The 72,089-nt window shown below is 32.5% G+C and overlaps 1 protein-coding gene across 1 annotated transcript; it reads left to right on the forward strand.

Moving 5' to 3' along the window:
• The first annotated feature begins 4,636 nt into the window (after window positions 1-4,636).
• Window positions 4,637-24,309, forward strand: LOC129224395 (ankyrin repeat and SOCS box protein 13-like). The gene is made up of 6 exons (XM_054858879.1): window positions 4,637-4,737; window positions 11,284-11,474; window positions 13,295-13,445; window positions 15,112-15,246; window positions 16,871-17,065; window positions 24,164-24,309. The coding sequence occupies exons 1-6, from the start codon at window positions 4,707-4,709 to the stop codon at window positions 24,307-24,309; spliced, it is 849 nt and encodes a 282-aa protein (XP_054714854.1). The 5' UTR covers window positions 4,637-4,706.
• The last annotated feature ends 47,780 nt before the right edge of the window (window positions 24,310-72,089 follow it).

Genomic DNA, 72,089 nt, shown 5'->3' on the forward strand with positions numbered 1-72,089 from the left:
CCTGCGTTAAAATTGCTTTGAATGTAATACCAATAGCTGTACTACCCAGGTAGCACAAACCATCGGATTTACGTTGGAGAAAGGTTGAAAATGCATCGTAATGGTTGGAAATATGTTTTGGTTAGATATTGGTTTTTTCATACGCTCATCCGATCATTTGAAGCATCGGAGGATGGTTTAAAACCAACCTATATCCGACTAAACGTATTCCCAACTTATTTCTAACCTTCAAACCTGTTTCACATTTACGCCCATTTATTGTAAGCTGGTTGCTGATTTGCGCGTTCTGCGAAGCGTGCGTAATGCGTCCCATAAGCCCCCCCCCCCCCCCGCCTCTGCAGTCTTGTTGAGACCCATGACTTGAAAAAGGGGTGAGGGAGGAGTGAGTGCGCCAGGGGCATAGCCATTTTCTTTTTCATTCCAGGGTCACACACATTCACACGTGTCGTACTTGCTCACGGCGAGTGTCGTTCAATCTCACAAGTACTAAAGTCTTCCAAAGTAATTCAATTCATTTTTCCAACTATTTTTCTTTCTTTCAATAAATTTAAAACTAAGATAAAACATTGTTTTTTTTTTTTTTTTTGGTATGTGTGTGTTTGATTATTAAATGCATTCTACTTTTATTTGTTTTCCAAGCACGACAAATGATTGTGGCTGTGCAGGCCTAGATTTTTCTTGTTTCAAACTGCTAGAATTTTTCCTACAAATTCATTTTGGCAGGAGGTTTTAGGAAGAGGTTGTTTCTAGGGGAATTTTATCTTTTTTTTTTGGGGGGGGGGGAGGGAGGGGTCTCCGATGAATCGAAATTCTTGAAATTTTTGCTCATTCGAACTGATTTTCTTTTTTTGATAGATGCTTTAACTAGTTTTTTTAGAGAATTTTGTGAATGCTTTGAATTCGTTTTAGAATTTCATGTTGTTCCTTTGTTTAGCTTTGGTAATTTTAAACGCACAATACATGTGCAATTTACCATAGAAATAAAATTGTGTCTTTGCACGAACTTTTCTCGTTGATGGATAAAATACATTAAAATTCCTTCCCTAATACTAAAATGAAAAAAAAAAGTCAATGAACATGAATTTTTTAATGAAATAGGAGAGTATAATAGTTCGACAAAACAATAAAATAAGTAGTTTTCATGATATTCAAGTTTAACCCACGTCATTTTAATTGTTATGAAGATTCTAACTGAATGTGTATGCGTATGTTTTTTTTATTTTTTATTTTTATTTATTTATTTTTTTTAATTCTTATTTCAGGTCAAAGCAAAATTGAACCTTCAAACAAGCTAGGTTATTTTTCATGGCAGAATTTTAAAGTCAAAGATTTTATTTTGTCTTAAGAATAACCTTGCTGGTAATTAATATTTCCTGAAAAAGAAAAAAGAAACTAATGTATGTTTATGAAGATAATTTTCGAGTAATTATTCAGAAAAATAAAAGGTAAGAATTATAAATATCTTAATTTTTGTTCATATTTTATTGAAACGTTTGTAAATGATAGGGAAATGATAAATTGCATTTTTTTTTTTTTTTTTTTTTTTAGCATTTTTACTCTTTGAAACAATATATTGATGTAATGAGTGAAAATAGTAAAAACTTTAAATGAAACAGGTTTGAGAGCAATCAGAGGTAGCAATAAAGGTTATGATGTCACAAAGGGCAAAAAGTCACATAAATTATAGATACTATACATGATGCAACTATTTCTCTACTATATTTTAATTTATTTTAGCATATAAGAATTTCCATGCTTCAGCATATTTTTTTAATTTTTAGTATTTCTATTTCTACGCTTGTAAAGTAATAATGATTTGATATATATTTGGTAAAGTATATTGATTTGATGAGGGAAAATAATAAAAAATTCAAATGAAATAGGCTGGAAAGCAATCTGAGGTAGCACACTATTAAGGTTGCGTATATTAAATTTCAATAACATTGGGAAATAGTTACTTAAATGTTGATTTTTCATCAGAATAGCGTCGGAAAATAATCAGTCTACCGTTGCAGCTAACGTTGGAAAATTGTTGGATAAGCGTCGAAATTTATATTGGGATAATGTTAAGAAGTGTTGTTTAACTGTTGTAATTTACATTGGAATAACGTTTGGAATTGGTTGGTTCACCGTTGCATTTTACGTAGGAACAGCGCTGGAAAAATGTTGAGATAACGTTGGAAACCAATCGTTGGATAACCGTTTTCCGACGGTGCACTTTAACGTATGTTCTAACGTAAGAGGCCGACATAAGTCTAACGTAATAAGCTAACGTTGGCCGAATGTTCGTGTGCTAGCTGGGTATGATACTATAACTTTAATTAATGTGTTTGTTTACCGATTGTCGAATATCTAAATTTGTTTACAATTAGAGAGCCTTATTAAAGTACCGTCAATAACTCGAAGTCCCAAGAGACGGGCTAAATGGTTCGAGTTATTGATAGTTCGAGCTATGGGAAGTTTTTTTCTCATGAGGTAATGAATAGTGGTTCTTTATTTTAATCACACAAATCAAACTGTTTGAAACCCGTCAAAACACTGGAAACTTTCAGCTTTGCAGGAAGCAAATAAAAAATTGTTCAGGTTGAGTTTTTCTAATAATCAATTTAATATAGATCAATATAGATCTTCACACATTACAGTAAAAATACAAAGCTGATGAAATTAAGGTGAATGTTTCCAGCTCGTAAATACCTCGCACAGAGTGTGTTTACTATATAATATTCATTAAGATTCAATCCTTTCGCTTTAAAGCATTGGCTTTGATTCGACGATCAGGACCTTTAGAAATTTGAACATCTTTATTTTTGACATCTTATTTGCTCCTGTCCTCATGCTGTACCCGAAAGCAGAACAACATCCGCTCTTTTTACGAAAATTTTGCGCCTTTGAAATTCATGATTAATTTAAAAAATTCAATCAAATTACAGATACGTAAACAGAGCAATTCGTCGTAAGAAGCAATTCGCAACTCCAACGAACTATAGGGGGCACTGAAGTCACTGTCTAATGGCGGAATTGAAAACTAAAACAAACGCACATGGTAACGAAGAAAATGCTAAAAGTGTTGTGATTTTTGTTCGTACGTATGATTGTTTCGCTTTATTCTTTTTAAATTAATTTTCAAAGTCTTGTGGATATTCTGGCCCACGTAGAAAGAAATGAGAATTCAAGACGCATTACTAAACGTCACACATTAATGCAAAGTACGTAGTTCGTAGTTCTAAGCAGCCACTTTCACGATGTTGAATTCGATATTTATCAATTCTTGATAAAACTAAATAATAATTGTGGCCTGACAAGAATAACAATTAATGCTAGAAAATTTAATATGACATTACAAATTATTACCAAAAGAAGATGATACTTCTTTGCTTTGCTTTGGCTAGCGCTTGTTTTCCATTTGTAGCTGAGTTATTTCTCTTGAATTCCCGAATCGGTTAATTTAAAAATTTTCTGTTTCGATTTTTCTAATTTCTGAGTTACGATTTAATTGTGTCATGTTATGCAAATCATCAACAAAATTCTCACGGATATATGGTGGTAGTTTTCTTTTCAGTTGATTGACAATTATTTCTTTTTACTTATCGAATTCTGTAATCTTACTACCATTTTATTCCACTCATGATAAAAATTAAAAATGGTTTAACTAAAAACGCGAAATCTCGCCAAGGCTACTTTGCTCGCACAATGCCAAAATTATAACCCTAAACAAATTTGGCGATACCTTTCAGCTGAGAATAAAAGGAATAAAGTAAATTTTTTCTCAGTTATTCATTTTGTTCTACGATAATATATTCAAGAAAATATTTTGCATACTGTCCATTCCAACTAAATTCTGCTGTAAAATATGGTAAGTTTAATTAATTTAAGATTAAAAAAACTCCCATATTCTTACAAATTCATACAAAACAATAAAATTTTTTACCTTGTATAACGTTATCCAAGATTGTTAATCCAGAATTTTCGCTTTCACCTATTATTAAGGAAATAATGAAAACTAACATTATTTTGAGGAGCTCGAGAATACTACTAAGGGACGAATTAATTTCTGTAGCTGAAAGCAAACTAAGACACATCGATTGCGTTAATAAATACTCAGAACAAACTGCCTGTGTTTACGTCAACAGACACACATGGAACGCAACGTGGCAAAGTTTTAGTTGCATTCGCAGTTTTATAAATCACTGCAAGGTAGCGTATTCGAGCGCTGGAGCTCCGAATACAAATAAGACTTCCGCCGGAAGTTTTGAGTGACCCCGTGCAGCCCTGCCACCTAGTGTTCAAAAGAGTAAGCGTGGCTTGGAATTTGGTGAATTCAGCTGAAACATTCAACTTCATTAGCAATGCTTCATCAAACGTTTTCGGTTGATCACCGGTTATTTGCGCAGACATGACGCAGCTAGAGTTACGGTCGACCGGTGATTTTCTTAAACCGACATCGGAAGCAACAAACTACGTTTTCATAAAGGGACTCTAATAGGGACTAAATAAGCAACCAGTGAACCAGTAGCTTTCAGGAACGCTGCCGTTAGCACCGGTTACTCGACGGTCGATCGGTAGGTTCGTCGACTCGAAATCAAATCAAATACTTTTTGGCAACACAGGTATGCTGTGTTTGTTTATTTCCGTTTTCCGAAATGTGCTGCGTTCTCCTTCATCACAAGTGCGATTCAAATTTGTAGGTTTAAATAGAAATTTTGATCATGGCAAGTACCCCACAAAATGTGAATGCAAGTAAGGTGTCTGTTTTGATCGATAAATAAGTTCTCATATGAATGTTGCTATGTAAATGTACCCAGTATTTGTAGTTGTCCTGATATTCCAGTTAAAAAATAATACTTTGACCTGATTTGTTCTGATGTTAAGCTTTTTTCCTGGTACTTTTTTTTTTATAATCAATTTTTGAGCTTCCAACTGGATTTCAGTTCGACCCTAGAGAAAAAGGGCTCTAAATTCTGTAAAAAAAGAACTTTAATCTTAATTTTTAAAAAATAAAATACTGATGCACTGATTAATAAGCAATTATCGGTATTCGGCCAATTTTAGCCGATTAATCAGCTAAAAAATTATTTTTGCATTAAAATCAATGTTGCTTACGAATAACAATGCTGGAATGAATTTTAGCTGATTAGTGAAGTGATTATTTTAAAATTGAAATTACTTTTGCTATACTATACCTAACCAACATTTTAGTACTCTAGCTTTTGTGTCCTGATTTGATGATTAAAAATTTTCAAATTGTCATGGTAGGGATGCGAGCTACGTGTTCAAAATGTTTTAAATATGGAGTTGAAAAGGATAAGGGGGCATTCCAAGGTAGCTATTTTTGACATTTATGTAGAGTCCGTAACATGATAATTTTTGCCATAACTTTTTAGTTTACTGTTAGATTTGTAAATTACTTTAATTTAAGCTGGTGTGTTGGTAGGAAAAGATCAAAATAAAATAATATGCTAATCAAACAGTAAATTAAAAAGTTATGGCAAAAAAGGTCACGTTACGGACTTTACATAAATGTCAAAAATACCGTGGAATGCCCCATAAGCGGAAGGGGGGGGGGGTTTGCTATGGATGGATTTAAAACGGAATTTACATTTTTAAGGAAAAAGGGACCAGATTTTGAAAAAATTGACTTTATGGAGTTGAAACTAAACAAGCTGATGTGTGCATCACATGACTTCCTTTTACACCAATTTAAGGATAATAGTAGTGCCCTGGAATAAGCAAAGAAACACTTTAATATTTTTGCCCAAAGTTAGTTGCAAACTGAAGCAAAAAAATGTTTTATACAGGTTAATTTTCCTAATATTGGACATTTTAATGTTATTCAATGGTTAACTCTCTAAACATTGCCAATAGTTGCCCAAATAAAACCAAATTGAAAAAAAAAAATCAAATTTTTTGTTGCCAAGTTGGCAAAAAAAACTTGGCAATCAAAAGCTTGTCGCCGAGTGTTTGTCAAATTATAATATCACTTGAGTTTGCATTGATATTAACAATGATTTAGCCCAAAAAAGGTGTAAAAGACTCCCTTAGGAACATCTGAATGCAACAAAAAGAGAGGAGCACAACTAGACCCCACTCAGAGTCTACATACCAAATTTCAACTTTATTGTCCCTCCCCCCGCCCTGTCCGAAACATTGCAAGAGCAGTATTATGATTATACGCTTACAGCTTGAAAACTAATGATGATACCGGTGTATTCCTTTTTTTGTTTCATTTCTTACAATATTATAAACCAGTTGTGCCCAACCCACGGGTCACATCGGACCCATGAAACTGATCAGTGTGAACCGTTGTTTTGCGAAATGTTACAACTCGAAGACTATGTATGTTGCAACTGGTTTCTAAAAACAGGTTGCATTCAAAAAAAAAAAAAAAAAAATGGTATCAAGTTATTATAACTACAATTTTTCTTTTATAAGGGGTCATCTAACTGTTTGCTTGGTCTGAAATATTGTTACAATGCTTTCCACTACAGTGTCCACACGTAGACGTACAATCGAACCCAGCTTTACGACAGCTACAGTTTCTAACACAATGTTTTACAGTTACAAGATATTAGTAGGAGAATTTCACTTGGAGCAGAGGTAATTGTCATGCTCTTAGGTATCAGTCTGTTGCTTGAAATATATTTCCCAAACCCATTCTTCTGCTGGAAGTTTAAAACCTAACCAAGTTTGCATAAATGTTTGTGAAAGCAAGTAATCGCAAAAATGTCCCGGTACAGATGTGATATACCCTCCATTTGGCGACATCCGATTTTTTGCACAAAATTGAAATATTTTTCTCGCCAATGAGGTGATAAATTTTTAAGCATGGCATCCCTGGTGAAACTAACCTGTGGTTGGCAACGCGAAGGCAAACTTGTTTGAACTTGTTTACTTGGGTTCTTTACTTGGTTTTACGTAGGAGAGATACGTGTTGTTTTGTGCAATATACCTTGCAGAAATGCTTATTTTGTGTTAGTTTAGATTCAGTAGTTGTGTTTTGAAGTAAAAACATTAGAAAATGCCAGTTTCTTCAAACTTGAAGGTTAATTAAAAGTTAACTCCAACGTGGTGTGTATCTGTAACGTGCTATTGTCATATGATGTATTGTTTTAGACTGAGTGTGAATATTTATACCATATAAAAAGGTAAGTTCTTTATTTTAGAATTAAAAAAAAAACCTCTCACTTCCAAAATTCTTTGTTTTTACAAATCCTTGAGGGGTTCTTGTAGTTTTTAACTTTATTTTTACTGTATGTAAATTAATTTTACAGAAATAGTACGGTTATTTTGTTCTAAAAGTTAATTCGGCTCTCCTCTGATATGCCCCCCTCTTGGCGAGATTTTAATTTTTCGCTCGATACGAAAATTGCCAATAAGGCGATAACTTGGCAACCCTGGTTTTGCAACTTGAACGCTGGAAAGTAGTTTCTCTAAGTCTGTTTTTGCACGTGTATGTGTTTTAGGAGGTAGGTGCTCATATGTTTCGCTCTTAGGGAGATTTTAAGTTGAATACTCTAAAATCAAGTTTCAATTCAAACTTTATTTTAGAGTATTCTTTTTCTTGTTGTTTTTTAATGTTAATTTAGTTGAATTTTCTATTTTAATTATGAGTTCGGTTTGTGATGTTGTCCAAATGTATCAATTGAAATTTTTGAATGAATCTTCTTTTTCTTTTTCGTCAGGTCGTCCAACGTTTGGACGTACCGGAGTCCTAAATAGATTTTTTATATTTAAACTAATTGAAAATAAAGAGGTTAGGTAAGTGAACATATTTTGAATTATTGTGTTTTTAGTGTGTTTCTGGTAGTTTGTATTTTGGTCTGGTTGGCATTTTTGTAGCACAAAAATGGTGTTAATTTCACATAAAATCTGTGACTTTATTGTATATTGAACGGAGGAGATCTGTGACTTATATCCGACTGTGATGTATATTAAAAGTCGGAGGGATAACGGACCGAGCGGCAGCGAGGTCCTGGCGAGCCCGAGGTGTCATAGTACTTTCGTAATGAGACCGAGGCAGGGCCGGCGAGCCGAGGTCTCATTACGAAAGTACTATGAGACCGAGGGCTCGTATCCCGGAGAAACAACGGAAAAAAATTAATGCATTAATTTCATTAAATAATTAATGACATACTTTGAATTTTTCCTGTTGGCGCTAAAAAAGCATCGCTAAGAACGATGTATGACATATGACGTCATACATAGTTTTCTTGGCGACGCTTTTTTGGCGCCAACAGGAAAAAGTCGCCAAGAGGGGGGTATATCAGATTTGTTCCGTTAATTCTTATCGATGCCACAAATTATTTAGACATTCTATTAACGTGCCTCCTTTAGGTACTGAATTTTATGTTAACAATTGAAAGTTCTTTCGGTTGTACTCTTAAAAATGCTGAATTTTATTAATAAATCTGCACAATAATGGTGCATATTTCACACTTAAAACTGTGTCATTATTGTACACTGAACGGAAGGAGCCACCCTTGGGTGTCTCCATGAAAATATACATAACTGTGACCATACTCCGACTGTAATGTATATTAACAGTCGGAGAGATAACGGACCGAGCGGAGCGAGGTCCTGGCGAGCCAGAGGTCTCATAGTACTTTCGTAATGAGACCGAGGCAGGGCCGGCGAGCCGAGGTCTCATTACGAAAGTACTATGAGACCGAGGGCTCGTATCCCGGAGAAATGATGAAAAAAAAATTAATGCATTAATTTCGACTTGTAATTAATACAATAATTTATTTCATTGTATTTTAATATGTTTACAAAAACCCCCGGCCCTGTACATTTCTGAAGCATATATTCGTGATGTTTTTTGTTGTGCTTTTATGTTGTTTCTATATATATTGTGTTCTGAAGTGCTTTGATCATGTTTTTTTATCTCATTTTTTCCTGTTGGCGCTAAAAAAGCATCGCTAAGAACGATGTATGACATATGTCGTCATACATCGTTTTCTTGGCGACGCTTTCTTGACGCCAACAGGAAAAAGTCGCCAAGGGTGGGTTATATCACATCAGCTCCAATGTCCCTAAAGTCCACTTTTGATTTATCAAAACTTCCACCAACTTCAGACGTTACTCGTCAACATCTTTTTAAGGTTTTCACCAGTTTTTAGGGCCAACACCAGATTTAAACTTGGTTAGGTTTTAAACTTCCCCCAGAAGAGTGGGGTTGGCATTATACTTCATGCAACAGACTGATTCCTAAGTTCATGAAGATTACCTCTGCTTCAAGTGAACTTCTCCAATAAATATCTTGCAATTAAAAACATTGTGTTTCAAACTGTATCTGTCATAAAGCTAGGTTCCATTGCACGTCTATGTGTGGACACTGTAGTCGAATGCACTGTGTAACAATATTTCGTACCAAACCAACAAAATAATTACAAGATGACCCCTTATATAAGACTTAAAAAAATAATAACCAAAAGTAATAATAAATGTTAATAATATCCGCTGCAAGAAAACAGTCAGTTCAAATATACTATTCCTGATTTATTTAAAGTTTAAATAGTTAGCCAAGCATTAACATTATTTTGTAGACTATCACCGACCCAAACGAATTATAAAATTTTGTAACAAATAGTTTCATTATGATAGTAAAAACTTTAAGTGAACGTCATTACATTGTTGATCCATTTCAAGAAAATGACTATTATCATATTATTTATCTATAAACTTTGTTCAAACATTTCTTTCTAAGACATAATGATAAAAAGCTATTACTTTTTTGAAGTTACTTTTTGGTTTTTGTTGTGAGTTTTCTGCATATGATTAAGTTGGTAAAATGGTGAAACTGAGCTATCTACACAAAAAGTGTATGTTTCATAATTTGTGTATAACAGTGATCCCCAACAATGTTTTCAGAAACCAACTTCTAAATATTTGGCTAACAATTTGTAACATTGTCATTAATCGTGCTTTTTGAGTTGTAACATTTCACAAAATAATGGGCAGCACAGATCAGCTTTGCAGGCCGGATACAGCACCTACCTGGACCTTAGGTTGGGCACCACTGGTTTATAATATTGTTAGGAGTGAAATAAAAAGAGGAACACCCTGGTATCATCACAAATTTTCAAGATAAATGCGTATAATCATAATGCTGAACTGATCAGTGTGCAATGTTTGGGAAGGGAGGGGGGGGGGGAGCAGAAAGAGGAGTTGGGGTCGGGACTGTCTAGGTTTTAGTGTACACTTTATGTACTAACATTGTGCAAAAATTCAGCTTTCTCTTAATTAGTTGCGAAAAGAAAAGCGTATAATCGTACTGCGCTTGGTTGTCTTAGCATTTACGAGAGGGTGGGGAAAGCAAGAGGTGTAGGAGTCAGTACTTTGTATTTTTAAGTGTTTTCTTTATTTGCTAACGTCTTGCCAAAATTCAGCTTTCTCTTAATTAGTTGCGACACGAAAAGTTTATAATCATAGTACTGCTCTTGCAGTGTTTAGGAGCAGGTGTGGGGGAGGGGGGGGGGGCAAGAGGGGGGGGGGAATTCGGGACTTCGTGGTTTTTTAGTGTATACTTTGTGTACAGATGTCCTACCAAAATTCCGCTTTCCCCTAATTAGTTGCCACAGAAGCGTATAATCATAGTACAGTAAAACCTGTCTACAACAATGCTGTTGGGACCAAAAAAAAAAAAAAAAATCGTAATAGAGAGGTTATCGTTATAGACAGTTTGATTATTCATGCTGACATTTTGCTGGGGGCCAAAAAAAATAGATTGTTATAGACAGGTTATCGTTATAGACCGTATTGTTATACGCAGGTTGACTGTACTACTATTGTAATGTTTTGGAGGAGGTGGGAGGAAAGCAAGAGGGGTGGGGGTTGGGATTTTGTATTTTTTTAGTGTATACTTTATTTGCTAACAGCCTGCAAAAATTCAGCTTTCTCTAAATTAGTTGCAACAAAGCCTATTTTTTAACCTTTATTCACTGGGCTACTGGTGTTTATTCCAAGTGTTATATCCCGAAAACTAATACTACATTTTGGATTACACTAAGGAATAAGTAAACCCATGGGGAAACAGGTTTTCAACAATTCAATTTTGACTTCAACTGCTCCAAGGGGGCTGATTTTTGCTGTCATTTGCTCGAATTAAAACAGCTGTGAAAAATAAATCACATAAATATGTCTGGTTGAGAGAGCCTTTCACGCAATTTGATTGTTACTAAATAATTGGAAAAATCTCAATGATTTAAAATTTTTATTTGTTGCTATCTTTTATTTATTAACAAATGAAATGTTTGTATTTTTTGCATGTTTTTTTTTTTTTTTAAGTTTTAGATGCTTATGGGGTGTATCCTTTGCACAAAGCTGCTGCTTTGGGCCATAAAGAAAATTTAATTACTCTTTTGGAAAGTGGATTATCACCCAATGCACCAAATTATGACTGCTTGACGCCATTGCATGAAGCTTGTATCCAGAATCAACCAGAATGTGCTGAGATTTTAATTAACTATGGATCTAAGGTAAGATTATAGTTTCATTACATTTCATTTTCTTTCATTTTTAGACTTTTTTTTCCACCAAAAGTAAAACCTTTCTGATGTATTATTTTCTTAATCTTTTCTCACTTTTTATATTTATTTCAAACTTTATATTTTTCAGTTTCTTAAGTAATATTGATATTCTGTATATTTAAGTTTTATTTATTAGCTTTTTTCTGATTAACATAACACTATGAACTGTTAACTGTGAAGAAAAAAAGAAGTTCAGTCTTATTGTTATTTCTGTACCTCAGAGCCGGACTAATGTAAGTCACATAATAGCTACTCCACAGGAGAGAGAAAATATGTTTGCCTAAGACTGGGACTTGCGCTCTTTTAACACTGGTATATAATTGAAGGATTTTTTTCTTTAGATTTGCATTCATAGGGCTCAGTACGGAAGAGGATTCTACATACAATGCACTAATAAGCAGAAAATCACTATCATCGGACTTAAGCTAATCTAGCAAATTTAAGAGTGGCATCTGTATAGATAAGTAAAAATATTTATAAAAGTAGGAGAATGTTATGCAATAAATTACTTTTATTCCCCTAGAAGAATGTTTGATATGTTGAGGACCTTATGAGAAAAAACCTCGATGATATTTTGCCTTTCTAATTTTAATGTTAGCACAAATTTAACTAAATTTTTGGCCTCCAATTTAGATGCCATAAGTACAGAAAACTCCAGATTATCTGCTGAATAAGGTGGCATGGTAACCACGAGTAATTATGCTCTCGGATAATCTGCAAAATTAGAAAAAAAAATAATACCAGTGCAATAGCTTAAAAAAAATCAACACCCTTCCTTACATTTAAACTATAGCTGAAAGAATAATATATAACATTGTGTATACAAATATTCGTTGAAGAAAAAGAGGATCTCTCATTATTGCAAACAGGTTGCACACATCTGTAAGCAAATCCTGAAAATAGCTTTACTTGAAACTGATTAAGTTAGATCACACCAAAAACACATAGGGGGAAGGAGTTTTTTCCAATTGTTCACTTGCTTATGTGTAGATTCAAAAATTAGTATGTATTGTAGATCTGTGGTATCTGTAGTAAATGATGTAGATCCAAAATATTAGTAAAGTAGATGAAGATGTAAAGTTGTATGTAGTGTAGATTTAAAAATCTGGTTTCGGTTAGTCAGGTTTTGCTGACCTTGGAAGCAAAATTTGAACCAAAATACTGCCATTGGAAGGGAGGGGGGAAAAAAGAAATGGGAATGTCTAAAATTATATTTTGGACTTTTCAAAGTAAAATGTAATGCATTTATCTACATGGATTTATTTATCTAGCATTTATCTATTATTGTCATCATTGTCCCTAGCTGGGCCAAGAGCCTGTTGCTGGTTGTCACATTTATATTTGTATTTGTATCAAAAAATGATAGTGTGACTAGCCGGGGATAAGCTGCTTGCAAATATTTGTAGTTCAAAACTCCAAACATCATCATTCCTCAACATCAGAAAACTAATTTTAAATTCAAAATATCTTGAAACATAAAAAAAACTCAACTATCATAAAACTTAGTTAAAAATTCATTTTAAATTATTAAAAAATAGCAAAGCAGGTTTTCCTTGATTGGGAACGGTTTATTGTGTTAAAAGTAGATGAAAAACTTTCTGCTTTTTTTAAATTCTTAAATCAAAATATTCTATTAGTGCGAAAAATGTTATTTAAGGACTGAATTCTTCAACTTTGGTACACAATATTTTATTATGATATCATTACATATTTTTCATTTGTTTTCTTTAGTTTCATTTAGAAGGTTGAAGATTAATTTTTTCTTAAAGGTAAATGCAACAAGTTTGGATGGTGGCACTCCTCTGTGTGATGCTTGCGCAGGAGGAAGTTTACTTTGTGCTCAACTGCTTGTGAAAATGGGAGCGGAAATCAACCCTCCTTTTGCTCTAAGTACTCCTTTACACGAAGCTTGCCTTAAAGGTTATACTTTAAAAATGTAAAAATCAGCTTATAAAGAAAAAAAAAAGAAAGGAAAAAAAATCATCTTTAAAAGAATTGTACCTTTCACAAAATTCCAATTTTAAATTGAAAAGTTATTTTCCTGTTCAAAACAACATTTACTCATAAAATAAAATGTTAAATTGATCAATACAAACGTCATATAAATATGTCTTTTTGGTTTTATTTTTGCTCATTTTGATCAATTTTTCCATTGCACACAACTATAAGCTTACATACTTTTAGTGCATTGCTTGTAATAGTGCAATCTTTTTGCATCTGTTTCTGATTTTTTGCATTTTTTTCTGATCATTTTTTGAGTTCTACTCAGTATGAAGCTTGTTGATCAAAATAATAAGGGTATCTTTTTACTCCTTGTTTTTTAGTGTCTTTCATAAAATGTTTTTAAAAATAGCACTTTACAATTAACAATTCTATGGCTTAAAACTGCTATTGGATTTCATAAACAGTATTATTTTATTTTTCCCTGTATACTACATTTATTGTACAGGGAACAGTAATGTGTTACAATATTGTCTGATCACAAAATGGTTAAACTTCAGTTTGACCATTTGCTTTAAATATTTGTAGACAGTATAGCATCACCATTTAGTAGCCTATATGTGAAGGTAAAGAAAGTTCCTTATATTGTGCATTGCAGCTTGTGAATTATATTTAAACTTGCTAATTTCGCCCTAAGTTTTTTAATGTAAAATCACAAAATGAAAGTGTAAGCAAAAAAGGTTGAATTTTCATAGTTGTAACATAAGCTGCACTTTAAAGTAGATAAATATTTATAACTAGCTGCATTGCCTGCCGTTGCATGGTCTACCTCAAAAATATGTGTATATTTGGCGTTCCAAGCATTTTATTTAATGATAAAATTTCTCCTTTTTATTATATTTCTTATTGTTGCTCCACTTTTATTAGTCAAATCGTGATGTTATATAGCCTATAGCCTTCTTCAATAAGTGGACTATTCAACACAAAAATAATTTTTCTATTGGAACCAGTAATCCCTGAGATTAGCACGTTCAAACAAACAAACTCTTCAGCTTTGTATTAATAGTTAATTAATATGAAAATAAAAACTGATGCATATTTATTTTACAAATCATTTTCAGCATTTTAGGATTTCTCTGGAAATCAGATAAGGTTTAGCTCAATTTTAAGCAACCTCAAGATTTGCCTCATGGCTGACTCATGCCTACACCCACTGGATGGCGAAGCCTGCTCTTTTAGGTCGAGCCACCGTGAATATGTCGTCTATTGGGTGTTCCAAGCATTTTAAATTATGATATAAGTTTTCCCATTTTCAAACCATTTTTTATTGCTGCTGCACTCCTATTAGTCATAGCGTGATGTTATGTAGCCTGTAACCTTCCTCAATAAATGGACTATTCAATACAAAAAGACTTTTTCAATTCGAACCAGCAGTTCCTGAGATTAGCGCTTTCAAACAAAAACTCTTCAGCTTTATATTATTAGTATAGGTGTGTAAAATAGCCTTTTATTAACAAAGAAGAGGATAATCTTTCAAATTCAAATGACCATTATTATGTTTTTATGTTACAAATGCATTACTGCACATTGTTTATTGTGCACGGATTTTCACAGTTTGTGCTTAATATTTTTATTTCTTGTGCAGGAAGTGTAGAATGTGTTGAATTTTTAATAAATGCTGGAGCCCGATTAAATGTAAATGATTGCAACTTTGGCACTCCCCTTCATGCTGCAACTTTGAGGCACCGCACTGATTGTGTAAGAAAGCTATTACAATCAGGTATACTGAAAATATTGTGTTCATGTATTTTTATGTATATGACTTTTATTTTCTTTAAAATCATTTACTCTACATAATTATGTTTATGTATTTCATTACCTAAATAAAGTAAAAATGGTCAAGAAAATACTGCTGGTAACTTTTTCAAGGCTCACTGGAGCTTCTCCATTGGTTCAAAAAATACTCATCACATGACTAGGAAGTTGAGATCAAACACACCTTAGTCAAAAGACACCAATATTTACACTAGGGGATTGAATTAGAATCTATTCCATGCATAGGTCGGCTGGTGCTGGGAAAAAAAGGTGGTCAAAAGGGTGACGAGGGGCAGGTTAGGTAGGTGATGACCATAAAGTTGACTTTTTTTTTGCATTTAATTTCAAAGTCATTATTAATTAAATGACCTCGGCTAAAAATTCAGTCTCAAAAATCGGGACATGTGGTTACATGATAGGCGCCTTTCTTCCAATTCAAAGCAACGTTTTAGTTTCTATGAAATAATAACATGAAAAAAATATAAACAAAAAAATAATAACATGAAACATACTTTTATTAAGTAAATTCTTCTTTCTTTTAACTCGTGAATCAATCAATTTTATAATTTTTTGATCCATCATTATTTTTTAACTCAAAAAAGTGGAGGGACAATGCCCTTGTACTCTTGAAAGTGAGGGGCAGTTGCCTCCCTTTACCGTCCCCTTCCCATATGAGCTGTATATGAACCTATAGGAATACAAGACAAAGAACGAAAGCAACGATCCACCCAACCAAGGCCATCATTTAGACTAGAGGGATCAGAGAAATTTATTGCTTTTCTGGCTTAGAGAAAACAATATACAGTCGACTCGCGCTACGACGCGATTCGAGTTACGCAAAATGGCTATAACGCGAGTTTATCCAAAAAATAAAATGTCAGGTGCAAGATGTGACTTTAAAATATCATCACTCTATTAAAAGAATATATTTTTTTTCTTTGAGATACTTCCAAAAAGTAATAAATACTGTGTAATAGACCATCATGTGCCATTATTTATGTAAAAGTGCTTATAGTCTGTTACAAGTAATTTTGGTTGAATGCTTATATGTATTTCTAATTTCACTTCTTCATTTTAATATTTTTAAAACTTGAATGTTTTGATTTTTTGTTATTTTACTAATCTTTGAACTAATATTTCAAATTTTGATTGTGCATCTCTCTTCTGTATTTAGATTATTTATTCTTTTTCTGTACAAATGTAAATACATTAAATTTCAAAGATATCAATTATAACTCTGCACAAAGGCATCAATTATAACTCTCGGTAGCAGAAGGTATGCACATTAGAAATGTAAATACATTAAATTGCAAAGATATCAATTATAACTCTGCACAAAGGCATCAATTATGGGTGATAAATTAGACACATCCAACATAGAAATTTTTTACTTATGCTTTGAGCCTTTCTATAACATGTTAAAAAATAAAACTGTTTCACTTTCATGCAGATTTTTATTCTTTGTTTTATATTTAAGTTATTGTTCTCTCATACACTATCTGTGGGAATTGTTCTTGGGTATGTATTGCATGCAATTTACTAGCTTCTTTTAGATTGATAAAACATGTTTTTCAATAATTGAATTACAGGGGCTTCAGTAAATGCAACTAAAATACATGAAACTGCTCTCCATGTTGCTGTTAGAGAACAGTTCCCAGAAATCGTTGAAATCCTAATTGAATATGGTGCAAATATCTTCGCAAGTAATAATCAAAACAAGTTGCCCATAGATTTGCTGGCAGAAGCGGAAGGCCATATCTATAATTTGCTAACTCACCATTCAGGTATTAAAAAAATGTTTTTAAACAGCATGAAACAATGAAAAATAATGTGTAGTGAGCTATTTTTTCGCCAGAGTAAGAGCAGCAGTTATATCATTGAATTTACAGGTTTCTAAAGAGTCAGGAAATCATATTCAATTAAGATAAATACAATTCTTTATTTGCAATTTTCTTTGTTTTCCATGTTTTCCCATACTACTGTGAAAATTTTTAAGTATTTTGAAACTTTGCATGCATTCTGGCCTATGAGAATATTTTAATACTGAGTCATTCCATGTCAACTGACCTAATTTTTCAAATCAACCCCACTCGACCATCTCTGATTTGGATAAAATTTTATAGAGTAGAGATGCCTTTGAAACTAATCTATGCATATTTTCAGCTTCCTAGATCCAAATCCTGAGGATCTAAAATCTCCGAAAAATGTGATCCATAAGGATGGATCAGCTTTTTGTGCCGAATTGCCAAGTTTATACCAATTTTACAGGAAATTTTATTACACTGGAAGTCTGAAATTTTAGGCGCTTAAAATATGGTTGACCGTTAGTATATTCAAGTATTTTTGTGAATTTGAGCTCTTTAGATTTTGTGTAGCATGCGCGTGAACTTGTGAAAAAGCGCAATGAGAAATTTTTTTCCCTAGATTTTACATTGTCATAAAATCTAAACAAAAATAATTCAAAAGCTCGTACTGCCTGATTCCATTGTAAAAATGCTTGTATTTAATAGGTTACAGTTACAGGGCTTAAATATTTATTTTCTGGAAGATATTGTGATTCAAAGTGGCTATCAAAATCACTCAAGTGAAAAATAGCCTATTTTCAAAGCGCTATATCTCAAGTTTGTCACCTCGCATCTTCTTTTCGTTTATACCATTAGAAAAAACACTCTTTTTCCTTTCAAAATAAGTTTTTTCTTCGATGGTGTTCTTTTGAATAAGGATAAAAAAATGAGCTTGAAATTATATCAGTCGTAAAGAATTGCCATGTTCAATCTCATATTACGGGACATTTTATAACACTGGAAGCATGAAATTTTAGGAGCTTAAAGTACTTTTGGTTGTCAACACGTTCTAGTATTTTTGTGAGTTTGAGTTCATTAACTTTTGTGTAGCACGTATGAGTCTTGACAAAACACAGCAGAGAAACTTTTTCCTGGATTTTAGAATGTCATGAATTCTGAACAAAAATGATTCAAATGCTCGAACTTTGTAATTCTATTGTCAATATGCATGTTTTTAATGGTTTATAGTTGCAGAGCATAAATATTGATTTTCTAAGAGATATTGGCATCCAAAGTGGCTATCAAAATAGTTCACATGAAGAATAGCCTGTTTTTAATGCCTTGTAGCTCAAGTTTCTCACCTTGCATCTTCCTTTCGTTGGTATCATGAGAAAGAGCTTATTTTTTCTTTCTTTTGATAATGTTCTTTCAGATAAGTGGGAAAAAATGAGCCTAATATACTATTTGTCGTTAGCGAGAAAATCTCGTTCTTAAATAAATATAGAATGGTGAATGCCATGACAACCGACTTATAAGGATTTTGCAACCGTTATAAGTCAGAAATATTTTTTTATTAATCATTTTAAAAGTTCTTTTGTAAATGAAATATGTTAGTATCAGAAAAGTATTTTGTTCAGGAAGCGGACTGATACACTAGAAATAATAAGATAATTTTCTTTTTTTATCATATTTCATTTGCAAAGTATCTTTTTAAATAATTAATAAAAAACTTTTTCTGACTTATAACAGTTGCAAAATCCCTATAAGTCGGCTGTCACGGCATTCACCATTCTTTATTTATTTAAGAACGAGATTTCCTCGTTAATGACAAATAGTATATCAGGCTCATTTTTTCCCGCTTATCTGAAAGAACACCATCTAAAAGAAAACCTATTTTTGTAGGAAAAAATATGTTCTTTCTCATGGTAACAATGAAAGGAAGATGCAAAGTGACAAACTTGAGCTACAGGGCATTAAAAACAGGCTATTCTTCTTGTGAACTATTTTGATAGCCACTTGGGATGCCAATATCTCTTAGAAAATCAATATTTACACTCTACAACTATAACCAATTAAAAACATGCATATCGACAATAGAATTGCAAAGTTCGAGCATTTGAATCATTTTTAGCCTACTTTCCCAGTAAAAGTCGGAGAAAGAAGAAAAAAGTATGAAAGAAGGCTTAATGCATCTTAAAAATATCCCGAAAAAAAAAAAAAAACTCAAAAATAAATAAAATAGTTAGATAAATAATGAAAAATTAAATATTGGAAAGTAGGGTATTGAGATAAGGAAAAATGTCTGTCAGTCTGTCCCCCCTAATAACTTTTGAATGAATAGTCCGATTCGAACAATTTTTTTTTGTTAGAAAGATCATCTCATTCCCATCTTTCATTTTTTGATTTAAACAATTTTTTGTTCAATTTTGAACAGTTCAAAAAAACTTAAAATTAGTGCCTACGGGGAAATTCAAATAAAAAAAAATCTTGAACTTAGAGGCGAAGTGGCTCTAAGCTAACTTTGTAGGGAAAAGCTTTTGATGAAAAACATGTATCAAAAATATCTTTTTGATTTGAACAAGTTTTTGTTCAATTTTGAACAGTTCAAATCTCTTAACATTAGCGCCTAAGGGGAAACTGAAAGTCAATATAGATTCCGAACTTAAAGGCGGATTTACATCAAACAAACTTTGTTGGAAATAGCTCTTGATGACCTGCTCCCGACTCCGATAATTTTGGCGCTCCTGACTCCGACTCCTGTGCCCGAAAATTACTCGGACTCCGTCTTCCCGACTTTGAATCTGACTTCGTAGCTTTGGCAAAAATATATGCACGGAAGAAAAATGGCCGACTCCAACTCTTGGATATTCAACAATGACTCCGACTCCTGTATCAATTAATAAGTCCTACTCCGTCTCTGCAAATATTGGCAGACTTGCGGACTTTTTGGGGAAATGACCGATTTCAACTCCAAGTCTTTGAATTTAAAACTTTCGGCTCTCGAATCTAACTCTTTTGTCCCAAAACCAGATGGACTCCGACTCTGACTCCACAACCATGGCTTTTACTGTGAAATAATTGTTTTGAGTATGTTTTGATTTTATTTTCCAGCTAAAGTTTTAATTTATGTATTCAGTTTTTGGCGGAGAAATTCGGAGTGCTTTATGTTTCTACATAAATATATGCGCAGACGATTTTTTTTTTGACAATGAAAATTATTTCTTTAAGTTGACATTTAAATTGTTTTTATTTATTTTTGAAAGTACATTAATTAATTCTTAAAAATTTTTTTGGCATAAAGGGAAAAACAAGCGATTTTTTTTTGATATGATTACTTTAATGAGCTTTTAATTTGAATTCTTTTTTTTTTCCTTTTTAAATGTAGTTGAAGATTTTTTTTTTGATGGAAAAATTTATTTAGCTGCTTTGTTTAAAAGGTGCTGCTATTTTATTTGTTCTTTTATTTATTTTTTACGTATCTACTTCTTTAGATGAGCAAGGCATACTTTATTTTTCGAAATCAAATTAAAATATTAAAAAAAATATGTTTGAAATAATTTACGATTTTAGCTAATTTTGAGAATATTGATCATATACTAGAAAGTCGATATTGGTATACAGGAAAGTAGGCTCGTTTAGTTCTAGACAGAACTTCTTGTTTGTTCAGAATTTATGATATTCTAAAATCCAGGAAAAAGTTTCTCTGCTGCATTTTGTCAAGACTTTGCATATGTGCTACACAAAAGTTAATGAACTCAAACTCACAAAAATACTAGAACGTGTTGACAACCAAAAGTATTTTAAGCTCCTAAAATTTCATGCTTCCAGTGTTATAAAATGTCCCGTAATCTGAGATTGAACTTGGCAATTCGTTACGACTGACATAATTTCAAGCTCGTTTTTTTAATCCTTTTTAGAAAGAACACTATCGAAGAAAAAACTTATTTTGAAAGGAAAAAGTGTGTTCTTTCTAATGGTATAAACGAAAAGAAGATGCGAGGTGACAAACTTGAGTTATAGCGCTTTGAAAATAGGCTATTTTTCACTTGAGTGGTTTTGATAGCCACTTTGAATCACAATATCTTCCAGAAAATACAGATTTAAGCTCTGTAACTGTAACCCATTAAAAACAAGCATTTTTACAATCTAGTCACACAGTACGAGCTTTTGAATTATTTTTGTTCAGATTTTATGACAACCTAAAATCCTGGAAAAAAATTTCCCATCCCGCTTTTTCACAAGTTCACGCGCATGCTACACAAAATCTAACGAGCTCAAATTCACAAAAATACTTGAATATACTAACGGTCAACCATATTTTAAGCGCCTAAAATTTCAGGCTTCCAGTGTAATAAAATTTCCTGTAAAATTGGTATAAACTCGGCAATTCGGCACAAAAAGCTGATCCACCATCATGGATCACATTTTTCGGAGATTCTAGATCCTCAGGATTTGGATCTAGGAAGCTGAAAATTTGCATAGATTAGTTTTAAAGGCATCTCTACTCCTCTATAAAATTTCATCCAAATCAGAGATGGTTGAGTGACGACCCCTAGGTCACTTGACATGGAATGACTCTACTAGATGTGGACCTTGGGTAAAAAGAGGTCTTGCACTACTGCATTAAAATGACAGAAATGCTGTTTTTTAAAAGAGACTATTTTATAAACTATTTTTTGCATCTGGCTACTATTTCGAAGACTTTTTTTCAGATTTCAGTCTACTAAAGCTATCATTTTTAGTAGTAAAATAGAGCGGCAGACCTGTATTAAAAGCAGCATCATTATAAATGTTTTTTTTGTACGAATTGGAAATCACTAGTGGAAAATCTAAGTAGCTGATCACTGCAGGCGTCACTAAAGGAGCTGATTACATGTCAGGCCTTCAAGCTCAGCTTGGTTCTGCCATTCATATATTTTCAGTGCATTTTTATTTTTGCATTTAGTAAATTTCTCACGGCTGCAAAATGAGTTTAATATTTTAAATATTAATGTTCATTATTTGTCCAGGCTAGAAGGCCATATGTTTATATGTTCGATGTGATCTCTGGAACCCTTGCAGCTATTTGAAAATTTTTTTCACTATATGAAAAGTGCATTCTTACTGAGTGACATAGGCTAAAAAGTTATGCATTATATGTACTTTTACTATTTTTTAAAACAAATAGCTTGTCTTCACTACCAGTTTGTGTTTCGTACCGTTTTATTGTTATAAGCGTAAAAACTAATACTGATTGTTTCGCACGACGCAAACAAATTATAACTGAGACTTGGCTCGAGTAAGTTAATAGTTGAATTCAAGTAGTGCAGGTAGATGAGATTAATCCGTGTTTCTAAAAGTTGTAGTTTTGCATGCATTTCGGGCTATCCTTTGTGGTTAATTCACTTATACTGATATTACAAAGAGAGAGGGTTTATCTTGAATGTTTAAATGTTCCGGGTAATCTCCGGAACCACTGCGCCTATTCAAAAAACTACTTCTTTGTATGAAAGGCACATTCTTGCAGAGTGACATCTATACTAATACACTGACCTCCAATACTCCAAGTACAACATATTTTTTGAAGCTCACCATTAAAAAAAGGGAAGTAACATATGATATGTACATATGGACGCCTCAGTTGCCAAATCAATTAACTCAACTTTTTAAAAAAATCCTCATTTCTGCTTTAATGGTGCTTAATCAATGCTTAGAATGTGAATTTATATTAAACTTTTGGTTCAGTACATTTCTGATCCTGCGATGGCCGAAAATGTAACACGAGGGCCCATTCATTTCTATGTAAAATGCTATCTTCTTCTTCATCACTTTTCTTGACTTTTTGTTTTATGGAATTAATTGATTTGGCAAGTGAAGCATCTATATGTGTGTCTGTGCATGTTGCAGCATTAAGTGATACCGCCTCAGATCTTAAAATTTCTATACTCATTTTTCAGCTTTACTACCACAGGGAAAGGCACTTTTGTTGCTGCTCAAACAAAAGTTACTAAGCAGTTTACATAACATATTTGGTGGACTGCAGTGATTTTAAATTTCCAGTTACAAACTTTATGAGATAAACCAGTTATAATATTTGGGACTAATGTCCGTAAAACTACAGTACAATTTAAAGGTCTGATGCATATTTCTTACCAGTTTTCTTAGTGGTGCAAACTTTTAGTTACCAAAATACCACAATTAGAGTTTTGGACTTGCAGATTTAGCTTGAATATTGTTGATGTGAAACTATATGGGTGCTGATAAAATGATAAGCAATGTCAAAAAAAAAAAAAAGCTCTAGATTTGTTTAGCAGTTAATAGCTTCTTCGTTATTAAGTGAACCAACTTTTTTTGCTACACATTTCAGTGCATGGAATGTCTTTGATTTAAGAAGATTGAATTCAATGCATTCATTTATCTTCTCATAATATTTTAAAGGGTTGCTGCTATCAGTGGTGTACCTAGCATGGGTAAAACCTGGGGCAGTAATTTGTGGTGTGTTACCCACCCCCCAACAAACACACACACTCACAAAAGAAAAAAAAAATGGTTAATGTACAAAAGACAAAAACTACAAGAGTTCGTTATACAACTTGCTCTAAACGTAAATGTGCAGACTGTCAAGAGATCAAAAAATAAGCTGGTGTATGAAATTGATGGCCCCTTAATTATTTCAAATGTATGTCAAACACAAGGAAAGATAATGGTGTTTAGCTTTTTTTGAGTACAAGGAAGTCACTATAGTTCTAAGTATTGACACTACAAACCTAATCTTGAGCTTAATATTCATTCCATGATGTAGGATGGGAAAGGCTTTTGGTTTTCCCCCTGTAAAAATTTCAAATTTGTAGTCTTAAAAAGGCATTTTAGCTTCATATTTTTCAAAAAAATACAATTCCACTTCGGGTGTCCCCCTCAAGACGTCTGTGCTCCCAGGGCGAACCCAACCCCCCTCCGTAGCAACGCCACTGCTTTTATTGATAAATAATGTTGCAGGAATTATAAAATACTTTTTATTCATTATTTAGAGTTTCTTTTCAACGTAATTTCTGTAATTCTTTTTCTAACTAATATATTTTTTTTAACTGATGCACTGCATGACTGCCTTTTTTTTTGTAGCTGAACCTGCATCATTGAAGGATGTTTGTCGTCGAAAGATACGATTGGTCTTAGGCAGTGAAAGACTGAAATATGTGAGAGAGTTGAAACTCCCTAAAAGACTTACGTCATACCTGTCACATGAACTACAAGAGTATGACCTTTAAGTTCCTGTTAGTTTCATTGTCTGATTCACATGGATGGGATATGAAATTAAAAATTTTTTTTTAGCTTACTAATGGGTGTTCAGCTGATTTGGCAATACAACTGCTCAGATATGCCTTTCACATGGATGGGATATGAAATTAAAAAAATTTTTTTAGCTTACTAATGGGTGTTCAGCTGATTTGGCAATACAACTGCTCAGATATGCCTTTAACACTAGAACCGCGGAAATTTCCGCATACCTAAAACCGCGGGCAGGGGTCAATTTTACCCAAAGCTTAAACTGAGTTCTTTGATGTTTAGAAAGAGGTAAAAAAAATATTTTTGATGAACAAGATTAATACTAAGATTATACAATATAATAGTAAGATATAAAATTTTCTCCCATTAACTTTAATCATTTATTCATTTCACTTTGTAGTGCAAATTTCCTCCCAGAAGTAGTTTTTCTGCTATTACATTGTCCAGAAAAATTAGATGCGGTATCTTCATTCGAGGAAACATTTTCTTCATCTGGCGGCACATATTCGTCATCGCTGGAATCAACTTCTTCATCATTATCGTTTTCGGATTCATTTTCCGATAATTGTTGCATATATTCGAGAGCCTTGCCATTTGTAACAACAGTTCCACATTTTATTTCATCTGGATTTGAATTTGAAAACTTTTTTCTTTTATGTACTATTGTCTTTTCCTCCCAGAAGTAGTTTTTCTGCTAGTACATTGTCCAGAAAAATTAGATATGGTATCTTCATTCGAGGAAATATTTTCCTCATTTGGGGGCACATATTCACCATCATTGAAAACAATTTCTTCATCATTAACTTTTTCGGATTTATTTTCCGATCATTGTCGCATATATTTGAGGGCCTTGCTAACTGTTAATTTACGCCTATTTCTTCCAGCCATTTTCACATCAGATCAATTTTATCTCCATGTAAACAAAGTGCCCAAAAATCGAACAGACTTGCACAATCAAACTTTCCAAGGCAATGCGAACAATCAGTTGTAAAGTCATAAAGAACCGGTTGTGCGCCAGTTTCACCACTTTCCCTTCTAGGCCGAAACAAAAAACATCAGAAAGAAAACATTCCTTGAATACACTAACCAGACGCATTTTTCCCACAAGGAACGATAACGTTAGGGAACGGGGGGGGGGGGGGGGCGTCCACAACACTTGTTACTACTACTGCAGACGCCCTCCCCCCACCCGCACTTCTGTTATCAGTAAAAATTTACTGACCTTGAAGTATTGTTCTGCCTTCATCTGGGAAATGGAGAGAGGATTGAAAAAGCTTTTCCTATTCTAGGAAACATTGAACTGCAACTTTGGTGCTTGTGATTATAATTGAGTCAAAATGATCCATTCCGTGGTTTTAAGTATAAGTATTAAAAACAGAAAAGTGGTAAGTGTTTAACGTATCATAGTTTCACAGATTATTATTGGTATAAAAATATGAAAAGTCACGAATTTTTTTTCAATTTCGTCCGTAACTTTTTGAGGAAATCGGAAACAAAATTGCTTTTTGGTCAAAATGACCCCATTTGCGGTTCTAGTGTTAAAAAGTTAATAATTTTTTAAAATTTTAAAAAAGTCCTAAAATAGTAAATAAAATTACGGTGTGGTTTAAAAATTTCAAATAAAAAAGCAATAAAAGTTTATCTACATGTGTTTGCATCTTACATCGTATATATACAACACTTTGTACACATCTACTATATACACTATATGACCAAAAGTATTGGAACACTTTCAAAAATTCACATTTTTAGATTTCTTGAGAAATAAAAGACTTAATTGCTCTGTAATTTTTTTCACATAAAAGGTATACTACAGCTGCCATTTTCCAACAAAAATTAAGTCTACTATTCATTTAGGGGACTAACAACAAATTGAGGAAACAAAAAAAGGTTTTTTGTCATTTTTAACCGATTTCAAAATAGGAGTTTATAATTTCGTCATGCGGCTTTTTATGAATGTTTTCAGATTATTCCAAGACTATGGGGCCAATTTGAAAAATTCTTTTTTGTTTGGAATGGTATACTTCCCAAATGGTCCCATGGTAATCTGGTTTAGGTTTGATAAGGGGTCTCGGAGAAATCCAAGAAACTTTGAATTTCACGCGTTGTGGATACATAATCCAGCTTACATCAGCAGGCGGAATACATCACAGAACATCTATGACAGCTCTATCGAATATTGAGGGTTGTGTGATACGTATTGTTGTGAAATATAATTTACAATTTGCAATGTTAGTTTTACAATTTTAATCTTAAAGCGATGTCTGTTGTTTTTGTAGTGACTCGTGCATTTGCTTTTGGAAAGCAAACTTTGATAAAGTCGAACTAATAATGAAGACGAAAATTTTTTGTACACAGTTGTGCATTTGAAAAAGCATTTCTTCACATTTGTCGGAAGTCTCCAAGACGCTGTGGTCTATTTCTTTTTCTATCGTGCTCATCTTAGTTGTTTTCAGACTCATGTGCTCGACGTTTTCTTACTCGATATGCGTGTAAGAAAGGCCTCAACATCATGTACCACCTACTCGATCCTACAAACTTATTTTATATTTACACCACTAAAAAGCACAAAAAATAAATTACTTTTAAATAAAAGAAAACTGCCTTCAAAAAACACCAAGGAACTAAAAAGGAAAAAATAACTGATTACACTTACATACTATTTCCTACCAAATAGTAGAAATAATTTTTTTTACAATTCTAGTACAAAAATCAACTAATCTAAATACCCAATTATAAAATAAACACTAATTTTAATTACTATACGATGAATTATTTTGAATACCTAACTAATTATATACAATCTCTTAATTTTTAATAATCTTTTGAAGTCGGGGCCTGCTATAAACTAGAACCTAACGTAACTGAGTAGGTTTAGTTTTAAAGACTAATTTCATGTTTAGTTAAATTAGTGTTTCGGAGGGATTCAATGGGTTGTCAGCTACGTTAGGTAGCAGTTTATAGGAGGCCCCGACTTCAGAAGGTTATTAAAAAGTAAGAGATCGTATATAATTAGTCAGGTATTTAAAATAATTCATGGTATGGTAATTAAAATTAGTGTTTATCTTATAATTGGGTATTTAGTTTAGTTGATTTTTGTACTGGAATTGAAAAAAAAAAAATCACTTCTACTTTTGGGTAGGAAATAGTATATAAGTGTAATCGGTTATTTTTTGCTTTTTAGTTCCTTGGTGTATTTTGAAGGCGTTCTTTTTTCATTTAAAAGTAATTTTTCATTGTAAATAGCTGAGAATAAGCTATGAATTTCAGAAATGAGTTAAAATCCTATCTAGAATTTTTTTTCATATTTTCGTGAAAGTATCTCTTATACCTACACAGATAGATGTAAGCATTTCTTTCAAAAATGCAAATTTTTTTGAAAGTTTTTCGGCTTATATCACACAGAGTTTTCAGTCAAACGGTACTAAACTTTCAAAATATTGGCCAGCATATTTGAAAAGCATAATAATAAAATTTGAAGTTAAAATATTGAAACTGCAATGAAATATGAACGTTTAAAGCAATTAATTTTTCACTGCAAATGCACAAAAGATAGCAATTTATAACCTTCATAATCGAAAGCCCAGATATATCCTACATCTCATAAAAAAAATTCCACCTTGATATCTTTAAAATCTTAAAAGTTATCAGAGATCTAATGAGCCCAATTTCTATAATTCTTGGATAGGCGACGAATGGCAAGGGATCGTTTGCAAACTAGCAACGCTTTCCTGCTATAGTTGCAGAAGGATTCATGATAAGACAGATTATTTGCGAATGAACCTTCATGATTCTTCGTCTAGCCAAGAATTATTAAAATTCTGCTCATTAGATCGCTGATTACTTTTTAGTTTATAAAGATATTTTAAAATCGGAACTTTTTTATGACATGTGGCATATATCTGGGCTTCCAATTTTGATGGTTATAAATTGCTATATTTTGCACACGCACAGTAAAAAATTAATCAATTTAAACATTCATATTTCATTAAATTTTAAATATTTTAACTTGAAGTTTTATTATTATGTTTCTCTAATATGCTGTAAACTATTCTGTAAGTTTAGTAACGTTTGACAGAAAAACTCTGTGTGATATGAGCCAAAAACCTTTAAAAAAATTTGCAACTTTGAAAGAAATGCTTATATTTCCGTAGGTATAAGAGATACTTTCACGAAAATATAAAAATAAATTCTAGATCGGTTTTCAACTTGTCTCTAAAATTTATAGCTTACTCCCAGCTATTTACAATGAAAAATGATCAAAAACCTTTTTTTGTTTCCTTAACTTTTGTTCTTCCCCTAAATGAATAGTAGACTTGATTTTTGTTGGAAAATGGCGGCTGGAGTATACTTTTGAGCGGCTGGAGTGAAAAAAATTACAGAGCAATTAATCTTTTATTTCTTAAGAAATCCGTTAAAATGTGAATTTTTGAAAATGTCCCAATACTTTTGGTCATATAGTGTATAATATTAACGTTGAAATAAAGCAAGTACATCAGATTGATCGATTCGAACATTGTCTTATTTATGAATTTAAATGTAATTACCTCTGTATAGTCAGTGCAGTGCTTTAATCAAAATGAAAAAGTTGAATAATTTTTAATTCTGTAAGATTTATGAATGACTAGCATTCCCGTACCCGACATTGCTCGGGTAATGGAATTAGCAGGGGTTAACAGTGCTTGCTGCACCTAGTTTCGAAAATCCCCTATAATAATTACTTATTATCTATATTTTAATCTAATTTTGGGAGGATCCCAGGGCCCTTGGACTCCTTATATATATGCCCTTGTCCTTAACCAATCTTTAACTGTTATTAACGATCCTTTTAAAGTATTGATTATCTTTGCAAACACAGGCCATCCACATTTTATTGTTATACCTATATTTAAGCAAGAACTTCGTTGTATACAACATTTTTAGTTTTTTTTTCTGGTGATAAAATTATTGAGCTGCTTGATAAACTGACTTTGGAGCAAGCTACATAAAATTGGCCGTGTTGAAAAAAAGTCTTCTCTGAAATCGATCCCTGCTACTTTTAATGTCTGTCCTTGTGACTTATTAACAGTTATTGCAAAGCAAACTTTTACAGGAAACTGCACTCTTCGAAATTCAAACGGATAGTCCGCCTGTGATGATGTTCTTAAAAACTTCGTTTCTAGTATTGAAAATATTTAATACAAAAGACAGAAACATTATTATTTGACTTGAGAAAAGCCTCGAAGAATCACATGAGAAACAAAAAAAATATCAAATTTAAAATTCGCTACTGACCAAAAGTTGAGATGAAGTACTGAATAATGATTTGAATGGTGGAAAGCCTTCCGAGAAAATAAGGGATTTAAATTTTAATGATAGGCTTTTATTTCGCAGAAATTAAGGGGTTTTAATTAATTTCTCGTGAACTAATTGATATTTCGGAAAATCCTTTCTTAGTGGATACTTTCGTAATCATGTGGACATGCCTGCCAAATTTCAAGTCTGAGACTTCAGTGGTATTGGCTGTGCTTTGATATATATATATGTTATCCCAGGACATTGATTTCTATATACATTAAGATTGAAATAACTTTTACTATTTAATAACATATGAAGTAATACTGTTGTTTTAAAACATTCTCCCTTTGAGTTGAATTGTACAAAAAGAAATAAAAAACAGTTTGTTACATTATCTGTTAATTATTTCTTCCCAAAGTCATAAAAAACATAAGGAAAAGTACAATCTGAAAAAAAGTTTCAAAACTACTCTTATTATTTTTTAAAATATGTACATATGTCTGTATTTATGTACATAGAAGCATATTGTATATAAATATCATTTTGGCCTGTGAATTCAGTAACATTTAAGAAAATATTTAGTTTCTTGACATTAAATTCAAATCAGCAATATTATACAATGATTCATTTGTAACTAAATCATAATGTGAGTATAAACTTCATTTTTCATTTGTCTATCCCATTATTAGAATTTGTGATTCAAAGATGTCTTTAAGTTATTTTATGTTAATTTGCATTTAAATACACTGCTGTGATTTTTTAAAGAGTTATGTTTTATGTTTTTAAATGTTGTTTATCATATTGTACATTTGTTGATACTTTGCAGTTTGTTGGTTATTTCTTATGAGAAAAACTCTGTACAGTTGTTTTGAAATAAAATATGATACTGATTACTAAGTATTTGTGTTTGAAAGGATACTCCAAATTCAAAATGAAGTGATTAGGTTAAAGTAAATTTTTTAAACTTATGTTTTAACAGGTTTTATGTTAAGTTCTTTTGCAGCATTATCAATCCTAAATTTAATATATATATATATATATATATATATATATATATATATATATATATATATATATATATATGAAAAATAATAACTGAATCATTTTTAATTGCTTTCATCATGAAAGAAAATGCATAGTTTAATTTTTTATATTGGATGTTTTTTGTTGCTATCAGTAATTTTAGCTCAACGGACAGTAAAGTAAAACTGCGGAACTCCTTCCTCTCTGAATTAGAGCCCACCAAATGAGAGCAAATACCAACTCAAATTAATGGCAAACCAGACTTCGTTAAATTTGTGAAAAGTAAAAAAACAAAATTTTCCGTGAGTCATTGTTCGAAGATTCCAACACCAATTTCCTTATTTAAGAGAGTGACAAGGAGCTCATATTGACTGACTTTAAAGCCTTGTTGGCTAATATGTAGAAAAACTTTATAATAGGGTCCTTAAAATCTAGAGATTTCATCAAACGGAAGCGAAGGTAGTGTTCCTTCCTGGAGATGTCATTAAAACTTCTTCAGAACAACTTTAGCCAAATGAAAATATTCAAACATCTGCTCATTTCAAGGACATGATTTTTGTGAATAATATGGGTGAATTAAATTTATTTAATCTTCATACTTCTTATTTCAAATACATTTTTCATTCGAAAAATTTTGTTCTTTATTGAGTTCAAATTTATCGAATTTTTGACAAGTTATGCATTTACATGTATTCAGGGTTTAATTTCTAAGGAATGAAATGCAGGAGCCTTTATAATCTTCAAAACTTATTTTAATTTGTAAATATTCTGATTCCCGTGCAAATGTGAAAATTCACTGAAACTCGAAAAGAAGTGAAGTAGCTGAGCTGTTAGCTTCGAAATACCTAAATCATTTATATCGAAAGTAATGGCTGAAATCCCGTCAGTTTCAATGAAAAGTAAGCTTGTAAAGTAAGCTTACTTACAATGCTTGCATTGTAAATAAACGTTTGATTTGATAGCAAACACCTGTTTCTATTCACCTCCATCATTATTACTTGCTTTTAATAGCTATATATTAAAGGCCAAATCTGTACAAATGAAGATCTTACGATGCATTCCAGTTAACACTTACCTGCGGGGTGAATCAGAACACCAGTAAAAAATCTATTATAAATAAAAACTGATCAACTTTTTTTTTTTTTTGGGTTTTACTCAAAAATGCAAAAATAAAACAAGACCTAGCCAACAAGTTTCCAGCCTTCGCCCCATTTTATTCGTGACAATGAAATAAGTACACAGTGATGATAATAGTACAAACACAGCCGCAATGCTTCATCCAATGGTCAAAAAAAAAAAAAAACTAGGAGAAAGAAGTCCAAAATATACATATTATTTGTATATTTGGCAAAAGCACTAAATGCTAAACTATAAGCTATTTATAAATGGTATCTTAAACCTAAAAGCTGGAGTTTCGTCTCAATTATTAGAAACCAAGCGGCTGTCAATAATTCGCCAGAGGATGGCCTGCTACGAATATACGTATAACTAATAAACCTTACCTTAAAATCTAATGTGACGTAATAACATATTGAACAAATCCGAAATTCTTTCCAGGTCGAGTAAAAATAAAAGTAAAACTACACTGATAACAATATTTTAACTAAAAATCATAAACCAAAAATCAGAGCATGAGTCAAAAAATTTACTAGTTATTGGATCTCTGACTAGAAATAAACTATTTTAAAATTTTCATTTTTTTTTTCAAATGTTTTAGGAATTTCTTTTCTGTACAAGTTTGCTCCTGCAATAATTTTAATTATTTTTGAAATTACAGTATATTTTTCAAGTACAGTAAACTGGGACTACTTGAGCCTCCAGGGGGTACTTGAACCCATGAGAAAAAAGTGTTTAAAATCCCTCCTGGTCCTATAAAACTCTGTATAAACTTTAAAAACCTTCTGCATGACAGGTAGCAGTTCTAGGTCGAGACTGCAGCATGAAACGAAGTTTCTGCTATTCCCCGCCTTTTTAGCCTACTTTCCCAGTAAAAAGTCAGAGAAAGATGAAAAAAGCATGAAAGATGGCTTAATGCATCTTGAAAATATTACAAAAAACAGAAAAAAAGTCAAAAATAAAAAAGATAATTAAATATATATCATAAAATAAAAAATTGGAAAGTAGGGTATTGAGATGGGGGAAAATGACTGTCGGTCTGTCTGTCTGTCTGTCCTAATAACTTTTCAGTGAAATGTTCGATTCGAACAAAAATTTTTTTTCTCGAAAGATCTCGGCGAGGACACCTCATTCCTATATATCATTTTTTGATTTGAACTATTTTTTGTTCAATTTTGAACAGTTCAAAAAAATGTAACATTAGCGCCTATGGGGAAATTCAAGACAATTCTGAACTTAGTAGCGAATTTGCTTGAAACAAATTTTGTAGGAAAAAGCTTTTGATGAAAAACTTGTATATGAAATATCTTTTTGATTTGAACAATTTTCCGTTCAATTTTGAACAGTTCAAATTCTTTTAACATTAGCGCCTACGGGGAAACTGAAAGTCAATGTAGATTCCGTACTTGAAGGCGAATTTACTTCAAACATATTTTGTTGGAAATAGCTCTTGATGACAAATTCCAGACTCCGACTCCGAGAATTAAGGGGCACTTGACTCAGACTCCGACTCCTGTCCCCGACAATTAGTTGGACTCTGACTCCCCGACTTCGACTCTGACTTCGTAGCTTTGGCAAAAATTTATACACGGAGGACAAATGACTGACTCCAATTATTGGATATTCGACTTCGACTCCTTTATCTCAAAATGAGATTGACTCCGACTCCACAGCTATGGTTTTAACTGTGAAATAATTATTGCTAATATGACTTGTTTTTATTTTTACGTTAAAGTTTTAATTTAGGTATTCAGTTTTCGGCGGATAAACTCGAGGTCATTTATGTTTCTACATGTATGCGCATACGTTTTTTTTTTTTTGACAATGAAAATAATTTCTTTAAGTTGACATTTTGTTGTTTTTATTTGTTTTGGTAAGTGCAGTAATTCATTAAAAAAATTATTTTTGGCAACAGGGGAAAAAGAAACGATTTTTTTTTGATATGATGTACTTTTTATAAGCTTATTAATTTTAATTATTGTTTTTTCGTTTTGAAAGCTGTTAAAGAATTTTTTTTAATGGAAAAAAGTGTATTAGCTGCTTTGTTTAAAAGGTGCTGCTAGTTTATTTGTTCGTTTATTTTTTTTTTTTTCGCATCTATTTTTTTAGATGAGCGAGGAATATTTGGTTCCTAGAAATCAGCTTAAAATATTAAAAAAATTAGTTCGAAACAATTTGCGATTTTAGCTATTTTTGAGAATATTGATCAGATACTAGAAAGTAGTATGGATATGCGGGAAAGTAGGCTCGTTTAGTTCTAGACGGAACTTCTTGTTCTGATTGATGTTATGATTATAAGTTGTCTAAACAGTTGTTTAGTGTCTGCAAATTTTCACATGTAAGTTCATGGAAACATCTGATGTCAGCAAGGTAAAGATAGTTTTATGTTTGCATTCCATTTCTTAATAAAATAACAGTGTTTTAAGGTTATAGCTATATATAATTAACACAGTAACTCTATAAGTTAGTAAAAGTGCACTGGTTGCCTTAAAATGGGGCTACTTCAACCCAGCGTTCAAGCAGCCCCAGACCACATTTCATCATTAAATTATGTTCAGTAAGGTTTGTAATTTTTTAATTAGCTACTATTTATACCCGATAACTTGCTGATTTGGGGATAATAAGGGTCCATAAGTAAAAGAGAACCTTTTGAAGTAGGAAATATGCGGATTATTAAGAGGAAAATTTACAGCTGTGTCGAGATTCAATTCTGGAGAAATGTCTTAGAGAGTGGCATCAGCTCATTTTGACTTAAGTATATCAACTCGAAAAAGGAAATTAAAAGATCGCTCACAAACAAGCCTGGGCATCCTGTATTATTTGTAGCGAGGAAGAACACGTATTAAATGATATCAGAGAGAAAATAAATCCACCCAAGCCATTAAAGAGAGGAGTTTTCATTCTTTATTCTAATGATTAAATAATGAGCATTTCAATTGGTTTTAGCTGTAGTTAGATTATACTTCTATTTGAGAAATTATTTTTGCCTAAAAATATGTTTTTATGAATGTACATTGATTTTATATTAATTTATATAAATATAATTTGCAATTTATATAAATAGTTTGCTCACTAAAATATATGTTTTGAATTTTCTTTCAAAATAATTGGTCCTTCTTGATACCATCACCTGTTTTACAGCATTTTCGCTGAGTAAGACCAAGTAGACCCAGAACCTAATTTTTAAAAGTAGAAAAAAATATATATAAAGAGTTAAAATTATTAAAAAGTCAGTAATCCAACGTTATTAAGCACAAAACTTTCAAATGATTGCAGACACTTGTTTCGGTGTAACAAGGAACACCTTTTTCAATGCAAAGAAGTGTGAGCTTTTGGATGAAAAGTCATCCGAGAAAAGCAACACGGTGGAACAGGAATGAGTTAAAGACTATTTCTTCGGCTGTCAAGTCTGTTCAGTCTATTCCAATAAATGTTAAACGCTCTGTTATTCCTTCTATTGCTAATTGCGCTAGATTTTATGCTTTACCCAAGGTACATAAAGCTGGCATTCCTTTCAGGCCGATTGTTTCCAATACTGGTACGGCTTCTTATAAACTTGCAAAATATTTAGTCTCTGTGTTTTCTCCTCTTATGAGTAATAATATATTCACTGTAAAAAACTCTATCGAGTTTGTCAAAAAAATTCAGAATTGCGTTCCAAATAATTCTTTTATGGCTTCTTTTGATGTGAACTCATTATTTACGAACGTTCCGGTCGAGGGTTCATTGTTATGCCTTCAGAGTAGGCTGTCTGAATTTCATTTTACCTCTAAGGAAATTGAGGATTTAGTTTTTCTTACTCATACTTGTCTAAGGCAAAGTTCCTTTGTTTTTAATGGTAAATTTTATACTATGTTGGATGGTTTGGCAATGGGAAACCCACTTAGCCCCATCCTTAGTGATATTTACATGCATTACTTTGAGGTCAAGTTGTTTCAGAAACTACAGTTTCAATTCTATGTTCGCTATGTTGATGACTGTTTTGTTCTTATGAACCACGATCAACTAAGCATCGATGATGCTTTATCCATTTTAAATTCCATTGATCCTCATATTCAATTCTCTTGTGAAAAAGAACAGAATAATTGCCTTCCATTTCTGGATGTTCTCGTTTCTCGAACTGAGTCCGGTTTTGAAACTACGGTTTATCGTAAACCTTTTGCTGTTTCCTTACCCCCACATAGATTATCGTCTCACCCTCCTAATCAAAAATATTCAGCTTTCAACACATATGTTTATCGTGCAATGAATATTTGTTCTTCACCTGAGCTTAATGCGGAGCTTAACTATATAAGAGCTGTGGCTGTTGATAGAGACTATCCGCCCACCTTAGTTGATTCCATTTACAAAAAACTTTGCAAAAAATCTCAAAATGTTGTTCTTAATAGAACTTTTAACACTAAGAATTTAGTTGTTCTGCCTTTCTTCCCTGGTATCAGTTTTCAGGTTGCTAAGATTCTGAAGCGATTCCAATTCCAAGTGGTATTTTCTCCTATTAATAAACTTTCTTTCTCTTCTCTTAAAGATTCTATTCACCCTCTTAATTGCTGTGGGATCTATAAAATTGTTTGCAATTGCGGACTCGGATACATCGGACAGACCCGCCGTTCTTTGAAATTTCGGTTAAAAGAACATCAAAGCTATGTGAGAAAACAACAGCTGAATAAATCCAGTATTGCTCAACACTGTTGGGAATCGAATCACTCTTTTGATTTTAACTCATATCAAATTATCCAAAAATGCCCCAATTCGTTGGATCTTGATTTTTGGGAATCTTTCCACATCCTGAGGAACCGTTCTAATTTAGTTAACGATCTTACTGCAATTCCCTATTTTTCCTCTGTGTGGACTCCTTTGTTAAAATTGGTTTAGATTTTCTATTACTTTTATGTAAACGTCATACATTTCTTACTTTTATTTTTTCATTTTTTGCTTTCTTATTTCGTTTTGTGATTAACTAATTCCAATATGTTTATCCTTAACTCTGTTTTTTCTGCATTTCTCCATTTGATACATTGCTTCCATACATAGTTTTTCCCGCTGGTAAATTTATTGCTAATTTATTCAGATTGGTTTCATTTTTGGACTTTTTGCATTGTTTATGGGTTTTCTTTTAAAATTTATTACTTAACGGTTTTTTTTCCTGATGGAATTATGTGATAAATTTTGTCTCCATGTGTCATTTTATCTTTTTTGTTTTGTTTAATTTCTATTTTTTGATATTTATACTATCTCCTGTTCCACCGTGTTGCTTTTCTCGGATGACTTTTCATCCAAAAGCTCACACTTCTTTGCATTGAAAAAGGTGTTCCTTGTAACACCGAAACACATGTCTGCAATCATTTGCAAGTTTTGTGCTTAATAACGTTGGATTACTGACTTTTTAATTTTTCAGCTCAAAGGTATTTATTCTTTATTTAGTTGGCTTAAACGGGCTGTACGTTTGCATTCTACTTTCTTTTTTCTTTCTTCTTGCCTTGAATTTTGGTTGTATTTGTTGTATTTGGTAGTTTTGAATTTTGCTTCATTTTTGCCTTGTTACTATTTTAATTTGATTTGTACTTTTGATAATAATTTGTTCTTATGTACTTTGTTATTTTGTTTTTGGAATGTCTCAAATCAATAGGTTTTGCAATCTTCGTATTAAGAAGTTTCGCTTTTTGAACCACTTAAAATTTCTTCAAGAATGTAGGCGCAGGAAAGTTATTCCGAATTTTATTTCTTTGAAATGTAATTTACCACGTTCTGTAAAAATTGATAAAGTTATTTTTCGGTCGAAATTGGCTCTACTTAGAGCTTCGATCCAAGAAACTAGGAAACGCCTCTCGTTTATTGAACGTGAGCTCTATGATTTGCATCTCTCTATTTCAAATTCTATTTCTGATTTTGATTATGTTAATAGAACTTCTTGGTCTAGAACCCTTCGTTCTACGGAGAATCATCAAGTTGTTTTGAAAAAGAAATTAGCTAAACTTTGTAGAAATTCGAAAGTTGTTCCTTCGGAAAATTTACCAGTGGTAAATAAAAATGTTGTCGTTAATATTTCAAGTGTTCCTTTAAATAGTTCTCAAATTAATGCTCTAAAATGCAATGATAACTTTGCACTGGCCAGCAAACCTTCTTTTTCTAAGCTTATTGCTCCTATTGAGAAAGCTTTTAAATTTAGTGCCTTATCATCCAATCAAAACGATTGCGTTAGGCATCTTATTGCTTCTAATGTGGACTTTAATTCTAGAATTTCCAATCCCGTCTTTACTAATACTGTTCGGCGTACTGTAAAGAATTTAACTTCTAATTCAGATATTGTTGTTACTAAAGCTGACAAGGGTGGTCAAATTGTTGTTCTTGACAAATCATCTTATGTTGACAAAACTAATGATTTGATTTCTTCTGGTCCATACTTAGAGATTTCTAAAGATCCTAGTGAAAATGAGTTAAAGACTATTTCTTCGGCTGTCAAGTCTGTTCAGTCTATTCCAATAAATGTTAAACGCTCTGTTATTCCTTCTATTGCTAATTGCGCTAGATTTTATGCTTTACCCAAGGTACATAAAGCTGGCATTCCATTCAGACCGATTGTTTCCAATACTGGTACGGCTTCTTATAAACTTGCAAAATATTTAGTCTCTGTGTTTTCTCCTCTTATGAGTAATAATATATTCACTGTAAAAAACTCTATCGAGTTTGTCAAAAAAATTCAGAATTGCGTTCCAAATAATTCTTTTATGGCTTCTTTTGATGTGAACTCATTATTTACGAACGTTCCGGTCGAGGGTTCATTGTTATGCCTTCAGAGTAGGCTGTCTGAATTTCATTTTACCTCTAAGGAAATTGAGGATTTAGTTTTTCTTACTCATACTTGTCTAAGGCAAAGTTCCTTTGTTTTTAATGGTAAATTTTATACTATGTTGGATGGTTTGGCAATGGGAAACCCACTTAGCCCCATCCTTAGTGATATTTACATGCATTACTTTGAGGTCAAGTTGTTTCAGAAACTACAGTTTCAATTCTATGTTCGCTATGTTGATGACTGTTTTGTTCTTATGAACCACGATCAACTAAGCATCGATGATGCTTTATCCATTTTAAATTCCATTGATCCTCATATTCAATTCTCTTGTGAAAAAGAACAGAATAATTGCCTTCCATTTCTGGATGTTCTCGTTTCTCGAACTGAGTCCGGTTTTGAAACTACGGTTTATCGTAAACCTTTTGCTGTTTCCTTACCCCCACATAGATTATCGTCTCACCCTCCTAATCAAAAATATTCAGCTTTCAACACATATGTTTATCGTGCAATGAATATTTGTTCTTCACCTGAGCTTCTTAATGCGGAGCTTAACTATATAAGAGCTGTGGCTGTTGATAGAGACTATCCGCCCACCTTAGTTGATTCCATTTACAAAAAACTTTGCAAAAAATCTCAAAATGTTGTTCTTAATAGAACTTTTAACACTAAGAATTTAGTTGTTCTGCCTTTCTTCCCTGGTATCAGTTTTCAGGTTGCTAAGATTCTGAAGCGATTCCAATTCCAAGTGGTATTTTCTCCTATTAATAAACTTTCTTTCTCTTCTCTTAAAGATTCTATTCACCCTCTTAATTGCTGTGGGATCTATAAAATTGTTTGCAATTGCGGACTCGGATACATCGGACAGACCCGCCGTTCTTTGAAATTTCGGTTAAAAGAACATCAAAGCTATGTGAGAAAACAACAGCTGAATAAATCCAGTATTGCTCAACACTGTTGGGAATCGAATCACTCTTTTGATTTTAACTCATATCAAATTATCCAAAAATGCCCCAATTCGTTGGATCTTGATTTTTGGGAATCTTTCCACATCCTGAGGAACCGTTCTAATTTAGTTAACGATCTTACTGCAATTCCCTATTTTTCCTCTGTGTGGACTCCTTTGTTAAAATTGGTTTAGATTTTCTATTATTTTTATGTAAACGTCGTACATTTCTTACTTTTATTTTTTCATTTTTTGCTTTCTTATTTCGTTTTGTGATTAACTAATTCCAATATGTTTATCCTTAACTCTGTTTTTTCTGCATTTCTCCATTTGATACATTGCTTCCATACATAGTTTTTCCCGCTGGTAAATTTATTGCTAATTTATTCAGATTGGTTTCATTTTTGGACTTTTTGCATTGTTTATGGGTTTTCTTTTAAAATTTATTACTTAACGGTTTTTTTTTTTCCTGATGGAATTATGTGATAAATTTTGTCTCCATGTGTCATTTTATCTTTTTTGTTTTGTTTAATTTCTATTTTTTGATATTTATACTATCTCCTGTTCCACCGTGTTGCTTTTCTCGGATGACTTTTCATCCAAAAGCTCACACTTCTTTGCATTGAAAAAGGTGTTCCTTGTAACACCGAAACACGTGTCTGCAATCATTTGCAAGTTTTGTGCTTAATAACGTTGGATTACTGACTTTTTAATTTTTCAGCACAAAGGTATTTTTTCTTTAGTTAAAATTATTGTTTAAAAAAGGCTTAAGGTGGTATCAGGACGTCTGAAAAGTGGTAAAAACAAGGTTATCAGTGCATATTATGGGTTTAACCAAAAAATCAGTATACAACTAGCAAAAAATATGAAATTTCGGGTCCAGTAGCCTCAGTTTACGGTATTAGTTTCCCCTGTTATTGGTTTGTTTTCGACTTTTAAAAGAGTTTTTTTTTTTTTTTTTCTGAAAAGAGCATGCTTAAAAACATAGGATTTAACCATTTTTAAAATAATTTGACAAAGTTTAATACTTTTTAACAATTATTTCAATCAGTGCTAGATTGAAATTCATTTTTTATGCTTCCGCATATGACGTCACAAGTAATGAAATGCTATTCACTGATGCCATTAGCACACAGTACAAATTATCAAGTCCTGGCAACAAGGTTGACAGCAAAGAGTAAAGCATTTATCCCGCCAAAGTGCATCACTTGTGACGTTATAAAGACCACGCCTTATTTCCAAAATCAGGCATTAAAAAAATAAATAATAGAAAATTAACTCTAATTTGAATTCCGAAACGTTGAATTCAAATTATGTTTTTCGCAATCACGAGTTGCGACAAAACTCTACTGGTTAGAGTTATTGTTTCTAGAAATGGCTCCCCCGCCCAAGCATGTCCCTCCTCCTGGGTGCTTACGTGTATATAGTTGTGTGCGTGTGTGTGTAGGCCTACGTGTGTGCACATAGGCGTGTGTATGTGTGTAAAGGCGTGCGCGCGTAGGCGACTGTGTATGAGCATGCGTGTGTAGGACATGAACGCCACCGCCCAGCAAAAGTGGATTTCGGGGGACAGTGCTCAGGACCAGCCGCGCCGCCGCCGGTGGACGGTGGTGCTGCAGGCCTGTTCCAAGCTGAAAAAGGAACCGGAACATCAAGGACTCAAGTGAGAACAATAAGCAATCGTGATTGCTCAAAAAAAAAAGAAAAAAAACTCTTGGGGGAAATTAAGAGTTTTTTCTGGCTTTATGTTATTTTCTTTTGTTTATTCTATCTATTTCAGTGACTAAAAGTAGTACTTTTGACCGAAGGAAACACCCATTGTCATTGTTCGGTTATCAATTTTCTTTATTTTTGAAACTAAATTCGACATTCTTTCCTTTTATATTAACCGAAAATGTTCTTATTTTTTTAAATCAGGGAATTAACTTTTACTAAAAAATTGATATTGCTTAAATTAAGCATTTTATAAAAATTTGGCTGTTGAATGTAGGGATGTGCCAGCTGCGCCAAACTGCGCCAATCGCCGATTCTGCGCCAAACTGCTCCAAAAGACTGCCAAATGGACTTTTCTGCGCCAAAATCGGACAAACTTGCGCCAAAACTGCAATTTTGCATTTAATGTTGCAGTTCCTTTAGTATTTTTGGCAGAATATCATCAAGTTTATGCATTTGGAGCTTGTTTTTACGATTTTTTGGTTCAGTCACGATTTTTTTTGCGCATTTTAAAATCCGCTTTTGAAAAACTCTATCGTTTAAATTTTTTATGCGATGTTGTTCCTTTGACTAGAAAGGTTTTGCACTGATCATTATTTTCAGCCTTTGTTATCTTTTGTTTTCAGTATATGAGGATTTTTAAATTCGTCTTCTTGCCACGCTCACTCGAAAATGTCAATCCTGTTGCATCCAAATTCATTTAAGCGAATGCCATCTGTGAAAATTAATATTGTTTACCAGTTTTTTTAATCTTGGGTTTCTTAAGATTTTAGGACAGAAAATTGATCTCTAGTTTTGGTTGGATACACTTAAGATAGCAAAAATCCAGGAATGCTCTGCCAATGAATATGCAGACATTTCAAGTTTCTCAGATTCAGGCATGTTTTCCATGTTCTTAGTCTGCCTTAAAATTTTTATTAATTTATTATTTTTTTCCTTCAAATTTTTCATATTTTTTTCACGTGTATTTAAAAATTCCTTTTCTGTGACATCCTTTCTCAAACTCATTTTTTTTCATTGTAATATCATTATTAATTTTGTGATTAATAAATAACAAACAGTTAAAAATAAAAGGTTTTAATGTTGATTTTGCTTGATCTTCAGATTTGTTAATAAAGTAATTCAGTATATAAACATATATGCCAAATAAATAAATAAATAATAATAATAAGATCAAATATAAGTAAATAACTTAAACATACAAAAAAAAAAAAAAAAAATCAAATTTAATAGTTTTTTAAAACTCACTTGTAACTTGTTGCGGTAAAGTTTTTAAATTCAACCATGCTTTTATGCTTTTTTAAAGGCCTTTTTGAATATGTTACATGAAAGCGAACAAATTTTAAAAATAGGTATCAAAGCACTCTCACTTATGCACTAAAGCAGTGATGTATTAAGCAGAGTAAATTTGTGAACTAAATTTAAATCAAAAGAAGTGTAAGAAAAAAGTAGAGCAGGACAGGACTTGTCTTTTGTGAAAAGTATTAAATAGAAAAAAAAAGTAATAAAGAGAGCTTCAATTTGTAGTTGTAGTTATGGTGTTTTTGCATCCTTAATCTCCTATTTTATGATTTTATTATGTCACACGTGCTTCTGTGTATGAAATATAAATAGTTGCTCTAAATTGAAGCAAAATTAAAATTTTTGTTGCTGCAAGCTGCTCCAAATTTGCAATTTTACTGCTTCAAGTTGGTCCAAATTTGCAATTCTCCTGCTCCAAATTTATTGTTTTGCTGCTCCATTCTGCTCCAAACTCACCATTTTCCTGCTCCCAAGATTGCTCCAAAAGTGAGTTTTTATCGGCACATCCCTTATATATATAATGTGTGTGTAGCAGTTTCTTACTTCAAAACATACTTTTTGCCGCTCCAATTACACTATTTTCGTGCTCCAAGTTTCTACGAAACAAACTTTTTGGTGAGCCAAACTGCTCCTAGTCCTCTATTTTCCTGAGACAAGCTGCTCCAAAGTCACTATTTTCCGGCGCCTGAGATTGCTCCAAAAGTGGGTTTCAGCCAGCACATTCTGTGAAAATTGCATATATTTTTTAATTAAATATATATTTTTTAATTTTAAAAATGAAAAAAAAAATCAATATATTGCATTTATAAATGCAATATCATATTATCCACAAATGTTGGTGTTTTGTGTGAAAAGAGCACGCTCGAAAATAAATACGCAGGTAAATACCCTTTCTGGGCTTATAGACTGGGTTTTACCCTTTAAGATAAATATCCAGTCATCAATAGATGTGCCATCTCTGAAAAATAACAATAATTTCAATACTGTCCTCAACTTTGCCGAATTGTCGGACTGTATTGCCAAATTACAAAATTTGACAAACGCCCCTGGTTCCTTGCGAATATCGTGCCAGTAATATGTCCAACCATCTAGGTATATATATATATATATATATATATATATATATATATATATATATATATATAATTTAAATTTAAATTCTTTTCATCACCACTGAACGGAACACTCAGCCATTCATTTGTCAAAGTCACTTGATTTTGGTCCTATTGAACGCTAGCGTCTTTATGCCAATTAGTAAACTTCGGCTAACGACGTTTTCTGAACATAAAAGCACAAAATTACTCTGGAATTTAGAAAATTTATCTCTCCAAGTTTTTTCCTCAACAAACTAGAGGTGTAAGTATTTTTAACGTTTTTCTGCTCCCTCTAAGACACTAGTATATGATCCTCTTAAATGTGCCATTTCGTTTTTGTTGCAAGACATTTAAGATCTCAAACGCTAACAAAAATACACCACCTTTGTCCCCTGTAAAAGTAGTACTTTTGACTGAAGGAAATAACCCCATCCTGTCCTATTAAGACATTCAGAAACGAAATCTCTGTTTAATTTACTAGCGTTAAATTAAATGTTGAAAAAAGTTTCGTAAATTCAGTTTAGTTAACGATTTTCTGATAAAACGGCTTATTTTAAATTAGTTATTAATTGCTTTCATAATTAATTGTGACTGCTTCATAAAGTTAAAAACGTAGGTTATTCCTCACAAATTACATTCCACTTAGTTCCTTCGTGTATATTTTACCTATTTATAGCAGCGATATGTCTCAGATTACAAATAAAGCGTCGTGAATAAGAAAGAGTGTTGTTAGTGTTAAGCTCCATATCGAATTTTTACCATTTGCATCCTCAAAGAATAGTTCATTCATCGGTGTTGCAAAACTAATTATTTCTTTTGCGGTAATTATAAGATAAATTCCTCTCTTGTGATGTAGTTCAAATACTTTCGTTTCTCGAGATTAATTTGCATAATTAGATGGTGGAAGTTTGTTCCGAGTTCAAAAGAATCATTCGACTTTTCCGGGAAGGTGTTCCACCTTTGTTATCGGCTCTGTTGATGAAACTGAATTTTAACAGAAACTTATTTGTCTGCGAGATTGTTTCATTAACTGATAATGTGTTCAGCTTTAGTCAGAGATTAAAATGTTGGAAACATTATAAATATTTTGCACTTTTTTCGCTTCTTATATTTTATTAAATTCCATTTATGTTCATTAGCGTAATGAGTATCGTTGTAAGGTTTGGTAAGTGATGAGCTAAAGAGTGTTGATTTATGCTTTTAATTTTGTAAATGGAAGCGGAAATTGGTAATGAAGTGAGAGAGCAAAAATATGTTTTTTTTTTTTTTTTTTTTTGACGTGGTTGGTATGTTTTACTTCCAGAGCTCATTGGGGTGTAGTAACAAGGCCGTAACCAGACTTTTGTTTCGGGGAGGCTTTTACCAACACATTGCTCGTGAAACCTTTATGATCAATAAAATACGATTTTATTCTAATACCAAAAAAGCGCTCGTCATGGTGTGAAAGGTACAAAGTTAAAACGATTTCCCGTTAATTTTGACGAGTTCAAATGTCCACACATGAGAGAGAAAGTTTAACATTGATTAAGAAAAAATTAAATTCATCATCGCCATAATATCTTGAACTTAAAACGAACCGCCAAGTCATTTTCATTCAATGTCTGACCACCAAAGCAGTTGCTCATTGGATCTAGTTTTGCCTTGTCAAAACAATTACTTCTCTGCTTCTCAAACGCTGTTGAAAAATATTATCAAATTACAAAGCAAAATTACTGAATTTTAAGTGATGCAACAATGACATTATGTCGTCTCGCAAGCCATCACGCGAGTTTCATTTTTGGTGACGTTAGCGTTATTCGATCAGTTAATTCGCTAGAATATTCGATTTTTGTTACAAAAGGTTATTTAATTAAGGCTACTTTCAGGACAGTAGTATGAACAAATGTAAAAGGTGACGTGTTTTTTAAATGAAGGAAAAAAAATGTGTACTTAGGTATGAACAAATGTAAAAAGTGACGTGTTTTTTAAATGAAGAAAAAAGTCAATGTGTACATTACGTAAGTTCACTTCTTTTTTTTTTTAAATAAATGTATTAATAAACGATGCATGTGCTTAAATACGAGCATTCGCAGATATACTTCATAAATTCATTTTTTTTGGAACGTAAAATACACTGTTGTGCAAAAATTAAGGACGAAGTCGAAAAATTAGCATATCAGCTGAACGAAGAGGCAGAGCGGAGAGAAAGACCAATCAGGAGATTAAGTAAGGTGATGTACGGTAGCACATGCGCAGATATGCAGGCAGACGTAATCGAGGAGTGTCTGAGTAGTATAAAGCATGTTGTCGGTGTAAGATCAGTATTTCTGGCAAGGAGATTGCACGCCATATAGCAGTTAAATTCACACCGAGTTGCTGCCTCAGCGAGAAATGGCGAATAATCAATCTGTTAGACGACATCTGGATGCTTTTACCCGAGGTCGAATCATTGGGAAGTTGGAGGAAGGCCGCAGTGTGACAAGTGTGGCTGCAGAGTTCGGAATTGCTCACAGCATCGTTTCACGACTTTGGAGACAATTTCAAACTACAGGAACAGCTATCCGGGGGTTCAGTAGTGGTCGTCCACGAAGAACCACACCCGCAGATGACCGGTATATTGTCTTACAGGCCAGAAGAAACAGGCGGCAGACAGCGGGAGAAATCGCTAGACACACGACACAGGCGACTGGACGACCGATATCGCGTTTTACCGTGGCCAGAAGACTGCACGGTGGTGGTCTGTTTGCACGACGCCCTATACGGTGTGTACCTCTAACGCCTGCCCATCGGAGAAGGCGTTCTCTGTGGTGCCGGGAACACCGGAATCGGAAAGACAATGAATGGGGACGAGTACTCTTTACAGATGAGAGCAGATTCAGTGTGAGTAGCGATTCTTATCGCATACTCATCTGGAGAGAGCGGGGAAGCCGCAATCCTCCCTCGAACATCATTGAAAGGGACAGGTATGGAGGACGTGGTGTTCTCGTTTGGGGAGGCATCATGCTTGGTAGTCGTACAAACCTTCACATCTCCGACGCAGGTTCAGTCAACGGGATCCGTTATTGTAACGAGATTCTTCTTCCATATGTGCGTCTTTTTAGAGGCGCTATGGGTCCGCAGTTCCTTTTCATGGACGACAATGCACCATGTCATCGCACAGTAGCTGCCGAACAGCTCTTAGAGAGTGAGGATATTGAACGTATGGATTGACCGGCACGATCTCCGGATCTCAATCCCATCGAGCATGTATGGGATTTTCTAGGCTGACGCTTGGCAGCTCGTACCTTGTCACCAGTAACGATTCAGGAGCTTCGATTGGCGCTTCAAGACGAATATTCAGCAGTGCCTCAACAACTCATTGACACCCTCATTCTCAGCAAGGGCAGACGCTGTGAAACCTGCCTAGTAGTCGGGGGAGATCATATCCCCTACTAAAGACCGGATGTTTCTTGCTGGACACCCATCACAGGGATGTTTCGGCCTTCAGTCGCATTGCGCTCCATGCTACTTTTTCAATAAAGCTTCTTTTTATCCCTCTGATTTCTCTTTTAGTAAGTGTTGCTTACATTACACATGTCCTTACGTATTGGGGATCTTACGGTATTAAATGTGTTGATTTGGAAAGCTTTTGTACAAAGTTATATTGAAAAAACCGTCTCGTCCTTAATTTTTGCATACCAGTGTAGGTGCAAAATACAGAGTTTGGCATTTTTAAATTTAAATAATTTTGATGATTTTTGTTAGCGTCAGAAATGGATAGACTGAACAGTATAGCTGAAATCAAACAACAACTAATAAACCACGGTTTTATAAAAATTTTTTGGATTAAAGGTCATTCAAACCCTGCTAAAAACAATAGAGCAGATTTTCTGGCAAATCAAACAGCAAATGGATTTTCAATGCCAACAAAACAGCAATCTTTACCATATCCAAGAAGTTTGGCAAAACAAAAATAATTACAAGATCTAATGACTGCTTGGCAAGAACGTTGGGATCAAGATTCAACAGGATGAGAAAGCTACAAAATCCGCTCTTAAGTTAAATTTATTCTTTTGAATTTAAATAGACATGAAGTATTTTTCTTCAGAAAAAAAAAAAAAAAACCAGCATACATATGTAGAAATTTATAACACTTAAACAAAACACAATACTTATGACAAAAAAAATGTGAGGTTATATTGCCTAATCAACTGATAGGCTAAACAGCTGTTATAAACAAAGATTAAACAAACTAAAAAATTCGAAAATTAAAAAATCCCAACTTGATTCCATTAATTCACATAAGGGTGTATTTTATCAATTGTTAGTTTCGCATTCTCGATTATAAAAATTCGATGTTCTTTGAACTTTAATTATGAGTAGCAACATTACCTCCATTACTGAAAAATTTTCGTTTAATTAATTCAGGTTATCGATTTTTACCACTTTTTAAATAAGTGTTCTGATTTTCAAACGATGCTATTTTATGAACTATGATTTAGCAAAATCGTAAATGCAATTTTGGGTGAATTTAATCCTTTCGCATGTTATATCTAGAATATCATGAGGTACCTCACGGTAATCCACCGAATTATTATGTTGGAATTTGATATGTCGTCTAAAATGACCAAAGCGCAGTTCTTAGGTTGAACAGTAATTTAATGCTTAAATGATTACAGTAATGGTTTATTTTTGAACGGCCTAAGGTAAGATTCCTTTAATGAATGTTAATAATTGCACGTTTTCTGTTTCACAAAGCTATTCGGTAATTTGATGACATTATTTTAAGAACTTGTATGCCTTACATAACTTTTGGCTTACTCAACAGCTTTAATGTTTGCTGTTTGTCTTGCATAAAACTATAGTTCCTAAAACTTTTCTCTAGAAGTTTATTTTTGTCACATTACAATTTTGTGAATGTCATCTTTATTATTATTATTATTATTATTATTATTATTATTATTATTATTATTATTATTATTATTATTATTATTATTATTATTATTATTATTATTATTATTATTATTATTATTAATATTAATATTATTATTATTATTATTAATAATATTATTATTATTATTATTATTATTATTATTATTATTATTATTATTATTATTATTATTATTATTATTATTATTATTAGTAGTAGTAGTAGTAGTAGTAGTAGTAGTAGTAACGCTTTTATTCTTACTACAATTGTTATAATTATTTTTATTATTCTTTTTATTATTATTCTTTGCAAACATGAAGTCTTTGGAGCACCAATTAGCCAAATGATCTTTGACAATTTTTACACATCACAAGCTATCTCGCTATGATTACGTTAAACATAAATTTATTAATAAGCATTTTTGAGAAAAATATAATTTTGCTTTCGTTCTGATGAGTTTCTTAAATGAAACTAAATTTTTATGCACTTAATCGAAAAAGGAACTCTAAGTTCCATTTATTGCTTGAACATTACTGCTAGATGTTATATAAAACAGTTCAAAGTTAATGGTCTCAAACTCAAGCGATAAATTCTACAGCTTCTGCAGGTATAACTCATCCAATAACATAATAAACACTAGAACTGCATATAGCGGAAGAAAATTTCCATGTCGGGTCTTAAACCAATACAACAACGCAGGGCCTCTAGATACTCGTCTTGGAGGATTAATAAATACAGAAACAGCGAAGACTGCATTTGCAGTATTTATTATTTACGGCGTTATGATAAAGGAATTATTATTTTGAAAGTTACGATTCGAACGAAGAGAAACTATGATTTACGAGAAAAAGCATCTTTGTTATCTTTTGCTAGCAAACTATTCTCAAATAAAGTGCTATAACTTTTTATTTAGATTACGGTTTTTCGCGGTGGAATCCAATTTAAGAGAAAAGTGATTTATATGACAAGGAGATAAAATTAAGCAAACTGGCTTTTGCTGTTACGTTTTATTCTTCCACTAACTTACACTTATGTCCTTAATAAGGACATAAAATAAAGGAAGAATCGGGTAAAGATATAACTACGCAATGATGCTGTATTTAATATCCTTTAAAATCGCATAATAAATATCTTTCTTTTTACTACGTATATCAACTAAATGAATATACTGTCTTTATTAGAAATGATATAGTTCTTAAGATTGCGTTTTTTTTTAAGGAAAATATAATGTTTTGTTGATTGAATCTTTCAAAGCGATTTTTATAACTATTTATTTATAAAAACTGTACTTTGCAAAAACAAATATATTTTTTTATTTTATTTCCAATAGGGGGCACAAAAGACAATACTGACATCCAAGACAAATTAACAAATGAACAAAGATATACTTTGAACCACATCTTACAAAATTGCAGCTACTAATATAAAATGACGATTGAGCATAGATGCGTTTCTTTCCTTATTTTGTGTTTCTTAATAAAATATTACTTAAGTTTTGATGTTCCCAGTAATTGTTCAAACTATTGCCCAAAATTGAATACTTTCTATTACCATCCTATTTGAACAGCTAATAGGTTGGTATAAATTAATTGATAGATTCTTCGATTTTATTCACAAAGAATATTCATACCATTTCTTTTCAGCAAAATACGGTAAAACCCCTCCTAACGGACACCACTCAAAGGCGGACACCCCTCTAATGCGGTCAATTTTTAATTCCCCAGTTCCAATGCAAATAACGTTATTAAATCCCTGCCCTGCGGACACCTCTATTGCGGACAAAAAATAATTGTCTCGTTAGTATCCGCATTAGAGGGATTTTACTGTATATCCTTTTGTGACAAAATGACTACCCGACTTGGCAAAACCATTTGCACTTTTAAGTCTTTAAATACCATATAAACGTCCTTTTTGAATATGAAAACTTCTTAAAACGAAGAATTAGGAATGGTTGTTCTGATTATTCCACAGGGGCTTTAAAAAAAGAAAAAATATTAATGCGCATAACATTTTATACGATTGGCACTAGAAACTGATCTTTGCTCCTCTCCAGGTTTCATTTGCGCGCTAATTTAGTTAAAACCATTTGAATATCAATGGTTTTCCTAACTCTTTTATATTTCACAATAATACGATTCACGTAACTTGTGAAAAAAGGCACATATCTCCTTACTTGGCCCCGTTATAGATCAACAGCACACTAGAATTAGAGTAGGATCTATACTGTGATGTTGTATATATGAAGACCAAAATACTACTAGAGCAACGATACTAAATGAATTTCCTGTTTGCTTCAGAGGAGTCTTTATTAAAAATTTGTGATATGAGTACTAATGGTTAATACAGGGGAAACTTTTTTTTTAGGGGGGGAGGCGGCGGAGGGGTACTCCCATAAAGAAAGAGCCCACCAAAAAGGAAAAAAATCCCTCAAAGCACTCCCCCGCCAAGGGGCATCCCTGATAAAAATTATTGTTTTATGGTAACAACTTTCTTTAACAATGGATTTTATATTTAATCTTTTAATATTGAAATTAAATGAAGTTCATTGTTTTTTGCCCATAACCTTTTCTGAAGAATAAATATGGTGAAGTAAATTTTTGAGACCTAAGTTAGATCACTCCTATCTATTCATTAAAAAAAAAAAAAAAAAAAATCGTTTTACTAACTGAGACGCTATGAATTTACAAACAATAAAGTGCGAGTAAGAAATTTGAAGAGTTCTCTCGATTTCTCCAGGATCCCACATACCCGGACTTGAAGACAATTAGACAACCGAGAGAAGTATACCGTTTCAAACGGAAAAAGAATTTTCCTAATCGATCCAGGTGTCTTCTAATAATCGTGGAGCATAGTCAGGGTTGGCCAAAACCTGGGTTCTTTTAAAAAAGCCCATGGACCCAGGGTTTTTTTGGGTTTTTTTTTAAATAAAACCCAAAAAACCCCAACTAAAGTTGGGTTTTTTAAAAAGAAATGTGGGTTTTTTTGTCTTTTTTTACGAAAAATGTTGGGTACTTGTAGCATATTGTAGCATAAGTATATGTACAAAGCACAAAAATTGTCTTGGGGTAAAAAAAGCTGAAAAATTCAGGGTTTTCTGAAGAAAAGTATAAAAGACGATGAAACCCAAGAATGGTGAAGTTTCAGATTTTTTAGTTTCCATGATTACCAACAGCTAAGGCAAAGTTACTTCTCAAGTGATAAAATCTTTTGTTCGTTTTTAATTACTCCATTTTTCTTTTCTTTTCTTTTTTTTTTTTTTTTTTTTTGCATTTTACTTTACTGTATTTCATTTTGTTATGCAAAACTACTGTAGAACCTCAAGTAGTTTAAATCCCTTTTTACTGAATTCCAGCTTAATCAAGACATTTCTTTGAATTTTATGTTGCCTGTTTTTCTAATTCTGTGTACAGAGTAAGAAATATTAAACTTTTTCGTAAGATAATGAAAATACTGTACATCCTATTCTGTTTCCTGTCCGACCGTTTGTAAAACCTGTTAATTTCTAAAAAATATACCTTGTTTATTCGAGATTTGTGACGTGTTGGTTTGCAGAAAATAATTCACATGAAAGCCTTTTAGCTAGAGCAGTTTCCTCTGTACAATCTACAAATATTGGGAAAATCAACATGACAGGACTTAGTCAAAATAATTTGAGTTATTTGCTAAGCAATTAAAGAAAAAAGTTAAATATATTTATTTAAAATCTTTGAAGCATTTTTTTAATGCCGTTAAGAGTTAAGAAATACTATTAAAGTTCAAAATTCATTTTTTGTGTCCATTGTCTGTGGTGAAGAACAAATGAAAAAAAGTTTAAATTGTAAAAGCATTTAAATTAATTAATTTTTTTAAAAACTTCTGAGAAAATTTATAAAACCCAAAAATGGGCTAAATAATGGGGTTTTTTCAAAAAAACCCATTGGGTCCAACCCAATTGGGTCCGATCCGGTCAACCCTGAGCATAGTACATAAAACATTCTAACGAAGTCTGTTAATTAGTACAGTGAAACCTGTGTAAGTTGACCACTTGCGGTGCAGTCCTTTGGTGGTCAACTTAGACAGGTGGTCAACTTATGGAGGGAGTAATGTTTTTTTTTTTTTTTTTGTCATTTTTTGCACCATGTATTCATTTTTTTAATGATTGACACTTACTCTTTCTGTTTAACTCACTTTCATTGTTTAGCATTACTTTGAAATAATATTTTAAAATGTTATTCAAATATTTTTAGAGATTATTTTCCCAGAATGACGTATAATGTGTCATGCAATTTAAAATTTCAGTAAATTGATCAAAAAAAAAATCTTATTGTTTATGAAAAGTTACTCATTTGATATTAATAGTTCCTAAAAATTCATAGCTACTCAAATTGCAAATTTTTCTCATATACATTTATAACTCCATGATGATCTACTTTTCAACAAAATAACTCCTTATTGAATTTGGTGCACTTACTAGACACTAGTTTTAGAAATTCCATATGTGTCAGCTAATTTTCTCTAGCTTTCTCCCTTTTCAATTAGTTTCAATATTTCATACTTTTTATCAATCTCAAGTTCAATTAACTTTCTTTTTGAAGCCATTTTATGTAAAACTATAACATAAAGAGCAACAAGCTGGACTCTCATAGTTTAAAAAAGCAGTTGAGAATGAAAATGTCGGATCTCTTAATCCCTTGCACCAGAAATACTGCAATGCAAGTAACTTTACTCTTTAGCACAATTCCATTGTTGTCACAAAATTTTACAACTGGAAAAAAATACTTTGTACTTTTCTATTGACACATGTTTTCATAAAGAAAAACAAGTTTGGGGAATAAAAGGGTTCTTAATAGTTTTCCCATGTGGTTAAACTCAAAAGGAGGTTTAGTTATGGTACTGTTTCATTTAGTTAGTAAAACGCTGGTCTCGTATCAAAAATGTTCTTGGAAAGCTATAAAAAAAATAATAAAATAAAACAATTTGCTAAGTAAAATTTAAAAAAATAAACCAAGTGGTCAACTTACAAAGGGTTTTTTACAATGCTCCAAACCAAGTTTGGTGTTCATTAGTGGTCAAGATAGACAGGTGGTCAAGATAGAGAGGTGGTCAAGTTACAGAGGTTTTCCTTCATTATATAAAATAGGACTAATTCCGTTCCTGACAAAAGCGGTCAGCATAGACAGGTGGTCAACTTACAAAGGTGGTCAACTTTACAGGTTTTACTGTATTGCCAAAACTGTAAATTAAACTGACGGTGTCAGGAAATATTAAATCTAGAATACTTGTCAAACTTCAGAAATTGGACACCAGTTACGATGTATTTATTAAGGAGTATAAATTTAATTGTCAACGGTAGGGGGGGGGGAAGGGGGCATATTAGACTTAAATTCCCCTCGAATTGAACACTAAATATATTTCAAAACTGAAATATTAAAAAAAAAAAACTTTAATGACTAAATGAAGTTATTTATTAGCAAAAATTTTTTTATATTAAATTAATTAATTCAACTATTTTTGCAGCAATATACATTTAATTTACTGATTTGCTACATGAGTAACAAATATATTAGTAAGACTATAATTAAAATTAACAGGCGGTGCGATGAAAATCAAGCGTCCCGATGCGTGAGAATTAAATATTGTTCAAGACAAGATTCCTCCGTCAAAAAAAAAAAAAAAAAAAAAAAAAAAGACGCCGTTTATACAAAAACCACGTGACCTGGCACGTGTCTCGCAGCTGACGAAAGCTGGTCTACGTAGTGACAATATATGAACTTTAAAGTTTCTTAGATTTGACCCTTCCCTCATCAGATCCAGTCAAAATTAATATGGGACCATGTGGAAAGTATACCCTTCCAAACAAAAACAAAAAAAAAAAAAAACAAAAAAAAAAAAAAAAATTGGTCCAGTATTCTTGGAGTAATACGGAAACATACATAAAAAGCCGCAAGACGAAATCATAACCTCCTTTTTTGAAGTCGGTTAAAAAACAGACACACAGGAAATAAACGAATAAACTTAATTTAGCACTTACATTTTTAGTTGAAATAATAATAATAATAATATTAATAATAATAATAATAATGGTAAAAATAAGAATAGTAATGAAAATAATGAGAAGATTACTTTATTCATCTTCAAACCGGAAGCATAATCAACCATTAGAGAAAGCAATACACATAATAAAAAAAAAATTTAAAAATTTCAATGAAGTTTCAAAACCTTTTAACGTTATTTCGGAACGTCTTTTCATGAAAAACTAAAATACCAATAGAATAGTCATTACATTATTCGTAAAACTTATACAAGTATGAGTATTTATCAGAACTTACTTTAAAAGAAATGTTTGAAATGCTTCCAATTACTGTTATGGCATATCAAGTGAATTTCATTAAGTATGTATGTATAATTAATTTTACTCTGAATAAGACTGTGATAGAAAATTAGTAGAAAACATAGTCTTTTCCTTTTCAGCGAGTTAATTTTTAAAATGTTCTCAACTCTCATGACGACAAATTTATGCAGTAAGGATTCAAGGAGGAAAGAGTAATGTACTTTAAAAATGTATTTTGAATTATTTCAATGCGAAGCGCAGTAGACCTGAAAGCTCAAATTTTTAGTTAGTCGCCAGGAACCAACAGATCCTTGTCATTTAGTAGCCATACTTTTTTCTAGTAGCCCCTTTGTATAGGACTTTTTCTTAATGCAAACATTGTTCAATGAGACCGAACAGCAATGCTGTACATATGAATATTTATGTAAAAAAAAAAAAAACGAATATGGGTGACTGAATCATTAATTTTTGTAAAAAAAAGTACATATAATTTATTTTATTCGTTGGTGATATGGAATACTATGTGAGAGCTTGGGGTTGTTTTTACATCGCAAACTTAGTGCGACGAAATACAAAAAATGTCAATTAAAAAAAAAATCAATGAAATAATATTTATTTTTGGGCAATTAGGTTTTTTAAAAAAGTGGTTGGTTGATAATTTTATCTAGTCGCCAAATTAGTCTCCAGGTGACAAGAGACGAGTGATTATTTTCAGGTCTACAATGAAGAATAGTCTGATTTACGAAATTTATGTTTCATTCAGTGTGAAACATTCATGGCTGATCTACTGCAATTAAGAATCGATACGAACGAGAATTGTGTGGAGTATTTGTCAGAACAGGGGAATTGAAATACCTTCCATACCCATTTGTAATAACATGATAACCACGCAGTTGTTGACACGTTGTTTCTTTAATTGACCCATTGCTAACAATTTAATTCCTCTGTTTTGCTTTGAATGAAATATACCCGCATTTTTTGCAGATTTGCATCTTTTTTTTTGCATTGAGTAAAAATTTCTTGCAGTACCGAAACACGATTGTGCAATGCTAATTTCAAATTTATGTGAAACAATCGCAGATTTGTACTAAATAAATACTTTTTACTAGAAAAGTCAAAGAAAACAAAACCTAAATAGGCACAAATTGCGTCTACTCAACATGCCCAACTTAAATAGGCAACACACGTTTGCTGAAAACTACACACACGTGTTTCGGGGTTATAAAGAACCCCTTTTTCAATGCAAAAGAATTAAGATTATGGATGCAAAAACATCCTACAAAAGATTTGTCAAAACATAAAAGCATAATAAAATTCGATATGTTTTAATAGTAAGAGATTTCGAAAGGAAAGTCTTATGTTTCGTCGTGTTCTCGGTTGATTTGTGCAAAAAGTATATCTAAGACGTGAAAACGTCAAATCTACATAACATTTTTTTTAACAGTATAAATAAGTATTTTATGCCGTAAGGAATGCTTGAAAATTAATTTATTCTAGAAATTGAAGGAGTTTGTTTGTAATACCCATGCGTTAAGAACATTCAGTTTTCTCAGAAATGTTCTTAGTAAACAGCTGTTGTGCCCTATAATTTTCAAATATTTTGTTACCAATTGCTAAATTTCACGAATATTTCCCTTAGGCAACTGTAATATCCTAAGTGTAAAATATTGCTGAGAGGAAAGAAAACCCAATCTGCATTACAATGTTTGAATACTTTTTTTAATTTAAAATAAAACTTTTCGCTCAACATATGAGAGTTCGGTTCAACGGAAAAACTTATTTCACATTACATTGTTTATTTACATTCAAAACTAATTCAATTCTGTGATTATCTATAAAAATATTGCTGAACATTTAAAAGGGAACATTCAATTATATTTTAAAGTATTGGACAGTTTAAATGTTTCAAATGGATTAAGATGATTTTTACCTGGCCAAAAGAGTGCGGCATTCTGCTACAGATCCTTTGTAGCAAAACAAGGAAAGAAATAGTAAAATTAAAAAAAAAATTTAAAATCTGTAAAAATGCCAAATGACCGCACCTTTTGCTTGTTTTAGATTTTAGAACAAGGTGGAAGGGTGTGATACGATTGTTTTTTTTCAAAAAATTTCTCTTTATTCGAATATAACAACCAGAAAACTGGTGCAACCTTTTTTCAGTTTCCCCGCTCTAGCTCTGAACCATGCTCCGAATATTTGAAATAAGAATTTTTCTAAAATATAAATTTCATTAATTTTCAGGTCAAAAAATTTCAGGTCAGTGTTTCGAGGTTATAAGGAACCCTTTTTTTGAATGCAAATAAATGTAATGGATAACTTATGGATGTAAAAACATCCGTTGTGTCTGCCATTTTTTCCTAGCTTGTTTTTAACTTTGTAGCACTTATATTTAACTTTTTGAAACAAACCTAAAGTTATTTCTTCAGAACCATATTATTTGTTATTATTATTTAGTTTAATTAGTCTTATTGCGACAGGTGTATATGAGATGAAAACATTAGTAGAGGATTTATTAATTATTTGATACATAATTCACATCTTAAAAATACATGCATTTATACATATTGAATACAAATAATCTGAAAAACGTAGAAGCAAACGGATGTGTCAAAATTAAAAATTTGGAGATAATTAATACAAATGGGAGCATTAACTTTCATCTGCTTTGGAGCAAGAATTGGTAATAGTGACCCTGGTTACATCCTGATTTAGAAACACTTTTCAATCTATTTTTTAAATTTCTGTGCGTTTTACGTAAAACTTTAAGAAGTCAGCGTACATGCCTTTTGCTTTTCTTTGCCTCATGTAGCAAATCTGCACTATGTTGTTGCAATGTACCAAATTAGTAAAAGCAGAGAATGTAACCAAAATTGAAATTTGATCGAGAAGAAAATAATAAAAAGAGTTAATTTTTGTTTAGAAAAAAGAAAAGGGAAAATAAAGTAAAATAAATTTGGGAGTTAATGAACTCGCACGATAGTAATAATAATAATGATAATAATAATAATATAATAATACTAATAATAACAGTAATAATAATAATAACAGTAATAGTAATAATAATAATAATAACAGTAATACTAATAATAATATAAACTCAAGTGAAAACTTTATGTAAATTGATAACGAAACTTTATGACAATACACTAACTAGAGAGAAAGTAGCTGAGGTGAATGTTGTGTCAGGAATACACAAAGAGTAAGCTTACAAAGGAAGAAAATTGAATATTATATTCATTGCAAAAATTTTTCTAAAAATTACAGATATCGGACAGGTTTTAAAAATGACAGAAATGTCTGGAAAGAAATAATATGTTTTCATCACAACCAGCAAATATGTACATGAAATACACCGCCAGCTCAGTCAATTCCAGCCGAGGACTGCAGTTTCGTGCTTATTAGCACTTTTTCTGCCGTAGCCCTGGCCATAGGGTGGTAACTTACCGAACAGCAAATATGTATTTATCGTAAATTGACAAATAAATTAAAACAAACGTATTTGTTTAATTTTTAGCCTATTTTCCCAGTAAAAGTCAGAAAAAGAAGAAAAAAGCATGAAAGAAGGCTTAATGCATCTCAAAAATATCGCGAAAAAAAAAAAAGGCAAAAATAAATGAAACAATTAAATAATTTGTCTGTCGGTCTGTCTGTCTGTCCCCCCTAATAACTTTCGAATGAATAGTCCGATTTGAACAAACTTTTTTTTGTTCGAAAGATCACGGCGAGGACACCTCATTCCCATATTTCACTTTGTGATTTGAACTATTTTTTGTTCAATTTCGAACAGTTCAAAAAAACTTAACATTAGCGCCTACGGGGAAAATCAAGGCAATTCCGAACTGTGAGGCGAATTTGCTTCAAACAAACTTTGTAGGAAAAGGCTTTTGATGAAAAACTTGAATATAAAATATCTTTTTGATTTGAACAATTTTCCGTTCAATTTTGAACAGTTCAAATCCCTTAACATTAGCGCCTACGGGGAAACTGAAAGTCAATGTAGATTCCGTACTTGAAGGCGGATTTACTTCAAACAAATTTTGTTGGATATAGCTCTTGACGCCAAATTCCAGACTTCGACTCCGAGAATTAAGGGGCACTTGACACAGACTCCGACTCCTGTGCCCGACAATTAATCGGACTCCGACTCCCCGACTCCGACTCCCCGACTTCGACTCCCCGACTTCGACTCTGACTTCGTAGCTTTGGCAAAAATTTATACACGAAGGACAAATGACTGACTCCGATTCTTAGATATTCGACTCCGACTTCTTTACCCCAAAATGAGATTGACGCCGACTCCGACTCCGCAGCCATTATTTTAACTGTGAAATAAAGTCATTTATGTTTCTACATAAAGTTATGCGCAGACGATTTTTTGTTTGACAATGAAAATTATTTTTTTAAGTTGACATTTTATTGTTTTTATTTATTTTGGTAAGTGCATTAATTCATTTAAAAAATTGTTTTTGGCAACAAGGAAAAAGAAACGATTTTTTTTGATATGATGTTTTTATTTTAATAAGCTTATTAATTTTAATTATTATTTTTTCGTTTTGAAAGCTGTTCAAGATTTTTTTAATGGAAAAAATGTATTAGCTGCTTTGTTTAAAAGTTGCTGCTATTTTATTTTATTTATTTTTTATTTATTTTTTTTTTTTTACGCATCTAATTTTTTTAGATGAGTGAGGAATATTTTATTCCTAGAAGTCAGCTTAAAGTATTTTAAAAATATATTTGAAATTATTTGCGATTTTAGCTATTTTTGAGAATATTGATCAGGTACCAGAAAGTAGTATGGGTATACGGGAAAGTAGGCTCGTCTAGTTCTAGAGAGAACTTCTTGTTACATTTTTAATTGAAAACAAATCGACCAATTTGAGCAGAGGATGAAAATATTGTTCTAAGCAAAATAGCAGTATCTAAATATATTTCGTTTTCTGAATTTTCGTCATTAATTTTACTCTAGTTTTATAGTAGCAAATTCCCCATTTGGTTTCCACTAAAAAAAAAAAAAAAAAATTAATTCTGACATTTTGAATTCAAATTATGTATTTCGCAATCACGAGTTGCGACAGGGCCCTACTCATTGGAGCTATTTTTTCTAGAAACGGCTCCTGTCCCCCCAAGCTTGCCCCTCCTCCTTGGCGGCTACGTGTGTATAGTTGTGTGTGTGCGTAGGCGCACGTGCATACATGTGCAGGCTTGTGTGTGTGCGTAGAACTGTTTGTATGCACGTAGGCGTGTGTGTATATGTGAGTGTGTATGTGTGTGAGCATGTGTGTGTACAGGACATGGACGCCTCCGACCAGAAAAAGCGGATTCCGACGTGGTCGGTGGTGCTGCAGAGGCCCCTGGTCCAAGCTGAAAAAGGAACCACAACGCCAAGGACGTTCAAGTGAGAACAATAAGCAATCGTGATTGGAAAAAAAAAGTCAAGTTTCAACATTTTGCAAAGGTTTGTGGGGAATCAAAAAACGGACTTTTCATCGAATATCAACCAAACACGTTTTTGTTGATATAAACTTAACTACCCGCGGCAGAGTAAATTTCTTTTTTAACAGAACAATAAAAAAATATGTAGCAACTGGAAAAAACTTAAGGAAAACAAAAGAAAAAAGAAAAAACCAGTGAATGCAACGCTTATTAAGTCTATATTCAAAACCGGCAAATTTCATAAAAAAATGCTTGGCTTCAAAACCTAAATAAGATGAAATATGTCAAGCCCCTTAGACTCCTCTGCTGTTCGAAAGCTTAACTGAGCACATCTCTGTACGTACTGCCCCAGTCCAAAATCAATCTGGTTATAGTAGAAGTCGAGAACAAGGTAGATTTTGTCTTCGAATATCATTTTTAATAATACCGAATATAGTGAGATCTTTCTTCTCAATATTGCATCACATAACGAATTCAGAGTTCTTTCTCTTCAAACCCATTTTGCATGATCTCCCGGTATCCGTGCTTCCCAACTTTTCGCGCGCTTTCTTCAGAGGTATATAGGATGAAAATAACGAGGTGCATCCAATTTGAAAGGAAAGGAAGCACGATATTTTCTTTTACAATGGGAATTTTATTTTATGCCGTGTTTTTTAGTGGTTTAAAGTAAAGTTTACCAATCTATTTTAGAGGTTTAAAGAGCTGATTGTAAGTTTACTACTTTAACCACTAAATTTGAATTAAAATCGGGAAAACTCAGGAGTAGAATACAAAATTCAACAATTCGATGAAGGAGGATGGTCGGTGTTGTACGGTTACAGATGCCATATCAATGTTTAGCTGAGAAAGTTGTTATTTTCCTCAACTGCTGTATAATTAATATCAGTAATTTATTTATTGATTTTTCCGATTGTAAAGATTTTTCCTTTTAATACATCAAGTTAGTTGACGATTTGTTTTGAAGGAAATATAGGCGAATTTAAAAAAATCTATTTATTTATTTATTTATTTTATTCTTTATTTGATATAGAAAGACAGACTATACAAGATGACTAATAACAAGGTGGCACTATAAAATGGTTTGCAATTAAAATAATTAAAGCAATAAAAAAAAGTTAATATCACGTTTTTATAGTGAAATAAAAAGTATAAAATAGTAAAATCTTCATGTAGATTTAAACCCCATACTGTTTCATAATTTCTTACGGATTGCCTGTAAAATTTGTGATTACGAGTTTTTAATAGCTATCAAAATACTTGTAAGCTTTAAAAGGAAGAAAAACTAAAAAAGGACGAATTTATAATTTAGCTACGAATTTCACAACTGTACAAATAGTACAAATTGATGCGTAAGCTTTATTATTGATAATTATCCATTACACTTATAGTTATACAGTAAATGCACCCCATGTGTTTCCGGTTTTTCCACTAATGCCCTAAGACTCGATGCCCTAAGGTTTTCCACGGCCATTTTAAGTTTGTGTCTTATAAGAGTTATAGGACACAATTAAATAGAAAATTTTCTGGTTTTCTCTTATTCTGTATGCAAGCGCAAGGCCACCACCTTTGCAGTTCCTTCACGAACGTAGTTTCTATCTTCAAGTCCTATGCACTGACACGAGCTTGTCCTTCGTAGTATAGTAAGGCTTTCATAAGAAAATGCTTGACTTTGAGAGAGTTCATTTATGTTTGGGATGAAAGAGGATAAATTCGTGTAGTGGCATAACTACACTATCCGTAACAGACAAAGCAAACTTTGTACTTTCACTCTTATTTAAAGAAATGGAAATGTTTAGCAAAAACAAAACAAAACCATAGAGCGGGAACAATACACCCATAAAACTAAAACCCAAAGCAAACAAGAAAGGTGTTCTTTTCTGTTTGGACAAAAAACTTGGAGTAAGTTTCTGAAAATTTTGTAATCGTAGAGTATGTTATAGATTAGTCGTATATCTATTGCTTACAAACATTTAACACTAAAGACTTTCTCTTTTGCTTGAAAATTTTAAATACTGCAGCAAAAAATTGCTACGTTTTAAAGCTGATTAAAAAGTAGTTAAACTTCCCTTTCAAACTCAGCAATGCGTCATCAAAATCCTAGCTTAAAAAAAAAGAAATTTTCCCTTTTCTTTTATTAAAAAAAAAACATTTTTTTTTCAAACAACGCCCATTTAAATGTTTTGCATTTATACAATTTATTTTTTTCATTCATTCATTCGACCACTAACTGCTTTGTCAAAATTTTAATGAATGAGACTAGAAAAATATTAAATCTATTAAAGCAAAAATTAATGGCATTTTTCTTAAGCAGTTTTCGCTAATGAACAGAATCGCTTAAGAAATTTGAAAAAATATCGAAATTACTCCAATAAACTAACTTTATAGTTTAATGAGCACATCAGAGATTACTCAAAGAATTACTCTGTGAATCTTTACTCCTGATGGGGCAACAAGGTGAAAGTAATGAAACAAGATTCTTGGAGATTCTTCTCCTGACGAATTCATTTCATTAATGAGTTCGCAAAAGTCTTTTCGTAGGAGCTAATTGCACTGAATAAAATCATGCAAATTTTTCGTTTTTTTTGCGTCTGGTCGTTATAAATTTCCTTTAACAGACGAAATTTAAAAGATCAGAAACTGCAATTATATGTTCGGAAAAGTTGATATTTTAATAATTTCTAAATGCAGGCTATTTGTCAAGAGAAATATAGTAAAAAAATTTCACGGTTTCATTATGAATGTTTTTTGTTGAAAATGCGTGGTTAATGGATTGTAAAGGCTGAGCTGTGAGTGATACTTTTAAATGTATAATATGTTTCAATTATCTATTTTGCTTGAAAAGGAGTGATGATAATCAGTGGATGTGTTGATGTGTAAGTACACAGTCGGGTCTCTGTTTGACGAAGTTTCTTCACTCCGCGAGAAAACTTCGATTTAAAGAAAATTCGTTACATAGAAATTTGGAACGAGAAGCTGAAGCAAAATATTTAAAGTTAAGTAACTACTTATTCTGATAATTGATAACTTATGATTTCCGCGTTAAATTTACTGGGAGCCGTTTTTGTTTACATTTCATCTTGCCTGTTTTTATTCTTTAGGAATAAACACACAAAACATTAAATTTCAAAAAAAAAAAAAAAAATTCTTGATTTTATGCTTTTATACCTTTATTCATTGCTTTATTACTTAATTTTCTAAATTTTTAGCGTGATCACATACATAATTCCAGTATTAACATAAGTTTAGAAAGATATACAGTAATAGTTAAAATTATAAGGACGGCAGAAAATTGTAGTATATATATATATATATATATATATATATATATATATATATGTCTGAAATAATTCATGGAAATTTATACACAAAATGCTTTTTTATGTTAGAAATCATCGTTGAATGCCGAACACTTGAAAGTACAAAATATAAATGCTTTGTTGCGATTAATAAAAAAATGTCATTTCTAAAACTGAAGAAAGTTATAACGAGCGTTTTGCCTTGAAAAACCTTAGTTACTAACAATATCACCCTTTTTCTCAATTACTTTTATTAGTCAGTAAGTTACCGCCCACCCGCCACCCCGTACCAGGGCTCAGGCAGAAATAGATGAAATACAGTGCTAATTCTTGTATTAGCTACCAGTTTGTTTGGCACTCTTGGCTTCCTTAAGAGGTTTTCCACCTCCAGCTCAGTCACTCCTATGCCGGATTGATCAGTGCTAATAAGCACGAAACTGCAGTCCTCGGCTGGAATTGACTGAGCTGGAGGTGCATTTCATGTACTTTTATTAGTATTAATATCATGGAAGTTGAAGAACGTTTTTTGGAAATTTTTATCCTGGCTTTTTCTATGGAGAAAATGAGTTCTTACTTGTTTCAATATTGAATATCATCCCCCCCCCCTTCGGGTGCCAGAAGCCGATTGCTCGACCAGTACAGTAATTTCACGAAATAATGGTTGGCTGGACCAGGGATGGCCGATGGCCTGGCTACTAGTTTGGATTAAAAAAAAAAAAAAGCCCAGAGCTATTTTTATGGCCCTATCCAACCGGTTTACTACGTGGGACCGTAGAGTGTGATTTGATGTGCGATTCCAAGGGATGCAGCCACTGCAATTACGAATACGGGGCTAGAGATGGTCAGGTAGGTGGCGAAATGCCTGTAAACGTGTTATTGATCTTTTTTTTTGCTAGGTGTAAATGTGCGCTCAGAATAAGATTTTTCTGATTGCGTGTTGCATCAATAGTACTTACAATTTTCCTCCGTTTTATCCATGTCACAGAGTTGCCATTTGTTTTGTTCATACTGAGATATGCTTTAGAAAACCCATTCTAAAGGAACAGGGGAAAGGGAGATGGGTAATTTTTATTAGGACTCACACAAGTTTGTCGCGAGCGGAAGCGAGCTTTTTCTTGGAGTGTACTTGTAAAACGAGGCATAAAAGTAATTATAACTATTTATAAATCTGCACATTTTTGATAAGTTATTGAGAAAAAGAGTATTGAATCTTTCAGACACCCACACATTTCATAGTTTCTGCTCTAAAGACATTAGTAGAAATCATTCATGCCAAGACAACCAAGAATGTGTCCAAATAAATTTCATTGGTTTAGTCTTCCCAGAAAAGATTAAGGCCGAAGGAAAAACCTGATATCAAAGAAACAGTCATGCGTCAAATAACAATATCTATAAAAGAAAATTAATTGATTTGTTCCCCTCTCAGATAAACCTCTTTCCAGCATCCACATGAATTGGCAAGCCTATTAGTATTGTTTATTTATTGTTAAGGAGAAAAGATTTCTTTTACTTATTAAGTTCCATTAAGCAATGCCGAGATATGCAGTTCCTTAATTAATGGAATTCCAGCATTTTCTAGAGGATATTTTCTTTTCCAATTATATATTTATTGCTCGACTACATCCGAAGTATGCTCTTTATCATCATAAATATTCAGCAAGTGATAACTTAACCTTGAAAAAGCATCGATCATTTATGAGTGGAAATATAAAAATATAAGAGTATTTTTTAGCATTTTTATGTTGAAAAAAGTACTTAACTTGATTTTATTTAATTATCAGGCAATTATTTTTTGAAGTGCTTAGTTATCTGTAACATAAATAGGTAATAAGTAGTCAATTATTTTTTGAAGAAATAGTTGAAGTGGTTGCATTGATTGCACTTCTTCGATAAGATGACTGCGTGGAAAAAAAACACGAATAGAAAATTCAATATGTTAAGTATGAATAAAAAACGTCCTACAGATGGAGGATTTTAAGTCGCACTAATGCGGAAAACAGCAGTTCGTGCACATTTGAATCATTTTCCATATCTTTTACCGTTTGAAAAAGTTAAAAAGAAATTATCATATTACAACTAAAAAGAAAGGGGAAATAAGTATTTTTCCATGTAAATCAGTGTTTCATCTGTCTGCACTTCTTTCGAGAGAACTATTCGATTTGAAAAATTTTCATGTTAGACTGATCTTTATCAGAGCATTTTAATGTCATGCATACGTATTTTTGTTTGTGCTGCTTATAAATGAGTTTTGAACAGGTCCGAGCTAGGTGCTTTTGGAGGGCGGTGGACTAAGGGTGAAGAAATTACTATCGTATCAAAAAATCCACAGGTTTTCTGTCATTTTTTTTGCTTTAAAAATTGAGTAATTAACAAAAATACTAATAAAATACCTCATAATAATTAAAAAAATTGATTGTAAACTAATAACTAGACACATAGTGTAGCACTGTATATGTGAAAGCGAATATATAAGTTAAAATAAAATTTAACGCTGAACATAAACTATTGTGCTAATAAAAAAAGAAGCCGTTCACCTTGTTTAGTGGTCAGAGAAGTCTGAGTGCCATGGGAAGGTCCTGAATCAGAACCCCCTTGTCCTTTCTTCGTGTGAATGTGTATTTGTGCTGTGAATGGTTGCCTACTGGGGTAGGACGAAAAAAGGATATTTTCGAGAAGCAACTTCTAATGGCAAAAAAAGTTGTGTATTGATAACTGTGTCTGAAAAATAGTACAAAAAAAATAATATTTGTCTTCAGACAGCGCATTTTCTGCAAAATTTGAAAAAAAAAAGGTAAAAATTGGTCAATTTTCAAATTTGTTTTAGAAAAATCGTAATGTTCAAAATTTTTGTTCTAACACCATTTAATGCTTCCTTTTAACAATCTTTTCATATACATATCTTTGAAAATATTTACATTCCTTTACAGATTTTAGTTCGCGCTTAAGCCACAAAATTATGTGAAATTAACCAAAAATCGACGTTTTTAGCTTTTTTTCCACATTTTGCAGTATTTCTTCTTTTAGACCCCTGTTATAATTTTTTACAGTAAATGTGCATCATATAGCTCATTGCTGGAAATACAATTATATTTCATTGCATTAACAATTTTTTTTCCCAATATCCAGTGCATAAAAAGTTTAAAGATATGCATAAAATTTAGTTTTTTAAATATTTTGCTCGGGAGAAAAATGCTGTTGGTTTTTTCCAGCATGGTTTCAGAACTTATGAGCTTAATTTAAAATTTTAAATGAATAAGATCACTTGAAGTTATCATCCCTGATCGTTGGTATGTTTATTCATTTCATAATTACAAAAGATTTAATCGACATTATACATGTTATAACTTTTATTTGATACATTATTGTTTTCGGAATTACTCAAATTTATAAGCACTCTGAAGTTGACAACTTAATTATTTCTCAGCCGCAGCACATTCAAGCCAAATAAATGTCATCAAAAACAAGCAGTAGTTTTATTTATTTCACAATAAGTAAGGACTTGTTTTCTACTTGAAATGCATAGAAGTTTCAACTTTTCAGGATCGAGTAATCTGTGTTTGAAAGAATTCAGTTACTGATATTTTATCTCAACTTAAAAGGCTTTGTTCTTTGATTTAAGAGTTAATTTCCTTTTCTAATTTAGTATATGCTTTGTCTGAAAAATTTGAGCATCAAACTGTGCTTATAGGATTAGGTTCCTTTGTTTAGAGATTAACTTGTCGCATTTAATTAGTTCGCCAACATATTTCTAATTTCAGTTTTGGATAAAGAGAACTTATTCTGCCGCTTTCTAAGCCTGAAACTGAAAAATGTCTTATTTTTAAACAATGGAAAGGGCGATGTTTGCTATCTAGTGATGCAATTATAAATTGAAAGATTTTGACATCATACACTGTCATAGGTTTCTCAGACAGCAAGATATTTTTTGATTACAATTATTAATCAGATTAGGTTAAAAATAAATCGTAGGGTGAATACTACGTAAAAGTACTGTCTTATGATTTTTGAAAAAATCTGAAGACTTGATTTTCATGTTACAGTCAACTCGCGATAACTCGTAGCCTTATAACTCGAATATTCCTTTACCTCGATGTTTTAATTGGAGCTCAAACTCTTGCTGCAAAAAAGGCTGTGGGAACTTCTCATAACTCAGAGCGAAGGAAGAGAGTCTTAAGTATGGGAAAGTAATAAAGAAAGCTTTGTCTTAGATGTTACTTAAAAAAGCAAAAAGCGATCTTTCAAATATAATAAGCCTTTAAAAATAAAGGGAAAAGATCCAAAAACACTACGAAAGGGGAAATACATTATTTTGTGCCACAAAGTAATCCCTCCCCCCCCAAAAAAAACAAAATAAATGCACAATTTATTATTATTATTATTATTATTGCAAGGAAGTGTAGACACGTGCTTTGAGGTTTGATGGAGCCCTTTTTTCAATGCGAAAAGCATGAGCTTTTAGACATAAAGTATCTTTTGTTCGATGACTTTACATTTAGAATCTCACAATATCTGTATTGAAAAGGAGTTCCACGAAACCCCAAAACACCTGTCTGCAATTTATTATTAATTTATAATTTTTTTAAGTTGTTTTTCTTATAGTTACTCTTACACGATTCTATAAGAAAAAAAAAAATCGAACAACAGCGCGCGCTTCAAAAATAACACATGCGTCTGGAGGATCTTTTTTTTCTGTTCAAAACAGTTATGCAAATGAAAGCAGTGAGTGAACGGGGAGACAGCAAGATAACAATGTGAGTACATCGAAGATATTGGATTAGAAATAACTAAAAAGAGCACAGTAAAAATAGAAAACAACTTATAAGAACCCAGTAAACAGAGCGAAAGAAGAAGGGGGCAATAACGTGACATACAAAAAAAAAAAAAACTTCTAGAATTGTGGAAGTTATGAAAAAATTCTCGCATTCGCAATAGACTAAAAAAAAAAAGAAAAAGAAAAGGAAAATTAAGACCAATTACAAATATTTCGAAAAGACGAAAAATTAAACACTTGTTGAAAAGATCAAACAGCTATTGGAAAGACCTTTGTCATTAGAATACCTGAATACAGATCTAACGCAGTGAATGAATGGGGCAACACCAAGACAACAAAACGTGTCCACCGAAGGTGTACGCTTACGCCGGCTCCACACTCTCCAACGAGAGCACAAGACAAGACAAGGGGTAGAGTGTGGATGGGGAACTCGGCGCCTCTTGGTGTCTCTCGCGAATGTCTCGCGTTGCCTCCAGTAAATGTCGGTAAATTGTTCCCGAGTCAAAGGAGCGCGAGAGGCTACTGCAGCGCCATCTGTCCGCCGCGTGGAATTTGCTTTGTTTTGGTTTTCTGAAAGCAAATCGCAGTTCACCATGTCTAATAATTAGGTTTGGAACAACTCTTTGGAGTTGAAATTTTTGGAAATTTTTCAAACAGAGCCTATAATTTGGAACGCAAAGCACACAGATCATAAAAATAAGCAAAAGGTTTGATGGATGGAATCGCATTTCTTCTGGCTGCTTCTTATGTAAAATGACCCCTTGTTTCCAAATACGACCACCTTTCCCCCATCTCGGTCCCCTTTTAGATTTCCCCCCACCCCTTCTTTAAATCAGAGCCATTTTTTTAAACTTGGAGTGGGAAAAGAGCATTGCAATAACCGTAAACATTACTCTGAATGACTAGAGATGTGCAAAGCTCAAAATTTTGTGCATATGTAGCAACAAATAAAACTTGCCCCCCCCCCCCAAATTCAAAAATTGGGGATTTTCTACAAAAATCGGTACGTGTAGGAGGAAAACGGAGATCATATTTGGATTTAGGGGGTCAATTAGCAGAAGAATCAGGCGGAATAGCCTCAGAATCAATTGAAAGTTTTTTTTGCTGCGCAGTGTGTTTGGGGGGGGGGAGTGCCCCCCATGTTTTCCTTTTTGCCACATATGCACAAGATTTTGAGCTTTGTACATCTCTTACGGTTAATGTTTACAGTTAATATAATGCTCTTTTCCCCTTCCAAATTAAACAAAAAATGACTCTGAATCAGAGGAGGGGTATGGGAAGTTCTAAAAAGGGGGCGAGATGGGGGGAAAGTGGTCGTATTTGGAAACAAGGGGTCATTTTACCTTAGAATCAGCCAGAAGAATGTCTTTTCGAATGAAAACCTGCGATTCAACTCGTATGCAACGTGCGACATGCACAAGACACTTTTTTTTTTTTAAATTTCTTTTACATCGCGAAAATTTTTTTGGATATAGGAGTCATTCATGGAAGAGAGTCTTATACTCTCATTCTGCACTTAAATTTTCTTTCAAACATCTTTTTTAAAAAAGCAGAATAAAAAGATCGTTTTTCGTTATTTTTCTAATATTTGGGGGGGGGGGGGGGGTATACACCCCGAGTCCCCCTTTTTGCGATCGGTGTCCATAATCTTGAACTTTGAACTTCTCTTGCCCATCAAAACTATTATTAGCAGTTAATATAAAGCTCTTTTCACCTCTAAAAGAAAAAAAAAAAAACTTGCTCTAAAACTAAGGAAATTTTTAAAAAACTTGGGGGGGGGGACTTTAATAAAATTGGGACGTATAGGAGGAAAACGGAGGTCATATTCGGATTCAGGGGGTCATTTTACATAAGAATCAGCCGACAAAATGTCAGAAACATTTCGAAGGGTTTTTTTTTTTTTGCCGCACAGTGTAATTTAATGCTATGAAAATCATGAGTAAAGGTCTTCATATTTTATTTTTATAACTAAATTGTATAATATTGTGGCCATTTTTGGTTATAATCTTAATTTTTAAATTCACATTTGTTGTCATAAAACAGTTTCATAAAAATAGCGGATAAACATATTTGTCAACCACCATCTCTTCTTCCTCGACTTCTTTTTTGCCTTCTTGGTGTTGTAAATGTGTAGGTAGTTGTATGTAAAAAGAATACAGGCACATCTCAAAATCTGCATCTACTTCGTGGTCCATTTTGTAAATAAACAAGCGGATTGACAGTTGAAACGCGCGCAAATGCTCGTGACATCATCGGCTTCTGCGTGCGCAAACACCTCGCCCGATAGTGTGAACGCGGCTCTCTCGTTCAACGCTTCCCTCGCCATGACGTCACAAATCTCTCGGCAAAAAAAACTTTTCAGGGAGAGTGTGGAGCCGGCATTAGAGTTAACCATTAAGAGCACATTAAATAAAAATCGAAAGCAATCAGTAGGAACCGGGATAGCAAAACAAAGGAAGAAGAACCTATTAACAAAAAATGAAAAATTCTATAAATTGTAATAAGCTACAACTAAAAATCGCGTTTTAAGATTAAGGACTGATGAATGATTCTGACAGAAGAAAACGAGCTGATTTGTGCCTCACATGACTTCCTTCTACTCCGATTTTATATCATTTTCTCATTATTGGTTTAATGTGATTCAATAGTTTACTCTCTAAATATCACCAACAGTGGCAAAATTGAAACCAGATTTAAAAAAAAATCGCCGAATTTGTCGCCAAGTTGGTGATAAATTCGGTTAAAAAGGGTAGGTGCACCACTAGACCCCACTAGGAGTCTACGTACCAAATTTCAACTTTCTAGGACATACCGTTCTTGAGTTATGCGACATACATACGCACATACGCACATACACACATCCGCACATACGCACATCTGCACATACGCACATCCACACATACGCACATACATACATACGTACATACAGACGTCACAAGAAAACTCGTTGTAACTAACTCGAGAATCGTCAAAATGGATATTCGCGTGTCTATACGTTCTAAGGCACTTATCCACGTGTGGTTGAGTCGAAAAAAAAACTCAACATTCAATCGGGGGTGAGCAAAATGGAAATTAAGGTCAATTTTTGAGTGAAAACTTTTTCGCGAATAGAATACTTCCTTTTTTGTAAAAGGAAGTAAAAAAGGCGCTCCGAGTGTGCAGACAGAAATGAAAACTTGAACAATTACGAGTGTATTTTTTTAATCATCAGGAAATACTTTTTGAACAATGAGGAAATTCGGCTGGCTCTCTGTTTAACGACGCTCCATTTAACGACTTTCTCTATTTAAAGACGGCTTTTCACGGTTTCGGAAGCTCCAGTCTAGTTTTAGAAGCATTCTATTTAGGGACGATTTTTTGTGGTCCCTTGAAAGTCGTTAAATAGAGTTTCTTGCACAGGTAATACTTTTAAATGAGAAAAGTGCTCTTTTATTCATTATTTTAAACTACTACTACATTTAGTGTGCTATTGTACAGGAAAAATAATGCATAATATTTTACATACAAAAATTGCTATCTATTGCTTGAAACGTACATTTACAAATACATAAAATATGAAATTTAATAAATTGGTATTCTTTGAAATGAATACCAATGAAACTTATGAATTTTCTTCCACTAACTCAACAACTTACAAGTCATCAGTATGATTATTGTATTCCAAAACTGATGCTATAGATTTATGGTAATTAAAATAGGAAACAAACAATTTGGATTCGAATCTATTTAAATAACTTGTAAAGACTGCATCATTTGTTATTTTATATCTCGTTATGCTAAGATTGAGATTATTGGACATCGTTAA

This window comes from Uloborus diversus, chromosome 1 (assembly GCF_026930045.1).
Source record: "Uloborus diversus isolate 005 chromosome 1, Udiv.v.3.1, whole genome shotgun sequence".
NCBI classification, from domain to species: domain Eukaryota; kingdom Metazoa; phylum Arthropoda; class Arachnida; order Araneae; family Uloboridae; genus Uloborus; species Uloborus diversus.

What these genes read in the sequence shown, in the direction of transcription:
- LOC129224395 (XM_054858879.1), top strand. Translation starts at nt 4,707, where the DNA reads ATGGCAAGTACCCCACAAAATGTGAATGCAA. An exon ending in TAATTAACTATGGATCTAAG is followed by an intron (nt 11,475 to 13,294) that starts GTAAGATTATAG and finishes TTTTTCTTAAAG; the next exon opens with GTAAATGCAACAAGTTTGGA. An exon ending in TTTGCTAACTCACCATTCAG is followed by an intron (nt 17,066 to 24,163) that starts GTATTAAAAAAA and finishes TTTTTTTTGTAG; the next exon opens with CTGAACCTGCATCATTGAAG.